This window comes from Apodemus sylvaticus, chromosome 4 (assembly GCF_947179515.1).
Source record: "Apodemus sylvaticus chromosome 4, mApoSyl1.1, whole genome shotgun sequence".
Lineage (NCBI taxonomy): Eukaryota > Metazoa > Chordata > Mammalia > Rodentia > Muridae > Apodemus > Apodemus sylvaticus.
The window spans coordinates 126,690,258-126,762,346 of NC_067475.1; positions in this window are offsets into that span (position 1 = coordinate 126,690,258).

The window sequence follows — 72,089 nt, forward strand, 5'->3', positions numbered from 1 at the left end:
GTATCAAATCAAATCAAAATCAAAAAGTAAATTTACCACACCCAGCCTATGGAGTAGCTCATCTTATTACATTGCTCCAAATCCCATGTTCCAAAGTAGAAGCATTGTCATGAGTTTTTCTTATAGTAACAGAGCAAAGAAGATCACAAATCAAAACACGTTTTAAGTATATGGCTGGAAATAAGTAGATAGTTATAGCAAAGCAGAAAAATCTCAGCTGCAGGCTTTAGAAACTTGTCTGTTGACTCATAGCATTTTGATTTGGTGGATCCCAATGAGTCAGATGTAGATGATGCCAAGGTTCCCTTACTTACAATGTAGAGCAAGAGCACAGTAAAGCATGAGCCTGTCCTGGAAATCTTCTAGTAGGAACTTAGGAGCCACGATCATGCTGCCAAAAGAGCTTAATTAACATCTCCATCTCAGATCGGTAATGTAATCTTACAATGCTTCTCATAAGCCTGTGTCTGAAAGAAAACTGCATTTACCTGGGGGACAGAGTCACAACCAACAACATTACATTTCTGGTAACAGCACACACTGAGTTTTCAAGCCTAACCAGCATAGCTGGCAGATCCAGCAGCCTGAGGTATCCAGGGTAGTCAGCTACCAGGTCACAAAGATGAGATTTGCATTAACCCAGCATGGGGGATGTGTGACTGTTTACCTGATGTATGATGTATGCGATGGACTGAGCAAAGGAGGAAAGCACTGAGAACAGGGAGAGAGAGCAGCTCAAGCTGCACTTCTCTGAGCAGAAAGCTAAGAAGAGACTGGAGTCTTCTGCAGGGGGTCTATATAGCAGCCTATTGAAACAGATCAGATAATACCTAAGGGCAGGTGACTTGCTTGTTCTAAATGCAGCAAGGGGTAACCATGTTCAGTCCTTTCTGCAGCAGCCTGCAATTTCACAACTGCTCAAACAAACGAACGTTTCCTTTGACAGCTGTGCTGTGCGTTCATTAGGCTGTCAGTGTGAGCTTCATAAAGGCGAGTGCCTGGTAAAGGAAGGGACTGAAAAGCAAGTGTTTCATTTTTTCCCCTTGTTTTTTAATCTCTCCAATTGGTTTAAAGCAATCAAGTAAAGTCCAACTCCTCCAGGCTGAAAATATTCAAATTGCCCATTTCACACACTACGCCATCTTCTACAGAAGATAAAATTAATCTTCCATGATTTACTTGAAGTTCGAGATTACACGTTACCTACTTTTTCATCATCCCTATCACATGCTCTGGGAAGATGTTTGACTGAAGCCCAGGAGAAAATTGAATGACTGTAGGGAAGAGAATATGGGGAGGGTGTGTGAAAGAAAGCCCTCTTATCAGTCATAGAAGGAAAATTTAAGATAAAACTGAAAAATAAAAGGAATTCTTCAGGATCTAATTGCAAAGGAATGAGAAAGGGGCCCTGACATCTCCTAATATCAGAAAGATGCTGTGGTAGACAGGACACTGGAAAACAGGAGGAGCATGTCATGTCTCTTGGAAGCTTTGGTTCTGATTAAAGCAGGCCAAAGGGGCTCTGCTCTGAGAATGCCAGCGTCCCTCCCTTTGGCTCTACAAACCCCCTTCTAAATGAGCCTTGCTTCCCATGGAGAACTGCAGATGGGAAGCCCTCACACAACTAAAGCTGCTTTGCCTTCTCTGAGCTCAGCTGTGAGTACTTCCAGCTGCGTGCAGGCATGGGCCTGGACCTGTGGTAAGGCCTGCCTGTGTGGCACCGACCAATTAAAGAAACAGAAATCCTCTCAAATATGGATCAGTTTAATGACCAGCATCCCCCGCCAAAATCACACTTGACTTCAACTCCCTCTCAAACACATGAAGTACAGCAAATTAAATTCTTTCTCTCCTGCTTTGTCTCCTTTTGTGCACCTTGACCAGCCTGTTAAAATAGTTCATGTAGCTGCCCTGATTCGTGTTCATCCCTTTTCAATTGTACCTGGCACCGAACTCCAAATGATTGAAAGGTGCTCCACAGTAGCTGGTTACCTTATTTGATGCTGACAGATCTTTCAATTTCCTTTTTGCTTTATGGCAATGTGTTTTGATAGCAAAGCTGTCCCATGGTCCTTGGTAGTTTAAACATTTTAATAAGTGGCTATCAGCAAGTCTCAGCATCCAGAGGAAACAAAGGAGCCATAGCTCTAGTGTTGGACTAGTCCATATTAACCTATTTACAGATTACCCTAATTGATGCTAATTTTAAAGTCATGGTCTCCAGCATGGGCCTACTCTAATGAAAAGAGTTCAGGGGGCTGGACAGGACAATTGAATAAAATAAGGCATGGAGTCTTTGTGGAATGTGTATATTTTAAAAGAAAGCCACGCACAAATATTTACTGTAGGCTTTATGTTGCTAGACATTTCAGTAAAGGCTTTCAGTATGGTTCTTTCAGAAAACCTAGTCTAATTGAGGAACCAACGTACCAGTTTCTGTCCCCTTGAGATTTATTCTACAGTACAACTAAGTAACAAGTGGTCTACAATATTTGGAGGCTCGCATGTGAGATGTGGCATGAAAAGCTAACTAGACTTCTGGATACACTATGTATACGTAAGCACCCATCATTTTTGTAAGCACTGTAATTCCATGCAGTGTATAACATCATCAGTCCCATCTCACAAGTGACAGAAGCCAAACAGTGGTTCAGAAACAGACTAGTAACATTGACTGCTAGTAGAGTGTTCCAGTGTCAGAGCTCTAAGCCCCAGAAAGAGAAACTTCTATGTTGAAATGCATGAACATTGCTTTGACATTGATCTGAATAAAGACGTTGAACAAAACTGTCCCAAAATGCTTGGCACAAGTTTCCGAATAGTTGGAATTATTTCCACTATTCTGAGGGTTTCTACCTAGTCTGAAAGAATGATACTAAAGCATCACAAGGAAGGGAACCAGTGCAAAGATGACCCAAGGGCACAGAGACCTGTATGAAATCAGGAGCATCTTAGAGGGGACAAGACTATGGTCTATCTTCCTGATTTGCTTTTACCATAGAGTTTGCATGACTATATATGATTATTCTCTCATCCTAGTGGTCATATAGTGAATTAAAAATGATATAGGAACACTCCCATCATATGGTTTTCAAAAAAGCCTTCAGTGTTAGTGCTCCCTCCCTCCATTCCCTTCTCCCCAAGTTCTTCACTATTTATTCTTCCTATTCCTATTCTGGTTGACTCTTTGTCTCTTCACAACACTATATTCTATTCCCTGTTCCTTGAAAGGCCCCCTCCTGCCCCTGCCCCTGCCCCCTACTATGTATCTAACCTCTGTGTTATTCATATTGTAGCGTGCATACTGAAAGCTTAAAAGTTAACATCCGCATACAGGAGAAAGCATGCAGAATTTGTCTTTTGGCATCTGGGTTACCTCACTCAGGACAACTGTCTCTATCTCTATGCAAATTTCATTTTTTTTTACGAGCTGAAAAATATTTCATTGTATATAAATGTACCAGATTTTCATTATCCATTGTAGGGTTTTGGGTCCTGTTTCTGCTCTGTGTCTGGGCAAGACCTCTCTGAGGCTAGATGAAGGGAGGTTTACTACACTTACCTGGAGCCCCTGATGGGTGGGCATGGACTGTAGGGACACCTATCCAGGGGTAGGAAGTACAGTCTGAGACAAGGGAATGCCACTGGCTGGGGGTCCCTGAGCCAGTGACAAGACCCTTAGAAGCCCAGGCTCAGCTGAAGGACATGGAAGTACTGAAAATGGAGAAAGTGCTAACAATGGAGTCTGGGCCTTCTAAGGGGAGGCAGGAACCTCCAGCTGGTCCCACAAGGAGAGTCCTTGGCTTGATAGGCAGCAGGCTTGGTGGCATTTGTGACAGGGAGTGCAGAGAGGCCTTCTACAGGAGAGTAGGTGGTGGCTCTGTAGAAAAAGGCCTTCTCCATAGCTCACCAGGGCGGATCCCGATGAAAAGAGGCAGTCCATGCTTCTAAGGCATTTATTATCATGGTGGAAAGTGGATGAGTAAAACCATACCCCACTTCTCAGGGTGGGCCTGCGATTAAATACCTTTCACAGGGAGGAATGTCTTGGGAAGGGAAGCTTATTGGCTAAGCCCTCCTCTGTGTACCTCATTAGCATGGAGATGTCTGTCTTGATGTCACTTCTCTTTTACCTGAGGAGCATAGCATGAGTTCTAAGTCAGGAGTCTGTCAGGGAGCTGAGTGTCGCCTAAGCCGCAGGTGTGCGCCTACTGAGTCTCTGGGTCTCGACTTGCTCTGTCTTACCAAACTTCCTGGCATGATTTTACATCCCACAATCCATCTGTCAGTTGATGAACGTCTATTTCCAATTTCTATCTTTTATGAGTAGAGCAACAATGCAAATGGACAAGGAAAGATCTCTTCGGTTGGGGGTGGGTGGGCTATAGAGTCCTTGGGTAGTATTGATCTTGAAGAAGATCAATTCCAAGATTCCCATGGAACCTCCACCCTGGTTTCCATAGGGTTGTACGGCTTGCACTCTCACCAGCATTGACTAACTGTCCCCTTTCCCTGTCATTAGCATGAGTTGTCATTTGTTTTTGTTAATCTTGGCCATTCTGACTTGGAGTATGGTGAAATCTCCAAGTAATTTAAATTTATATTTTCCTGATGGCTAAGAGTGTTGGACATTAACTATTTCTCAGACATTTGCATTTTCTCCTGAAAATGCTGTTTAGTTCCACTGGCACTTTTAAATTGAGTTTTTTGTTTTCTTGATGCGCAGAATTTTATTTTTGGTTTTTAGTTCTTTACATATTCTACATACTCACCCTCTACCAGATAGAAGGCTGGCAATGTTTGTTTCCCCCATTCTGAGAGCTGCTACTTTGCTCACATGATGTTGTCCTTTGCTGTGCAGAAGCTTTTCAGCTTCATGAGATCCCATTTAATTGTTGGTCTTAGTGCCTCTGCTACCAGTGTCCTGTTCAGGAAGTCCTTTCTCGACCCAGTGAGTTCGGACTTACTTGCCACTGCCTCTTCTATCAGATTTCAGGGTATCTGGTTTTCTGCTGAGGTTCTCAATCTATTTGGAGTTCAGTTTTTTGCCAGATGATAGATACAGATCTATTTTCATTCTGTTACATGCAGCCATCTGGTTTAACCAGCATCATTTATTAAAGATATTATCTTTTCTCCACTGTGTATTTTTTGTTTCTTTGTCAAAAATAAGCGCTCATAAGTTGTAGAATTATGTCTGGGTCTTCAATTCTATTCCATTGATCAATATGTCTGTTTTTATGTTAATACCATGCTGGTTTTATTACTATAGCTCTGAAATACAACCTGAAATCTGGGACGTTGATACCTCCAGCAGTTATTTTATTATTCAGGGTTATTTTAGCTAGCCTAGGTTATTTGTGTTTCCCAATGAAGTAGAAGATTGTTTGCTATAGAAACTTCCTAAAATGTGTGTGTGCGCGTGTGTAATTTAAAGAGAGTCTTCATATGATGGAAGAGACAATGCCCCAACTAGACCTCTTATGCTACCAAATAGAACCTCTAATTCCAAGAATTGGTTATATCTAGTTGAGCCATTGGTCAAAGGGGGTTCCATGGACTTCCAAACAACAGAGGCAATTGCCAAAGCTATTGGTTGTTCTCTGCAGCATTATGGTAAAGCCCTGCTGATAAAGACAAGGCTAACTTATCATAGAACATGAAAAGGTGAGCTGGTGCCTAATTGGAAGCTTCATCCCTACTGACTAACATTCATGGTCCTGGATATACTCTGCAAATTACTAGAAAAGAAAGGTAAGTATCATAATCACCTTGCTACAAGCTACAGAGCCTATAACAGCAACCTACCTGCAAGATATGCCAGTACAATAGCAGCAGAAATGTTATAGGGGCAAGCAAACATATTTTATATTGGACTAAGGCCCACTCCATGAGATAGAACCCATATCGGACATCACTAAAGTTATTAAGAACCTGAGGATAGTTAGGTCATGGGCCTAGGGAAAAACATATTACTATTATTTTGCTAAAGAAACATAGAAATAAAAGACTCTTACTGACATATTTCTATTCCAATAATCAGTGCATCACTCCACCCTGATCAATGAAACATCTGCTTATGGCCAACATTGATTAACATGGAAACCCATGACTGTGCAGAAAGTAAGAGACTTTAGAGCCTCAGTTCTAAATGCCATATCTTCATCAAATCCCTCCCCTCAAGTTTCAGGGATCTATGTGGAAGAAGAAATAAAAAGATTATAAGAGCTGGCAATTGTGGATGACTCTAAGGAAACAGTAGTCTTTCATACCTGACAGGACTGGTGCACACATGAACTCACAGAGACTGTGCCAGCATGCAGAAAACCTGTGCAGGTTCAAACTGGATGGGTTCCCATCACTGAGAGGGAAAAATAGAGATGGGTACCCACCCCTAAGCATGCAGCTATTTACAATTGATGCCCCATAATAACAGGAAAATCGGTTTTCTCCAGTAGAGTGTCACTGGGTATGTCAAGGGCTCTCCAGAGAAGGCTCCATGCACAGCAGCAGTTGACCAATGCAAACAAACGCTCCGGTTTGGTTTTCTTTTGGTTTTGTGGGCTTTTTCACATTTTTTTATCTCATGATTTTTTTTTTGTTAGTTTTGACTTTTTATTGTTCTGGTTGGTTGGTTGGTTGGTTGGTTGGTTGGTAGGCTGGTTGGTTGGTTGGTTTTTTTGAGAGAAAGAGAAAGAAAGAACATGAAATTGAGTAGGTAGGAAGGTAAGGAAGGTCAGTTGGAGTTGTCCAAGGTGGGGGGAAACAATCAAATTGTATGAAAATTGTATGAAAATTGTATGAAAAATATAGTTAAAGAAAAATTACAATAAAGACATACTATTGTGGTTTGAATAAGGAATTTGCTCTCACAGGATAATGTTTAGAAAAGTTGATCCTCTATCCAGTAGCTCTTTTTGTGGAGCTATAGAACCTTAGAACACGGGGTGGGGAGATCCGGCTGGTGAGAATAAGTCACTAGGGCAGGCCTGTCAGGGTTGGTCTTGCCCTTTGTTCTGGACTGCAGCTTTCTGTGAGCTGCAGTCTTATGCCCTGCCTGCAGATCTTCCCTGCCACTGTGGACCAAGACTGTGAGCCAAACAAACATTTCCTCACCCACGTTAAAACTTAGCCAATAAAGATACGAGGGCGATAAGCTTAAATTTCATTCCTTCGTTTTCATTCATTAAGTTTATTTTCTTGAGAGTCTGATTTGTGCTTAGGATTTCACTATACATGGTCAGTACAGACCACTTGAGTGTGGAGCCTCTGGATGAACAAGGAAATCATGGAGTAAATAAATACATAATAAAAACACTAGACACAAAGGAGAGATACCATGTATGTGAAAACAGATTTAAGAGCAGGGTAGCCTCATAGTGTTCTGGAAGGCCGGTGTTGAGATTCTTGTGGACTGAGGAACACTGGGGCCAAAGGTAAAATGGGAAATATTTTACAGTGGTCATTAGTGGAGATATTGGGAACAAAGGAAGTCTGCAGGAACATCAAGAATAATGAAGAGTGGTAGTAATATTAAGGAGCTAGAAATCCCCATAAAAGACAAGGTGAGGCAAAAAGATTGCATTCTATTTTGGACCTGGGTTTGAGTTGCCAGTGAAGTAGAAGAGGGAAAATAAAGTCTAAGGATTTGTATGATGGACATAAGAATTTCAGAAGTAAATGATAGTGACAAATAAAACAGCAAGTTCTTTTGTGGGGAAGGTATGATGCAAGAAGCCAAAAAGTCATGTCTTTGAATCATGCAGCTTGTCCTAAACTCACCCATATGAATATCCAAATGATTTAAAGCTTAAAGGGAAAGTGCCCAGAAAAATGTGTGGCAGCTGAGGAGACTGTTTCTAAAAGAGGGAGCTGACATCTGCAGGGAATGTGGGCATGAGAGTATAGCATTGCTCAATTCTTTGTAAATTAAGTATTAAAATGGGAAAAATTACTTAAAACTGCTTCTAGACACCAGAATAAAATCAAAAGCCATTACAGATCTCAGAATGATTTCCCTGTGTAAACTCTCTTCTCAGCTAAGTCTTAGTGACCTTTTAGTCAGGGCCATTTCCACAAGTGATACTGGAAACCTAAGGCTTCACTTTTCAAAGGTGGTAGACTCCACTCAGATTAGACAAACAGTAAGTAACCATTCACCTGTTGAGGAGATATTGGAAGCTGATGTCTGTGAGGAAAGGCCATCAGATTTCCACACAGATATGGCCCAGTTATGTCTCCCATGTTCTACTGGTTGATCCTATAGCAGCAACTAGACTCTGGGGTTAAAAACACTCCTTTATTGGGCCGGGCGGTGGTGGCACACGCCTGTAATCCCAGCACTCTGGGAGGCAGAGGCAGGCAGATTTCTGAGTTCGAGGCCAGCCTGGTCTACAGAATGAGGTCCAGGACAGCCAGGGCTATACAGAGAAACCCTGTCTCAAAAAAACCAAATCCAAAAAACCAACCCCCCCCAAAAAAACCCAAACAAACAAACAAAAAAACCACTCCTTTATTGCTGGTGGAATTGCACCAGCAAGCTGGTACACCACTCTGGAAATCAGTCTGATGGTTTCTCAAAAAATTAGACATAGTACTACCTGAGGACCCAGCTATACCATTCCTGGGTAAATACCCAAAAGATGCTCCAACATATAACAAGGACACATGTTCCACTATGTTCATAGCAGCCTTATTTATAATAGCTAGAAGTTGGAAAGAACCCAGATGTCCCTTGTCAGAGGAATGGATACAGAATTGTGGTACATTTCCACAATGGAGTACTACTCAGTTATTCAAAACAATGGCTTCATAAAATTTACAAGCAAATAAATGAAAGTAGAAAATATCATCCTGAGTGAAGTAACCCAGTCAAAATAGAACACGCACGGTATGTACTCACTGATAAGTGGATATTAGCCAAAAAGCTCAGAATAGCCATGATACAACTCACAGACAATGTGAAGCTCAAGAAGAAGGAAAGCCAAAGTGCATATGGTTCAGTCCTACTTAGAAGAGGGAAGAAAATAATCATGGGAGGTAGAGGAAGGGAGGAGATGAAAAAGGGGACAGAATCAAGTGTGGGAGGACATGGTGGAGGAGGGAAGATGTACAAAGGGTCAGGTAACTGAACACATGTGTGAAGCAATGGGGGATGGGAAACTGGAGGTAGCCACCAGAAAGTCCCAGATGACAGGAAAGCATAAGGCTCCCAGGGCCCAACAGGGATGGCATTGGCTGAAATATCCAACAATGTTGCCGTGAGAAGCTATAGAGATTATATCCAGAGGTTAGGCACAGTCCCTGGTTGAGGGACCACCCACCTCAAAAATTTTAACCCAGAATTGCTCCTGTCTAAAGCAAATAAAGGGACAAAGAGTGGAACAGAGACTGAAGAAAAGGCCATCCAGAGACTGTGCCACCTGGGGATCCATCCCACATGCAGACACCAAACCCAGACACTACTGCAGATGCCAAGGTTACTGATACATAGCTTGCTGACAGGAGCCTGGTATAGCTGTCTCCTGAGAGGCTCTGCCAGAGCTTGCCCAATACAGCTGTAGATGCATGCAGCCAACCATTGGACTGAGCACAAGAACCCCAATGGAGGAGTTGGGGAAAGGACAGAAGGAGCTGAAGGGGTTTGAAACCTCATAGGAAGAACAACAATATCAACCAGTCAGAATCCCCAGAGCTCACACAATTAAACCTCGAAACAATGAGTACACATGGAGGGACCCATGGCTTCAGCTGTCAATGTAGCTGAGGATGGCCTTATATTGCATCAGTGGGAGGGGAGGCCCTTGGTACTGAAAAGGCTCTATATCCCAGTGTAGGGGAATGCTAGGGAAGTGAGGTAGGAGTGGGTGAGTGGGTGGGGAGCACCCTCATAGAATCAGAGAAGGGAGAGGGGATAGGGGGTTTATGGAAGGGGGACCTGCAAGGGAGATAACATTTGAAATGTAAATAAATAAAATAGCCAATGTAAAAACAAACTAATGACATTGAAATGAAGGTGTACTGGGGGATGTGGGAAGAGCTGGAGGCAAGTTACTGGGAGGTATCAAAAGACATTTGTGTATGTGTATGAAAGCCCAAAGGATAAATAAAAGTATATTTTAAATTTTTCACTGGAATGGTGCAGACAGGAAGAAGCCTGAAAAGTACTAATGTAATAAATTCCACAACTTTGGTATCAAGGATGAATGTAAAAAGAACTCCAGGGAGGCTATGGAGTATCAAAGGCCTGAGGAAATATGAGTGCATTCCTCAACCCAATAGCGCTTGAATATATGAAGGGAGTAAAAGGATTGGAAAACACTCTAAAACAACTTGATCTAATTCCCATCTACAGAACACTCAACCCTGCAACAAAACACCACAAATGCATAACAGAATACGACAGGCTATAAGTTAGTGATAAACAACTTTCAATCACTTAAAAGCATTGTAATCATACACAGAATGTTTTCTAAACAAATGGAACTGGAAATGAACCACAGGACAAAAAAAATATGGCAGAAGTGTTCAGTACAACTAGAAAATGATCGAAACTTAATACCCATCAGATAGGTAAGCAAAATGTAGTATACCCATGCAATGAACTATTCCACAACAATAAAAAGAATGAATTGTTAATACATGGAGTGTCAGGAATGCATTTCAAATATCATGTTAAGTAAACAGGACAAGCCACTAATTTGTACATGTTATATTATTAAAATGGTTTAAAAAATGGCAGAAATTAGAATACTGGTTTCCTGGGTGCTGGCCTAGAATGTGTGTGTGTGAGAGAGAGAGGTCAGTGACAAGAAAAATATGGACTCTGGGAGGAAAGAGATTTAGTGTTGAACTCATTTATAATCATGATTTCCTGACTGCACAAATTCACCAAGCCCATAAAAATACATTCTCTTGATACATACTATTATTTTGGTCTTCAAATCCTGAAAGAAGATAGTGATAGTTGTTGCACAGATTGCAAAAAGATCAAAAACAAAGATAATAGATAATTTCCTATAGAAAGCAAAGTTTCCAAAGTCATTCATGACCTTAATAAAGAGAGTTTGTGTGGTTTTATTAGAGCAGACATGGAAGCGAAGTGAGTTGAGTTTGCAGGAAGGAGAGAAAAGTAAGTGGTGTGTCACATATGTTAGGACTATGCTCGTTAAATAAGCAGGTGAGCAAGAAAAGGCACGGTCTGAACCCAGGGCTTATACCAGTTCACTGCTCAAAGCTAATGATAGGTCTCCAGAATAGATTTGTTCATGGCCCATGGTTATGGGGAGCATGCCCAGGTCATCTGATTTGCCTTTATCCCATTCCTTTTGCCCCACCGTGAAAATGTGTCCTCATGAAGAGATGACAGGAACTCAGGAGGTTCCCGAATACATACCCAGTGATGTGTAAAACTGTGTGAGTGTAACGGATTTATTGAGAACACCCAAGTAGCGAGCTCCATGCATGAGCAGTGAGAAGAGATCTTACAAGTGAGATTCTCCACACACATCTGAGTGAGTGCTCCTCCACTTGATGATAAAATCTCTATTGCACAGAACTCTCTGCTAGAAGCAGAAAACTTTCACTTAATAGCAAAGAGACGCTCTTAGGAACAGATGACAGGAATAGGAATATTCTATATTGAACAGATTATATATTATATATTCAGGCTGATATGCACAACGCCTTCAACGTGTGACATAGTATTGGCACAAGATTAGAAATCTAGGCTTCATGAACAAGTCAGCAATGACACTAGAGGGACTGAAGGCACAGAAGTAGGTACCACAAGCCTAAGGGCTCAAACCTCAATAAATCAACAGCAATCACATCCTAACAACACAAATACAGTAGTAACAACAGGCCAGAGTAGTGACACATTGACCTCTCATTCACATTTTAAGGTTCTAGTGTACAAGCCAATTTGAAGTCCCAATAGGTGATATAATTCTTATAATAATCCAAGGTAGAACTTAACACAAAAGGATCTGGTTAGTGAAAGAAACCAGGTAGGAGGATTGATGATGAACTGGACTTCAGGAAAGAGAAGAGCATTACTGCTGCAGATCAAGAGCCAAGTATGTGGTAGGTTATTAGTCATTCCTACATAAGTGGACGGAAGCAGATATAAACACAGAGACTGTGCCAGCACACAGAGAACCTATACAAGTTCGTAGATGCAGATTTGTTAGTTGACAGAGGACTTGCTTAACTAGCATGTGTGAAGTCTGGTTTCATTCCCAAATACTGCAGAAACATGTAGTACAGACCTGTCCTTGAAGCATTTGGAAGTCAGAGACATGAGGATCAGAAATTCAAGACCATCCATGGCTATATTGCAAGGTCAAGGCCAGATTGAGTTACACAGGCCCTACCTCAAAGCAAAAGCAAGACCTGAGCATGTGGGATAATTGAGAAGAACAAGAAAACCAAAACTTCAAGAGGTAAGGAGAGCATCTTTATTTCCAAATAGAGGGACAGCACCTAACACTAAACAGGGCTGGAATGAATTCCAGAGTTTGTACTCAGCAGCAGTGTTCCTTCAATTTCCCAACCTGAAAGTATTGTGCCCATTCAGGAAGAATTCAAGAACCCCAAAAGACCACCAGGGAGCTGATTCAGGATGCTAGGGTCTTTACTCAAGCTGGAATTGGGCTCACCACTGCTGTCTCTGAGGCAGCAGGATGGGAGGGTGAAGCCCCAGCCCAGTTTCAAGCAACCATTTACAAAGGCAAGTAAACAAGCAAGAGGGTTTTCACACATCTGATTGGGGGTCTGTTATGGAATTGGTTGCCCTTTAAAATGATTGGCTAGTGCTGGGAGCTAAACCATAAACTTATCTTCTGCTTTCTTCTTGATTGGTGGTTGATAGGATGTGACATGGAAACTACTGCTAGGTGCAGACTTGTTGGTTAACTCCAGTTCAACCGTAGGTCAGGTTCTCTAAGATGGAGCCTGAGCCCAGGATGGAGTTGGTCAGGTCTCTCAAGAACTGCAATACTTTGTCACCAGTTTTAATAAGTAGATACTGAATATAAAACATGTAAAATGATTCTTGGCATTTAGTTGGCAATCAGTACATGATGCCACTAATGATGATTACTTCTGTTACTGCTATAGAAAGCAATTGTAAGATCCAAGGGGTTCTGGTAGAAGATGTGTCAAGAAAGCTCTCCAGTATGCCTGGTCATCACCAGAAATGCCATTTTACAGGATAGAGCCCCAGACTCCTACCTTCAATTATCTGATCCACTGGACCTTCGTGGAGCACACAGGTTGACATTTTTATTAGACTACAGGTGATTCTGCTACGAGTAAACCATTTAAAAACTCCTGCTGTCCCAGGCTCCTGCCACGGTGAATCCCCTATCATGATCAACTGTAGTTTGGAACTGTGAGCCAAAAGTGAACCCTTACCACATAAGTCGCTTTGGTCACAGTATTTATCATAGCAGCAGAAAAGTAACTAAGATATATAAGATTTTTGTTTCACAAACAGCATAATCTCCTAAGGGCTAAGTTGCCTTATCACTTGGAAGCTCATTGGAAGCCTGGGTAGGCCAGTTTACTGGAAGACAGGGCACACTCTAATCATGAGAAATGGAGGCATATGCAGGGAGGAGAGCAGGTGGGAGTCATAGATACACACACACACACACACACACACACACACGCCTTCACATTCAGAGGATGTACCTTACTGGTCAGAATAGTGTTTTTAATTGTTGAAAAGAAAACAAACCTATCAGGGCTATTATATGTGAAGATGTCCAAAGTCCATGAGATGTCTGGAAGCCGTGAGAATTCTGAATGAAAAGAAACTATTTCAAAATACGTGTTCGGAGCTGTCTCAAAAGATAGCTGTCACAGAATTAGGTGTCATTTCCCCGTTGATGAATCACGCATCCTCACTAAGTGACTGATCTGCCAATCTTTTAGGGCTATAAACTCTAACACTGCATAGTATTTTCATGGGCTACTATGATGCTTCAGCTTTTCCAGTCTACGGGATCAATAATGCAGTGTTATCTGCTAGGCTCCGTCTGCTTGAGAGGTCTCCCTTTGCAGGCAAGAACATCCAGGTAACTATGATGTCGAACTGGATTCTTAATGACTGCAATATGTACCTAAGGTAATTGCTCACACAGCACAGTGGTGATTTGAGACCATTATTTGTGTTCAACTCAATTAATGTAATTTGTCCTAGCCCCTGAGTGACCTGGTGGTAACAGAAGTCTCCTGGTTATTTTGTGCTTGCTATTACAGAAGCAGACTTATTATATGCATAGATACATGATAATGTCATACATATATGTGAATATCTTGATTGTGTACTCACCCAGGGACATCAAAATTGCCACCCAACACTTCTCTTTCCAGAGCATTTAAAAAAAAATATTTCTCTCAAGCTTCATGGAGCTTTTAGATGAATGTAAGTGTCCAGGCTAAACCTATTATTCAATTCTAGCCACCAAGTGGCATTGGGTTCACACACACTGTACAGAAAAGAGGCCTTTGGTAAACTAGGAGAAGAGTGTATTGTATACACAGTATTTTTTCCTACCTCCTTAAGATGAGGAATGTGATTAGAATAGACTTGGTTTTCTCAGTCATGTAAGCCCAGTGCTGACTGAATATGAAGGTTTTCTGTATGACTCATTGTAATCTGAGTGGAGAAATTATAACTGTAGAGATTGCTACTAAAATCAAACCACTGAGATTATGTGTCCATGTGATGGCTGCAATACAACACCAGTAATGAATATTCAGATTTTAGCGACTCTAGGAAATTTTATACCATCGTGTTTCTCTTGTTCAATTAAGATAAATAAAGCTACATAAAAAGGGAGGATGAAGATCTATGTTTAAAACTAACAAGGCATATTTTGGTAAGCAAGGCGGAGAGCGACAAAAATATTAATGTATTTATTCAGCATCTAGTAAGTATCAATCACTCCGCAAACATATGCTATGCAAGATTCACTTGGAACTCAAACACCCTAATGAGGTAAATACGGTTATCACGCCTGTTTTCATATGCGGTTTCATAGCTGTGCTGGGAAGCTGCTCTGAGTAGTAGTGGCAGAGCTTTGATTCAGTCTGGGCTTATTTTTCTCTCAACAGTTTCTTGACACCTGTGAGGCAGCACACAAACAGGCCTTGGCAGGTGCTGCCTTTGACACCTTCTGGTCCAACATCATTTTCCGCATGAGGTTCGCTAGGTCTCAGAGGAACCCTACATTGTTTTTAAGCTGAACTAAAACCCATGCCAGTTGACTCTGCCTTTGCCCTTGAAATGACAGAAGATCACTTGAAGTGTCTTCCTCCTGGTACCTTCGAACAGCAATTCAAATTTCTCAGCAAATATACTTTTGTTGCTTAATTAAATCAACCATTTCTCATCTCTAGTATCACTGAAGTAGAACACTTAATAATTAGTGTTTGCTCACCAGAGGTTTAGTGTGAAATTATAACTTTCTCTTCCACCTTGCAAGACTTCCACCTTTCGGTTTTTTCTCGGCTTGAAAACATACAGCACGTCCAAAAGCCTTATTTGTGAGCAAGTCCTGCTGCAAAGCAAATCAGCGTCTTCTGAGCCTGGCTAGGCTCACCTGCTTAGCAGGGGCTTAATCACAATTGGGACAGAAAAATCACCAAGCACTTAACAGTGCTATTTTGAGGATCAAGAACATTGAATGAGTCAAAATAAAAATTATTCTGTTATTGAAGGTCAAACTAATCATTTTGGCAAATAGTTATTACTTGGGCTCTGGTCTCCATTTGTCTGTGTACTAATCATTCTAGGGGAAATAGATTCTGCTATTAAATATTTAATGTGTATTTTTTCTAATCAGATCTGACTTGAAAATGCTGATCTTTAAAAAAAAATAGGGTAACAGTTTCAAATATACCATAGGTTACATATTATTACAGTTCCTTCTAATTTAATACAATTAAATCCTGATAAAGTAACATTTAAATAAGTTGATAAGTTGTGATAAAAATGAAGAGAACCTAAAACAAGGTATATTTAGAAGGACCTTGGTCTAAGAAGAAATTATGTGCCAGGAGTGATCAGAGCCAGGGGGCCAAAAGCAGAGATTCTTATGTCATTAACATCCTGAGTCTGAGCTTTGAAGTCCTTTGTGTGAGAGAGAGACTAAGTCTGAAACTCTATAGAACCAGGAACCTAGAAGTTAAAGAAGTTACGAGAGACTAACTTGGATGAGATGAAAGGTATGCCCCAACCCCATGATAAATGAGTTGCTTTCAATTAAATTGAACTACTTCCTGGCAGGAGTAGGTCTAAGATACACATGGCAAACACAGTTCCTAGAGTGCAGATCTAGAAAGACACTTTTTTTTTTTATGTTTTTAACTCATTCTCTTTTTTTTCTTTTTTTTTCTTTCTTTTTTTTTAATTTATTGATATATTTATTTACATTTCAAATGATTTCCCCTTTTCTGGACCCCCACTCCCCGAAAGTCCCATCAGTCCCCTTCCCTCCCCCTGTTTTCCCACCCAACCCTTCCCACTTCCCTGTTCTGATTTTGTTCTATACTGCTTCACTGAGTCTTTCCAGAACAAGGGGCCACTCCTCCGTTCTTCTTGTACCTCATTTGATGTGTGGATTATATTTTGGGTATTCCAGTTTTCTAGGTTAATATCCACTTATTAGTGAGTGCATACCATGATTCATCTTTTGAGTCTGGGTTACCTCACTTAGTATGATGTTCTCCAGCTCCATCCATTTGCCTACACTTTAATGACTAACATTCAGGACCTCCTTATAGTCTGTGTGTATGTAAAGGATATAAGGGAAGGCTTGGAGGGAGAAAAGAGAAGAGAAAATTTATATGATTATACTATAATTTCAAAAATAAAAGAAGTAATTAAAAATAAGACATTTCTTAAAAACACTGAAAGGGGTGTGAAAGAGGAAAAAAAGGCAATATTTTGTCTAAAATATATGAACAATTGCTAAGAGGAAATCAAAGACTCTCCTCCTATATGATTCTAGGTTGTGTCAAGTTGACTTTTAAAATTGGCCAACATATACACAGCCAAGAATTCAAAAACATTTTATATAACTTTCATGCAAAACAAAAAGCTATAGACCATTTTCATGAAATTTATTTTTAGCTAATACATTAAAAACTATTACTATTAACTAGAATAGTAAAATATTTTTTTAGCTAAGGTATTTTTTTCAATATATATTTTATTTACATTTCAAATGATTTCCCCTTTTCTAGTCCCCCACTCCCCGAAAGTCCCGTAAGTCCCCTTCCCTCCTCCTCTTCTCCCACCCACCCCTTCCCACTTCCCTGTTCTGGTTTTCCCTATACTGCTTCACTGAGTCTTTCCAGAACAAAGGGCCACTCCTCCGTTCTTCTTGTACCTCATTTGATGTGTGGATTATGTTTTGGGTATTCCAGTTTTCTAGGTTAATATCCACCTATTAGTGAGTGCATACTCACTCATTGTGCATATATACCACATTTTTTGCATCCACTCTTCTGTTGAGGGATACCTGAGTTCTTTCCAGCTTCTGGCTATTATAAATAGGGCTGCTATGAACATAGTGGAGCATGTATCCTTATTACATGCTGGAAAATCCTCTGGGTATATGCCCAGGAGTGGTATAGCAGGATCTTCCGGAAGTGATGTGCCCAGTTTTCTGAGGAACCGCCAGGCTGATTTCCAGAGTGGTTGTATCAATTTGCAAGCCCACCAGCAGTGGAGGAGTGTTCTTCTTTCTCCACATCCTCACCAACACCTGCTGTCTCCTGAGTTTTTAATCTTAGCCATTCTGACTGGTGTAAAGTGAAATCTCAGGGTTGTTTTGATTTGCATTTCCCTAATGACTAATGAAGTTGAGCATTTTTTAAGATGCTTCTCCGCCATCCGAAGTTCTTCAGGTGAGAATTCTTTGTTTAACTCTGTACCCCATTTAATAGGGTTATTTGGTTTTCTGGAGTCTAACTTCTTGAGTTCTTTATATATATTGGATATTAGCCCTCTCTCTGATGTAGGGTTGGTGAAGATCTTTTCCCAATTTGTTGTTTGCCGATTTGTCCTTTTGATGGTGTCCTTTGCCTTACAGAAACTTTGTAAATAGTAAAATAGTTTTAAAATATTAGTAAAAATATATTAGTAATAATGAGATTACCAGTGATGTTTCAATATTTAAATCAATGTTTAAATCAGGTTAACAATACTCCCTCCAATGCCTATCTTTGCTCATGTTAAAATTTCCCAAAATGCTTTCTTTCAGACTTGTATAACACATACTGCTTCACTGTTGTCTACACCTGTCCTCCTGTTCTGTATCACACAGAAGCCCCTGGTTTCTAACTGGCTGTTCATTGGTCAACCTTTCCCAATTTCCCCTCCCTTCATTCTCTAAGCACCCTTCCGTTCTCAACCTCTATAGAATCCAGGCATGAATGAGACCACATGGAACTTCTCCTTCTGAGCCTGACTTAGTTCAGATAATGATCTCTACTTCAATCCATCCACTTTGTGACAAATGACAGAACATTTTTATATCTGACTCAGATTCCACTGCACATGTGCCTCTATTTCATTTATGGAATCACAACTGATAGAGAAATTCTTACCATTTCTGGGCTACTGTGAATAGTACTGCAACAAAAATGCCTTTTTAACACATGTGTCCCAAGGATATATACACCCAGTTATGATACTGCTGGATTGTATGGTAGTTGTATGTTATTCTCCATATTAATGTTCATCCATACACACATTGCACAAGAAATTACTTTTCTCCACATCCTTACCAACACTTGTATCTTTAGTTTATTTATACCAACTATTGATCCTGGGATGAAGTAATATCTCAGTGTGGTTTTGATTTGGGTTTTTTGGTTGTTTTTTGTTTTTTGTTTATTTGTTTGTTTTTGTAATGCTAAGAACTCATTCAAATACCTTTGGCCGGTCATGTGTCTTCTTTGGAAAAATATTTATTAAATCCTAGTGCCTTTGTAGCCTTTTCAGAGAATTTGGTGTTTTTTTGTTTGTTTGTTTTCTATTTGAGTTTTTAGAGCTTCTATTATATTCTGGATATTGAACCTTTCTGTGGTAATATGTATAAACAGTGACAATTTGTCTCTTCCTTTCCAGTCTGGATGTCTTTATCTTCTCGATGGCTCTGGATAGACTTTCCAGCAAGGAGCTTCCTTGTTTTAGTCTAAGCCTTAGAGAAAAAGCAATCAGCTTTTTCATCACTTAGTATACTATTAGCTGCTGATTTGTGATTTTATTATTATCACTATTACTATTACTATTATTATTACTATTATTATTATTATTATTATTATTATTATATGTAGGTGTATCTCTCCAATACCTAATTTTCATGGCATATTTAACACACTTCGTTTTCTTATCTATTAAAATGATCTGTCTTTCCTGAACTCCTTCCAGTGATGTGGTCTGTGCCGTTTGCTCTGTTGACCAAAGCCTGCATCCCTGGGATGAATCCATCCTGATCGCGGACACACAGTAAACAGTTACCAACTGCATTAATCCTGTAACTCATGTGACTTAGATATCTGTGTAAATGAGTGTTCCTATGTCTGACAGTCTCATTGGATTTTGACCCCTACCTAATCTTAACTACTCACTTCCATGTCACACCCTAAACCTGGTTGCTAGCAACTGCAAACCTCCCAAAACTCTCAATTTCAAACTTTCTCTTTCCATCTGCACACCCTCCCTCTGCAGCTTGAACCCTCTGGTTTCCTGCTCACAGGACTCAGTGGTCCTTGTATTCACAGCCTGGATCCTGCTTCCTAAGTCACAGCTTGTGTATGCAAAGACTATACTCCTCTTTTGACCCCGTTTTAAATTTTCATGGTTAATTATCATAATTCCTTTTAATCACCTCGATCTTTGACCCCCTCCTGCACTTCCACAGACCACTCTGCTAAACCATGACCATGGCTAACAGCAAATCTCTCCCTATGCCATTCAGCACAGCTGCACATGATTTCCTGGAGAGAGCAGGCTCCCTGCCTGGTAGTCTCACTTGCTGTATTCTACCTGATATAAATCGTCTCAGCACGCCTCTTTCTTAAACTGGCACAGTGATGTCTGCCCAACATTGTCGCCTCATGAAAACATGGGTGCATACCCCAGAGCCTTTGACACAGTTTTCTCACTGCATAGAATTGACATTCCTTTCCCTTTTAGCCATATCACCTCCTGCTACTCATCTCCTTTAAATTATACTCAACTGGCACTTTTGCAGTGAGTACTGACCACTGCTGACAACTGAAACCTTTCCATGTATGTTTCTCTGAATTACTTCTCTTTGTAATATTTATCACAATTTACCTCTCCCTGTTTCCTCCCCTCTCAAGACAGCAGGATCTTATATATCCCAGGCTGGTCTTGGGATTGCTGCTTACGTGAGGATGACCTTGAACTTCTGATCCTCCAGTGTTTTACTCCACTGTACTGTGATTACAACAGCTGTGAGCCACCACACCTGCTCTTAAACTGTTCACATTTATTACTATTGGTGGGGAAAATATGCATGTTCCACAACACACACATAAAAGTCAGAGGACAACTTGAATGAATCAGTTCTCTCCTTTCACCTTCAAAGTCCCAGGGATTAACTCAGGTCTTTAGGCTTGGTCGCAAGCACCTTTATCTGCTAAGCCCTCTTGGCAACCCTCAAACCATTCATCTTCACATATCATTCAATCTTCTTACTGTGTATCTTTCTTAATGTGGTAGTTTATATGTACCACATATGACTATAAATCTTTGTCTATTTTATTGATATAACCTCCAAATTTGAGCAATAACTAACATACTGAAGGATTGGGTGGGAAAGCAAATGAGTGCTTCCCAAAATTTAAGAAATGCTTTATAAGGTATATTTATAGGTTCTGTAGTAAGGCTAAGTCATTATTATAACATTTCAAGAATCAAGTTCTCAATTACATATAATTATATGCACATAAGGATTACAGTTGCAAAACTGAAAAGTGATTACTCCAAATCTTTGATGAGAAGTGTATTCTGCTAAATGGGATGAGAGGCAGATTAGAATAACTTGTTATATATATATATATCAAGTTATTATATATATATATATAATCACTGAGTTGCTGTCTGTGTGCTAGGTCACCTCAGGCCTCTTTCTTGTGTACCTGCTAAAAGAGTTACAAACTGCTCAATTGAAACTGTATAGAATTGTCTTTTTTTTTTTTTTGTACTTTTTTTAAATTTTTTTTATTCGATATACTTTTTATTTACATTTCAAATGATTTCCCCTTTTCTAGACCCCCACTCCCCGAAAGTCCCATCAGCCCCCTTCCCTTCCCCTGTTTTCCCACACAACCCTTCCCACTTCCCTGTTCTGGTTTTGCCCTATACTGCTTCACTGAGTCTTTCCAGAACAAGGGGCCACTCTTCCTTTCTTCTTGTACCTCATTTGATGTGTGGTTTATGTTTCTGGTATTCCAGTTTTCTAGGTTAATATCCACTTATTAGTGAGTGCATACCATGATTCATCTTTTGAGTCTGGGTTACCTCACTTAGTATGATGTTCTCTAGCTCCATCCATTTGCCTAAGAATTTCATGAATTCATTGTTTCTAATGACTGAATAGTACTCCATTGTGTATATCTACCACATTTTTTGCATTCACTCTTCTGTTGAGGGATACTTGGGTTCTTTCCAGCTTCAGCAAAGTGGCAGGTTATAAAATCAGCTCAAGCAAATCAGTAGCCTTCCTATACTCAAAGGATAAGCAGGCTGAGAAAGAAATTAGGGAAATGACCCCCTTTACAATAGCCACCAACAGTATAAAGTACCTTGGGGTGACTCTTACCAAACATGTGAAAGATCTGTATGACAAGAACTTCAAGACTATGAAAAAGGAAATGGAAGACGACCTCAAAAAATGGAAAAACCTCCCATGCTCATGGATCGGCAGGATTAATATAGTTAAAATGGCCATTTTGCCAAAAGCAATATACAGATTCAACGCAATACTCATCAAAATCCCAACTCAATTCTTCACAGAGTTAGAAAGAGCAATCCTCAAATTCATCTGGAATAACAAAAAACCCAGGATAGCTAAAACTATTCTCAACAATAAAAGAAATTCTGGGGGTATCAGTATCCCTGACCTCAATCAATACTACAGAGCAATAGTGTTAAAAACTGCATGGTATAAGTACAGTGACAGGCAGGAAGATCAATGGAACAGAATTGAAGATCCAGAAATGAACCCATACACCTACGGCCACTTGATCCTGGACAAAGGGGCTGAAAACATACAATGGGAAAAAGATAGCCTTTTCAACAAATGGTGCTGGTTCAACTGGAGGTCAGCATGCAGAAGAATGGGAATTGATCCATTTTTGACTCCTTGTACTAAGCTCAACTCCAAATGGATCAAGGACCTCCACATAAAGCCAGACACTCTGAAGCTAATAGAAAAGAAACTGGGGAAGACCGTTGAGGACATCGGTGCAGGGCGAATGTTCCTGAACAGAACACTAATAGCTTATGCTCTAAGATCAAGAATTGACAAATGGGACCTAATAAAATTACAAAGTTTCTGTAAGGCAAAGGACACCATCAAAAGGGCAAATCGGCAACCAACAAATTGGGAAAAGATCTTCACCAACCCTACATCAGATAGAGGGCTAATATCCAAGATATATAAAGAACTCAAGAAGTTAGACTCCAGAAAACCAAATAACCCTATTAAAAAATGGGGTACAGAGTTAAACAAAGAATTTTCACCTGAAGAACTTCGGATGGCTGAGAAGCATCTTAAAAAATGCTCAACTTCATTAGTCATTAGGGAAATGCAAATCAAAACAACCCTGAGATTTCACCTTACACCAGTCAGAATGGCTAAGATTAAAAATTCAGGAGACAGCAGGTGTTGGTGAGGATGTGGAGAAAGAGGAACACTCCTCCACTGCTGGTGGGCTTGCAAATTGGTACAACCACTCTGGAAATCAGTCTGGCGGTTCCTCAGAAAACTGGGCACATCACTTCCAGAAGATCCTGCTATACCACTCCTGGGCATATACCCAGAAGATTCCCCAGCATGTAATAAGGATACATGTTCCACTATGTTCATAGCAGCCCTATTTATAATTGCTAGAATTGTCTTTCTAATAGAGTAGCAGGAGGAGAATATTACTACATGTATTTAGAAATAATGGCCCTAGATGTTTAAAAAGCTTGATAAGTAATGCACACACAGCCACTGAAGAGATTTCAGAAAATACAATAAAAATGCAGGGCAAAATTACCAACAATTTTAACATCTCAGACTTACATTTATATGTCATTATCCCATTTTTTTAAAAACATGTCAAAACTGATCTGAAGGGGAATTAACTTTCTTCAAAGAACCCAGGTATCCCTCAACAGAAGAGTGGATGCAAAAAATGTGGTATATCTACACAATGGAGTACTATTCAGCCATTAGAAACAATGAATTCATGAAATTCTTAGGCAAATGGATGGAGCTAGAGAATATCATACTAAGTGAGGTAACCCAGACTCAAAAGATGAATCATGGTATGCACTCACTAATAAGTGGATATTAACCTAGAAAACTGGAATACCCAAAACATAATCCACACATCAAATGAGGTACAAGAAGAACGGAGGAGTGGCCCCTGGTTCTGGAAAGACTCAGTGAAACAGTATTCGGCAAAACCAGAACGGGGAAGTGGGAAGGGGTGGGTGGGAGGACAGGGGAAGAGAAGGGGCCTTACGGGACTTTCGGGGAGTGGGGGGGCTAGAAAAGGGAAATCATTTGAAATGTAAATAAATTATATAGAATTAAAAAAAAAACATGTCAAAACTGATCTGAAGGGGAATTAACTTTCTTCAAAGTAATCAACCTGGAAGGAAATATTTGACAACACTCCTGATCCAGGTACAGAAAAGGAAAAACAATTAAAATTCTTGTTTTAAAAATGTTTTCTGTGTATGCACCAAATTTTCTTCAAAAATTTCATTGTTCCAACTTCTTTTTGACATTTGACTACATTTGACTATGCTAAAGATGATACCTAGGATCCCTTAAATCAGACTTGAAATATAGTCTCAATCAACTTAATATCTATCATTTGGGAAGTTACAGGAATGAAACTCAGCACACCCAGCAGGGATGTTGCATTTCTTAGTCTGTGAGCTAGTTCTCCAGAGACAATGGTAGGGATAAGACCCTTGTGTGTGTATACAATACCAGGGATTAGAATACTTAATATTTATTTCCATGGGGTCAAACCATTCATAATCAAGCAGCTGAGACAGAGCCTAAGCTCTTGGAATTCCTCCCAAATATCTCAGTCTCAAGAGAGATTGAGATAAAGCCTAAGTTAAAAGAAGAAAAATAAGTCCGGTGGGCTCAGAAAGGTGATGAGTTTAAGTCTCTAGTCCTGAAGATGCAGCAAGATTTAAATACAGATGGAGGAGGATCCTGGCTTTGGAAGCTGGGAAGACTGTATGAAGAGGAAAGAGATACCAGTCACGAACAAGGAATGCTAAGGTTAAATTTTTATTTGATGAAAACCGGAGTAACAGCATTATATAAAATACAATAGTCTATGAAAAATGCATTTGAGATCAGTGGACTCATTAAGAGACTGCTAGATTAAGCAACAGATAAAAGGATATGTGGATTTCAATTGGTGACAGCAGAGACCAAGTTGGGAAATATCTGGAGGCATTTAAGAGCTGAATTGCTTGGACCAGTTGGAGGTCTAGTGGAAACAAGAAAGAAGCTAGGGTTTCACCACTGAGTGAGTAGAGGATTCAATATATAACAGAAATCAGGTTACTAGCGGGTAAGTAGGTTTGAGTGGGAAATTATTTTTCTGGTCTGTGATTTCTCAGCTCCCACAGCTGAGTCCATGATTTGGTTAGTCCTAAGCCGTTCTCTAACCATGTTTTTCTTGAGGCAAGATAAACTCACTTAGCCTTCACTTCTACTCTCATAGAGTTAAGATGATGTCATTGTCCCTCTTTGGAATCTCTCCTTCCAGCTACCACCTGTCTACCTGTGTCTAAATATGACCTCGCCCATGAATCTGCTCTGCCTTCTTGCTGGCATGTACTAGACAGAGAAATCAGAATTCTCCATTTTATGCACTGGCTGGACTTCAGCTGCTATCAAGAAAAACAGAATGTTAGGAAGCAGTCAGAATTTTCCCACTGATTTGTCATCAAGACATTGGTGAGCAGCAAGGGTCTCATCAAAGCTCTACATATCAGAAGATTCCAAGAAGAAAGCAAGCTTGAGTTTTAAACAGAAAGAGACAAGAATAGCTTGATGATTACTTGTTAAGTTCTTCTGCTGCTAGACAAAACATACACATTGATATGCATGGAAAGTCCATGCAACTAGAAACATTTCTAATTTTGCACACATTGTATTATGTATGTTCAAGTTACAGATCTTGGTCTGGAAAGATGGATCAGTTAGTCCATTAGGCATACAAAACACAGAGTTTCAATCCCCAGATACATGGAAAAAGCCAACTGTAATACGTGCTTTAGTATCAGCTCTGGGGACAAGGAGACATATACGTTCCTGTAGTTTGCTGGCCACCTAGGCTAGCATAGGCAGCAGTCCCAAAGCCAGTGGGAGACCTGAGAAGTAATGTCCAAATTCTCTGACCTCTACACACATAACATTTATAGTGCTAAAAATTAGTTTAAAGGTAGTATATATAGTGTGAACCATTGTTTAGATGTCACATGCTTTAAAAGAACATACTGGACTATATTAAAGTGGGTTGTCCTTGGACTGGTAACCTCACCTCACAGGCAACTTTCTTTATAAATTTACTTTCTGTTTCATATTCTATCATTTTTGATAAGTGCAAAAAAACATTTAAAGGTGAAATTTTTTAAAAAGGAAAAGATAACCAAGATTATTGAGAGCTTTAAAGGAAGTAATGTCACTAAAAGGATTAAAAAATAAGAGACAACTGTATTTTCCAATTGGAACATTTATCAATGATTTATAGAAGAATGGCGCCATGCAAGCTAATTAGGGCCCAAGATAGGATGCTTCGATCCCTCCTAGGATGGAGAAGAAAGCAACCGTGGAGGCAGAGGGACGGAAGGACCTGAGTGGGAGAGGGGAGAAGGAGGAGAAAAGGGGAACGTGATCAAGTATGGTGGCTAGAACAGGAGAAAAAGCACTGAGGGTCAGCAGAATGAGTGGGAAAAAGCAACCTAGAGGGGTGGGGGGTGAACAACCCTCTAAAAAGTAACAGATACCTGGAAACTGAGAAACTCTCAGGACTCAAAGGGAGGGACTTTAGATGAAATGCTCAACAGTGGGGAGAGAGAATTTGTTGAGTTCACCTCCAGTAGAAAGACAGGGCATCAAGTGGAGGGATGCGGTTGTTAACCCAAAATCAAAAATTCTGACCCAGAATTGTTCCTGTCTAAAAGAACTGCAGGGACAAAATGGAGAAGAGACTGAGAGAAAGGAGGTCCAGTGACCAGCCTAACTTGGGATTCATCTCAAGGGGAAGCTCTGAGGCCTGACACTATTACTGATGCTGTGGTGTGCAGACAGGAGCCTAGCATTGCTGTCCTCTGAGAGGCACAACAAGTAGTTGACTGAGACAGATGCAGATACTTACACCCAAGCAATGGACAGAAGCTGGGGGCTCCTGTGGTTGAATTAGGGAAAGGCTGCAAGAAGCTGAGGAGGAGGAGGGCAACCCCAATAAGAAGACCAACAGCCTCAACTAGCCTGGCCCCCTGAGATCTCTCAGACACTGAGTCACCAACCAGGCAGCATACCCTAGCTAGTCTGAGGCCCCTAACACATAGACAGCAGAGGACTGCCTGGTCCGGCCTCAGTGAGAGAAGATGTGTGTAACGCTGGAGAGATTAGAGGACCCAAGGAGTGGGAATGCCTGGTGAGTGGGGGGACACAATCCTTTTGAAGATAGGGGGGGAGGAAAAGGATGAGGAACTGTGGGAGGGGGACAATGACAGGATTGTAAAAAATAAAAGTAATAAGAAAATAAGAGGCAGCTGGATTTTCCTATTGAAACACTTGTCAATAATTTGTAGAAGAAGAATGATTTAGCACCACCCTGGGGATGAGCAGCCACTTTGAAGTGTTTGATGGCTATTCTCAGCTGTCAGCCTGGAATTAATTAAAATCCAAGTGGCTGGGTACACCTGTGAAGAATTTTTCCTTAATTAAATTATTTGAACTAGAAGACCCACTTTTAATCTGGTTCTTTTTAGGTTGGGGAGATCCACCTTTAATCTGGACCACACCTTCTTCCAGAAGCCTATATAAAGAACGTGGAAGGAGGAAGCACAGTCTCTGTCTGCTGACTCTTACTCTTACTGGCAAGTCCATTCCTTCATTGGCATTAGAGCCTACTTCTTCAGGATGAAGACTAGCCGAGACATCCAGCCTTGTGGATTGAATGGCTGCTGGATTCTTGGGCTTTTCATTGATAGAGAGCCATTGTTGGACAATTGGAACCACAGCTTTTAACCCAAATAAACCCTGCCCTTCCTAAGGTGCTTTGGTCATGGGGTTTCATCATAGCAATAGAAACCCATCTGGTATTACTTTGGACATAGTCTTAGAACAACATAATCACATCTCATGCATAGAGACTACCTCATGGTACCATCCTCTAAAACAAGAATAGAATCCTAATGTCTACCTGGGATCTATTAGAAACTTTGAACTCCCAAATAGACCATTTCTTTGCAGCACTGTGCTCTGTGGCAACACAAAGACATGTGTGAGGAACATCACCCCCTGACTAACCACAATTCTCCTTCCTCCAAGCTATAAGCACATTAGAGGCTAATTTAGAATTACAGCATCATGGTTTACTCATTTTAGTTCCTGTTTGTATTTCTGAGAGACTGCCATTGAATATGACAGCTTAATAATGATGTGTTTACTTTCCGACATTTTTAGATCTATTCAAGATTGTAGAATAAAGTTTTATAGAGATGTGCATACCTCAGCAGGTGGTTGATATGCAAATTGGCTATGGCTGCCACACTTAAGTAAAAAGAGAAGAAAGGGAATGTATAATACGATGATTGTATGTACGCAGATAAGCAGTGTATCAAAGGCAAAAAAAGCATGCAAACCTTGCATTGACCTATTGTGTCATTGTGTTAACTGTTCCCTGCAGTTTAAGCTCCTAGCTCTTCCACTGAAAGGATAGATGCTAAGTTCTTGAGGGCGAAAAGCTTAATATACCAACTCCCTTATGAACAATACAATACCTCCAAAGCAGCAAGCCTCTAATAAATGTTAACAGATGCTGACAGAAGAGCCAAATTAAGATTACTAAGTTTTATAAACTCAGATGCATACATAATTCTTATTCAGCATTAAGTGTGCAACTGGTTTAAAAGGAAAAGACAGACAAACCTTTGTGAAATCTGTATTAAATATTTAAAGAAACTTCTGACCCAGGGACACCTACTAAGCCATGATAAGAGTAATGTTCTCCAGGCTTTTCAAAATTATTTGACTCCATGAAACATTAAAGCCATTTTACTCTCAAAGGGTTATCGTATAACAGAATAAAAGTAACATATTCTCCTTGCAGAGTAACCAAAGGGGAAATCTCTTAGGTCAACTTTCCATACTTAAGGGTATGGATGTTCTGAAGTAGCAAATACACTGTCCCTGAGGATATCCATGATCCTTCTAGAGTGAGCTGTCTCAGGGTGACAGAGGCAGCATGAATTAAAGGTTGTCAAGAAGTCTACCAATCTAAAACACCTTTTTTCCCATTTCATTTTTAAACCAACATGAGGAACCTCTGAATTGGAAATGGCATCACAGGTCAACCTACCTAACAATTTTACTTTGTAGATGAGAAATAAATAGTCTCACCCCATCTCACTGACAGCTCAGAGAAAAAGCACAGACCTCCTCATCACAGGAAGCCCTTCCCATTGCAGGAAGCCACTCCTGTTTCCTTCCCCTCTGACACTGGGAACTTTAAGAGGACATTGGCCAAGGAAACAACAAAATCCATGGGTCACTGTCTGTCCGAGACACTGCTAGAGGACCCAACACACACTTGTCCATTTTCCTCACTGCAGCATCAGTGAAGAAAAGTCTCTGGAGTTACCTTCACTGTGGCACACCATCTCTGCAAAGCCACACCCCATCCTCATTCTCTGACTGAGATCTAGCACTCGGTCGAACAACACATTTTCTGATGTGTTGGTAAGAAACGGCACAACCCCTTCATATCAGAACACATCCTCCCACCTCTGGGCTCCTACAGAGTCCAGAGCATGGACATGAGGACTCTCACCACAGAGACTCCCTTCAGAAATGTTAGATGTCATCATGTTGATATTTAATAATGATAAATCTTATCTCAGTTTGTGTGTTCATTTCTTCAATAGCCAGCCCGTGTGTCTTTTTTTTTTCTTTTTAGAATTTTGCATTTCTTTATTTGTGTGTTAGCATGCACATGCACAGTGCAGTGCACATGTGTAGGACTAAGAAAAACCTGTGGGGGTCAGTTCTCTCCTCCTACCACACAGGTCCCAGGGATCAAGCTCAGTCCATAAGGCTCTGTGAAATCTTTGCTCTTGAAGCCATCCGACTGGCCTACCCATGGACCTTTTTAATCAGTGCCTTCTATAAACACTTATGTCTACACTTTATACATACATACATACATACATACATACATACATACACACATACATACATGTAGTTGTATATGTGTGCAGGTGTGGAGATACCTGTGTGGAGGGCAGGGTTTGAAGTTGAGGGTCTTCCTGTTCCCACTTGCTTTTTGAGACAAGATCTCTCACCAAATATGGAGAACCCCAGTTGTCTGGACTGAGAGGCCAGCAAGTTCTGTCACCAGTCACCCTCAGCTCTGCAGTTACAGACACTGGCCACCAGACCAGTGCTGGGCACTGGGAATCTCACCCACACACCTATGGGCAGGTCCTTCACCACCTGGGCAATCTCCCCAGTCCCTCATGTCCATGCTTTTGAATATTTTCTTCCCTCAATTATATTGTTATATGGGTTATATTTTACAATAAAATTTAGTACTATTTAATGTATCAAAGGACATTTAAAGTATAGATGATGTTAGATGATTTGCTTACTGAATATAAAGGTTATAGACATGGACTTTTAAAATAAAGTGTTATGCTTAATATTTTATCTCCTTCCAAGCCACGTTTAAAGTAATAACAAACACCTGGAATATTAATCCAATATGAATTCAGGAGCATGCATCTCTGAGGGGTAAAGAAGATCAAGAGAGACAGCCAGGCAGACGGACCTGACAAGGTGCACCACAGCAGCCCCAGGCCTTCACTTACCGCACAGCCCTGTCACATCCTGCATACGGGGATGTCTCCCCTGAAATTCCTTCATGTTTTATTTCACCTTCAGTGACACCATGAAATCTCCAATAGTGACATTTCAGAGACCAGTTGTTCCGAGATATTAAAAGCAGACCCGTCACCACTCATTTTGGGCTGTTTGGACACATAAGGTGATGGAGGTTCAGGGGCCATTGCATTTGCATCTTAGAGGAGGACAAGCCGCCGGTCTGTTGCTCAGAACTTGGAATGCCGGTCACATGCAAGAAATGCCGGTCATGCACGAGGCTTGCTTTGCTTTGTACTATTTCAGAAATACTCAACGTTGCTGAGGCCCAACAAGCAAGGAAACCCCAAATCTCTGCATTTCATCATTAATTTCTCATAAAACACCATGTCTTATCATTTATTAATAAAGCTGAATTCTTACCTAAAAGTCTGCTTCTCACGAAGGAAAACTAAACAAACATTCATCAAGATACCCACTTTCTTAAAAATTAATTACAACTAATAGAGTCGCCACTAAATAATAACATCTTAGATCAATAATCAGCTTCCCTTTTGTGACTTTTTTCTCATAAACATTACTTTCTTAATAAAGCATTCCATAATCTAACATGGTCAAATAGATTGCAATCCTAAATGATATGTCTGTCATTAGCCGACTTTACTTAGAACCTGTTATAAGCATCACTATTATTTTTATTGACATTTATAAATAAATATATATATTTATTTATTCAAGATCACAAAATGTAAAGAGTAGTGTAGCTTCTCCAGATCAGACTCCACATCCAAGAATAGGTAGCCAACACAAACTAGAGTCCATGGGTTTAGAGGGTTGAAAAGAGGGAGAGAGGCAGAGAGGCAGAGAGAGAGAGAGAAAAAGAGAGAGAGGGAGAGAGAGGGAGAGAGAGAGAGAGACAGAGACAGAGACAGAGGGAGACAGAGTCAGAGACAGAGTCAGAAACAGACAAAGAGAAAGAACATTGCAGCCGTATGTGCAGGGACTTGGATCTGAGATGAGATAGAGGGAGAATGAATATGATAAAAATATATTGTATGGCAATCTCAAAGACTAAACAAAAATATAAATAGCATGGCGTGTGGGTATCACGTTCACTGAAATAGACTTTTGTTTATATATTACTTCCTTTATGAGTTTGTAAGTTTCTGAAATTACATTCCTTTAACATTTTAGCCTAAAGATAAAATCAAGCAAACCCCAGCGATCGTGACAGAATAGCCACTCTTTGAGTTTCTGCCCTACTTAAGTTCCTCAAGACACCAGGATAAATATTACTGGTTGTTATAATGGTATCCTAAATTAATCCAGGCCAATTTACACTTTGTCCAGAAGCAAGCCACAGCATGGAGCCTTCTACAAATAAATAAGAGTCTAGCAACTACAAAACTAATTAGATCAATTTACATGTTACACTGCAGCATCTAAGAAATAGTCATGAGCTGTAGGAAATGCCTACAATTTGCAGAAAGATTTAAAGAGGAGATAATATGGTCCGGTAGACATGTAAATATTTTCAAATGAGTCCCCTGATTGATCTGTGGTGAGTTAATGCTGCTGACAGGACAAGAAGAAAAAAAAGAAAGAAAAAAGAAAAAAAGCTGGGAATTGAATGAGAGGCCCAAGAAAGGAAACACCATGCCAAGGGAATCAGTAAACCAGAGAGAATTGAAACTGTTCTGAGACATGCTGAATGGGCGTGTACCAAAATGATTTCTTTAAATCATTAGGTGTGAGGGATACACACACATACAAACACACACACACACACACACACACACACATACACACAAACAAACACACACACACACAAACACACACACACAAATACACACACACACACACACACACACACACACACACACACACACACAAACAAACACACACACACTAGTTAAGGAAAAGAAAAGAAAGAAAGAAAAATAGTTGTATCCTAAGATAACACCTAAGAAATATTACCCGAGTCACCTATTTGCCATCAAAACAGGCATAGGCAGTTAGATCTACAGTTCCAAAACCTATGGGACAACTCAGTCTGGGAATCGAAGTTTAGGAAACATCCACCCTCAGTCTTTATTTAATGACAGTAGGTCAGATGAAGTCAGCTAATCAGTCAGGAGATAAGAAAACAGAAGTCAGAGGGGCCATCTGAGATGGAGCAGCCATGGGACTGAAGGGAGGCTCCTCCAGCGGGGCATCCTGGTGTTCCTCAAATAGGCACAGAAATGTGGTGCTACTGAGTTGAAACAAGTAGCTAGAACCAGTTTTGGCCAACTGGGACTCTGGGGTGTCCATGCGGAGGATATTTATCCACAAAGAGATGGGAATAAAATCCTGATTTTAAATTCTTTTTTTTTTCAAAAGACTGAGAAGAGAAATGAGCATCACTATGGGATTTTTTTCAAGGAATTTTGACATTACAAGGAATGGGAAGAGGAGAGGTGGTAAGGAGGCAAGGCAGAGTCAAGAAAGGGAAGCCCCTTCAAAGAAAACCATCATTACATCTTATCTGACAGTTTGGGAATTATCTGATTTATGAGAGTTGGAGGCATGATCCTGAATTGCCTGCAGCTTTTTTAATACATGTTTTTACTTCATTAATTAATTTATTTATGTGCTTTATATCTTGGTCATACCCCCCTCCCTCCTCTCCTCCCAGTCCCACCTTTACTAAATCCTTCCCTGTTACTCCCTCCCCTTCTCTGGGGAGAAGGGGAATCTCCTCCTAGGTACCACACTACCTGGGACATCCAGTTGCAGCAGGAATAAGTGCATCTTCTCCCACTGAGGCCTAGCCAGGCGGTCAATATAGGGGAAGAGTGTCCAGTGGTAGGCAGCAAAGTCAGAGACAGAGCCTGTTCCAATTGTTAGGGGACCCACATGAAGGCTAAGCTGTACATCTGCTACATATGCATAGGGGAACTATGTCTAGCCCCTGCACTCTCGTTGGTTGGTGGTTCAGTCTTGGTGAACCTCCTTGGGCCCAGGTTAGTTGATTCTGTAGGTCTTCTTGTGATGTCCTTGACCCCTCTAGCTAACTCAATTCTATCTTCTACTCTCCAAAAGACTCCCAAATTCTACCAGGTGTTTGGCTGTGAGTCTCTGCATATGTTTCCATCTGCTGCTGGATAAAGCCTCTCAGGAGACAGTTATGCAAGGTTCCTGACTATACGCATAGCAGAGTATCATAAATAGTGTCAGGACTTGGCTCTCTCACAAGAGATGGGTCTAAAGTGGAGGAATCTATTGGTTAACTGTTCCCTCAATCTCTGCTCCATCTTTATCCATGCACATCTTGTAAGGCAGGACAAATTTTGGGTTGAAGGTTTTGTAGATGGGTTGATGGCCTCCTTGCACTGGAAATCCCACCTGGCTATAGGAAGAACAGAGTAGAATCTGGGACTAGCTAGAAACCTGGAACTGGGAAGGCTAAGGAGAGTCTATGGGGGAGGGGGTGCTCCTATCTAGATTTCTACCAACAAAGGATATGAAGACTTCTGTAGCCTGTAGCTTTTCTCCACACCTTCCCTTAGTTCTACCCTTTGCCATGTAAGCCTGCAGTTCCTAGGATGAGGAGCTTCACCTTCCAGTCTTTCATTTATGGCTAGGTCAGGTGACTTCATTAGCCAATGGGACAAGAATAAGCCAAGGCTTGAGATATACTTCCTGCATCTGGGTTGGTTCTTGCACATTTTTCCAGATACATGCACAAAAACATTCTGAGTTGCACACTGATGCTGAGCCTGACAACTGAAGCCAACAAGACTTGCTTCCAGCCTTCTACCAAGGCCCTTCTCCATAGACATAATGTAGCCCAAGTCAAAGTTCAAACTTGGGAAGAAAAGAGAACTGTCACTGTTCCTCATAAGATTTCCAAACAGGCTGTAATCAACATCATTTTCCTGAAACCTGATTAGCTATGGCACAGTCTATGAAGACTTAGAAAGTTCTAGACGCTGACCCAAGCCTGGTCAGTACCAAGAAAAGCCTAACCGCCTACATTTTAGATAGAAAAGAAATCTTTTCATCACTCCATCAGTGAAAAGAGTGTTTGGAATTTGTATAACATTTTAGTCCTTTGCCACCAAAAACCAGAACAGAAATTATGAACTGTAAAGGAGTCTGCAGGCTTTCATGGCTATTTTCTTCCCTTTTGAAAATATTTGGTGTGTTTCTCTGTGGTTACCATAAAAGGTGGGTTTAAAGAAATGGGATTTTCTTCATATTTCAGGAATGGCAGTTTGAATAAAATGTGTAAAACAATCTAGGAGAGCTGCAAGAACAAGGAGGCAACTCAATGCCCACCAGAGGGGAAAAGGAAAGCCAGAAGCAGGAGAAGGAGCTCTGAGGAACACACCTCCCAGAAGCAGACATGCCTCTGTCCTCTCAGTACAGGGAAACAGACAAAGAATTCATTCTCACACAGTGCATTCATGTGTATAACCTTGGCACCACAGCATAATAGAACACTGAACTCTAATTTGGTTCCAGTTGCTTTTCCGGCATAATAAGCTTTGCCTTTAGCCACAAATTCCACAGTTTTGCTTAGTACCTACTCTGTACCAGGCAGTGTGTTACGGGACGTGAGTAACAATAAACAGGAAGAAGCTGAGTAATAAAGAATTCTTGTTGGTGGGAAATTTATGACTTGCAGCTCAACTTTCATTCAAAACATGATCTACATAAATAGGAAGCTGCCGTCCTGTACACCAAATACCTGAGAGGAGATACTAAAACTGGACGATTTTTGGCTAATTTTTGAAACAAAACTTCAATGAGATTACCACTCAGAACTAGTGGGAGAAAATGATAGTGCATATGATTGATAACTCTGTCGAGAGTGGCTTCATTCCAACCAGCTGGTATTGTAACAGAGATAGCCAATAGCTTTTATGAGCATTTAGATGAAAAAGTCATTTACTGCCTGCTTTTTAGCCACCTGATGACAATCAAGGCAAACACGTGTGGTGCTCAGCTCCATCTTCAATTAAACACTCTCCATACAGAGAAATGGTTTCCAAAACACCTCCAACACAGTTTAGATTTTTTAAAAAGGATAATTTACACCATGGAATTGGAGGCAGCTAGGTTGCAAAGCCATATATAGAAAGTCAGCAAAGATTTCCACATGTCTAGACATTTGCTGGACAGGAGGATTCCACTAGGGTCAGAGTGAGGGACTTTACAGTCATGCCCATAAATCCTGTCCAAGGATAGAACCTATGTTATTAGATCAAAGTGTGAATTAATTGGCTCTTTCCACATAACAGGATGTATTTCAGAGCTTGGGCACCAGTTTATGGGAAAATGAGAAAGAATAGCAGAGTAAGGTATAAAGAACCTGAAAGCAGCAGTCGTATCATTCCAACTGAGAAAGAGCAAATTAAGCACAGGATAGCCTGTCTCCGGTTTGATGCTGATGACGGGGAGGATGTAACAAGGAGATCAGAGGGAAAATAAATATACTTTGAGAGAAAATCATATTTTTAAAGGTTAAAAGCAGAAGTGGTGGGTATTGTAGCAGAGATAGTTTAAGAGACAATAAATGCTGTTTGAGAGAAAATTATATTCTACAAGTTTAAAAGCAAGGAGAATTAGAAGTGAGTTGTCAGGATATTGGCAGAGAGATTTTTGGAATCAGGTGGGATAAAAAAATAAGACAGAGCATATGCCACCAAAATATTACTGAAATGGACACACATTTCAACTATCCCTCTTTATCACAGCATGTATCCTCATTTAGACAATAACGCAGGGTAAATGGCCCCACTCTTATAATCATATCAACTCATCTAGATGTATTTAAATAATAGATGCTGTATCTTTAGTAGATATATAAAACTTCCATATAAGAAGGTAAGCAAAATAAGCTCCCTTGTTCTTTATAGCAAACGTTAGTTGACAAGAGGTCCATTTAAATCTTGTATGTCATTAATATAGTGATAATTGTGTCCTATTAACATTAAACAATGGTTTCCTGACACCATATTTATTAGATGCTTTCAAATCAAGAATATAGACTTGTGATTTAAAACTAGCTTTGAGGGTTTTTTATTAAAACATATAAAAAAGGATAATATGAGCTTCAACAGAATTTCAGATATCAGTGCAGAACTAGCTGGCATTTGGGCTCTTCAAATACAAAAGGGCACTATCTCCCAACTCTATCAGAGCTCATTTTCATACTTATAAGTGGATATGTCATCCTAAATGGCCCCACACAGATGTAATGAACATTTGATACATAATTTACTTGAATTGAGAGAAGAATATGACTAGTCTCTTTTTTTTTCCTCATTCAAGGGAAGTTTTAAAACTTACACAGAAATAAAAGATTTATCAATGAATGCAGAGAAATAAGTGACAAGGATACAACTTTAATATTAATTATATGCACAAAAAAACATGATTTAGTCACCGTAATTCAGACAGTCAGCAAACATGTTGTGGAAGCTTACCATGCACTTTAGAATCACAACTGGTGGATTTTGAAACTATTTCTCAGCATCATGATCAGTATTGCAGAAGGTGAATAACACATGATGTTTGGTTCTCTGCATTGTAATCGCTGCTCTTTTAAAGACCTATAATGTGGCCTAAAACAAGTTGAGATGTTTATCAATGTGCAGGGGGAAAGAATGGCAGTTTGAGCACATGACCTGAATAGGCCATTTGAAAATTCATATTTTGTATATCAGTTAAGAGGACAGATAGATTCAAGCTCAAGTTACAACTATAATGACAGCGCCTGACAACTACATATACTGACATACGTAGAATGACAACTACAATGTGAATTCTCTTGATAAAAACTGAATTTAATAAGCAGGCAGAAAAAAAAACCTGGTGGATGGTAGAAATTTGTATATTCCATGTGGTACTGAGATATCCATGTCCTACAAAATAAAATATTCTTTATATACAATGGAATGCACATTCGAGACTTTAGCTAATGGACAGCCATTGTTGATCCTGAACAGAAGCTGGACTACACAAAAATAAAACACAGCAGCACTATCTTCTATGATGGCAGCCACAACAGTGCAGATTAACAATTTTAATCTAGCATCATGGCTGCTCTGGCAAGAGATTGACACCCTTTTAGTCCCTCAGGCTGTAATGGAGACGCACCTTTAACACACACCTTTAATTCCAAACAATGAAGATAAAATTTGTAGAAGGAAGCAGCCATGTTTGAAAATGACATCTAATTAAAGGACAAAGTGATGAATCACAGAAAGATCTGCTAGATTGAGTCAAAGATTGTACACACCCAACTCTCATGACAAGAGCAAAAGAGTAGATACAGGTGAAGATGGAAAGAGACAGAATGAGAAGGAGCCAGAAGATTAGAACATATTGCCAAAATTAGTATGAGGCCAAGCAAAGAAATTCAGTGAGAAGCCAAAAGAAATGAAATTGAAGCAGTCAGTTTGAAAGATCACATTGTACTGAGGCCAGAAAATTTAGAATAGAGAAAGAAGTGTTCTAATCTTGTCCCTCCATCTAAGGAAATAAAAGTGTAATGTTCTCTGAAACCCTAAGAAACTGTACGCATACAGATATTTATACATATGAGTGTGCATGTGTTCATGTGTGTCCATGGACATCTCTGTGTATATCTGTCTGTCTGTGTTCTTCTCTCATGAAATTGCTCCAATTTCATTTTCTTTGGAATTCAGGTGATACTCTGGACTTAACCCCTCTCAGAGGAAGCAACCTCTGCAGAGAATAAGCAGAGGTTTAAGGCAAAGGGATTGCCCATACTGAGTGCCACGCCCCTGGCTTACGATAGAGCTTCTTCCACATCACCGAGAGAATCATTATTGCCCTACTTTGCTCTCTGATGGAAAAATAGAAGTACAATAAGATAGTTTTCCCAACCGTCTATTATTTCTTGTTTTGTAGAGGTCACAAAGATTTCCATAAATTAAAAGAGTCTCTCTGCTTTGTGCCACTATGAAATTTATAATGATAGACTCAAACAGGCCAAAATACACATGAGATAAAGCTTCTTCAATGAAATCCCTTTAGAGTCTGGAGTCGCCTGTATTTGTTATTCTAACAGTAGCTGGAGGGACAGCCACATTAATTATTGAACTGAAGGTAGATGAATACATTCTTCATGTGTGTTCAAAAGCACTCAGGAAGCAAAGTCACAATCCAGAATCCCTTCTGAGCATGGGCACCTGCCTCCCAAGCCGCTTTTGGTGTCCTTAAAGAAGCACCCAATGCTAATAAAGACTCTTTTCTAACCTGCGACTTGACTTGAAAGAGAATAGAAAAATCCACATGCTGCCTGACTCTCTACTGAGACGGTTATCCATCGCTAACTAGCTGCACAGATTACCTCTGTGCTTATCATAGCTCCTTCTCCAAGACATTACAGAAAGCCCTCTTTGATTCTCTTCTCAGTAAATCAGCACTTATGTGGAGTTTCTCCTTGTCCAGTGTAGAACACTCTGAAGACGAGGCAATCAGAAATGAGAAAGATATTGCTGCCAGGAGTCAAACTTCTGAGCACAGCTTAAATCCCTCCTCCTGGAAAAGAGAAAGACTGAAAGAATTTAGATGAGAGATGGTAAAATTCTACAAGCTGCATAATCTTTCGAGGCATGAAAAAACAGGCTCAAATTTTAAATGGCGTGATATAGAATTTTATGACATAATACTTAGGAAAATTGGAAAGCTTATCAACAAAGTAATCGAGTGTGCTTTATCTTAAGTGGGGAGCTTTTGAGGTGGAATAAAAGAGAATCAGACTTTCAAGGGCTGTTCCACCATTTTCCACCATTCCCACATTGAGCCTTTTTTCCCACTGATTTTTATCTCACATAGATTCCATTCATGTTTCAAATTAAATTATCTTAATACGTTCTGCCTCCTTGCCTCAAATGCATTTTTATTTCTGAATCAGCACAGACAATCGTCTTGGCACTGAATAATCCCTAATATTTACATGTGCTACTTGTCAGGAGTTATAAAATGATTGGCCACCACCTGCTATCTTATGAAGGAGGTCACAGTCACCTCCATCATTTCCCCATTCTTTCCTCCTCCTTGTCCTCCTTGTTCTCCTCCTCCTCCTCCTTCTTCTCTCTCTCTCTCTCTCTCTCTCTCTCTCTCTCTCTCTCTCTCTCTCTCTCTCTCTCTCTCTCTCACTCTCTCCTTTTCCTAACATTTCAAATCTCTATTTTCTTTGTATTCACTTTGATTTCATAACCATTATAAATTACTGATAGCAACTTCTGATAATGGTGCCCAAAATCTGCTGAAAAGAATATCATTTCCTTGGCATACTAATGAGTCTTAATTAGAGATGGGAAGGAAGGCTTCCACAGTCAAATAGATTTCAAGATACCTGTGGAAAATACTCTGTTAGCCTTTTGAGCCTAAGTGTATTTAGTGTACATGAGGATTCAGTAGAAGAAACCTATTCCAGATAAAATGACTCCAGTCGATTTGTTCCCCGACGCTTGCCCCACCACAGTAAACAATGACTCAGTACTCCAAGTTCTATTAAAGACAATCAGGAAGATTCCTTGGAATTGAGAAGTATGTCAAATGTCTAAATAGTCTCTCTTGAGTCTTCTGCAACTCCTCCAAGAACTGAGGCTGGCTCTGTGCCCATGCACCCAGGAGGCCCTAACTCAAGCTCCTAACTTCATTCTACATAGGTGTAAGTTAAGTTGGGCAGACTGAACAAAGCCAAGCATGATGGCCCCAGCAATGCTGAAGCAATTGGAGTGCCAAGTTTTTAAGGCTAGCCTGGGCTATATAATGAATTCTAGGACTAACTGGGCTAATGTTTTATGCCTTGTTTTTAATGTCTGAAGTAAGAATAAAAATGCATAGCATTTGGATCCAAAACACAACTGTTTAGAACAGAGTGTGGATAATAGAGTTAGAATAAACAAGCAGAAATGGCAGATTTTAATTTTATATGCATTGTTTGCACTTTGCTCTGAATACACCTCAATGCTAACTTTCCATATTAAAAATTAATTTTGTTCAATATAATTTAATGAATTCAAGAATCATTTGTTTAATGGTTCCCATATGCCAAGAATTATGCAAGAAACTCAATAAATATTTGATGATATTATTAAGTATGGTAATGCTATTTAATGATCTAAACTATTTTACAGGTTCAGTACAAACATTTTATTAAAAGCAAACCAACCAGATTTTGTTAACCTAGCACCTAAGACAAATGGGCTGTGGACAGAAGGATTGAAATGTGATTTATATGTCTCTTTTGGTTTATTCTCATTAAAGATCTAACTTCTTTCTTAGGAACTTATTTCCTTGTTTCCATACATTTGGACATTTAGATAATTATTCACCTGGTTTTTTGATCTTAGCCATTCTGACTGGTGTGAGGTGAAATCTCAGGGTTGTTTTGATTTGCATTTCCCTGATGAGTAAGGATGTTGAACATTTTTTTAGGTACTTCTCAGCCATTTGATATTCCTCAGGTGAAAATTCTTTGTTTAGCTCTGTACCCCATTTTTAAGGGGATTATTTGGCTCTCTAGAGTCTACCTTTTTGAGTTCTTTGTATATCTTGTATATAAGCCCTCTGACGGATGTAGTGTTGGTAAAGATCTTTTCCCAATTTGTTGGTTGCCATTTTGTCCTTTTGAGAATGACCTTTGCCTTACAGAAACTTTGAAGTCTTATGAGGTCCTATTTGTCAGTTCTTGATCTTAGAGCATAAGCTATTGGTGTTCTGTTAAGGAAATTTTCCCCTGTGCCCATGTCCTCAAGGGTCTTCCCCAGTTTCTTTTCTATTAGTTTCAGTGTGTCTGGCTTTATGTGGAGGTCTCTGATCCACTTGGACTTGGGCTTATTACAAGGAGATAAGAATGGATCAATTTGCTTTCTTTTGCATGCTGACCTCCAGTTGAACCAGCACCATTTGTTGAAGAGGCTATCTTCTTTCCATTGGATGGTTGTAGCTCCTTTATCAAAGATTAAGTGACCATAATTTTGTGGGTTCATTTCTGGATCTTCAATTCTATTCCATTGATCTACTTGCCTGTCACTGTACCAATACCATGCAGTTTTTAACACAAATGCTCTGTAGTACTGCTTGAGGTCGGGGATATTGATTACCACAGAAGTTCTTTTACTGTTGAGAGAAGTTTTAGCTATCCTGAGTTTTTTATTATTCCAGATGAATTTGAGAATTGCTCGTTCTAAGTCTCTGAAGAATTGAGTTGGGATTTTGATGGGGATTGAATTGAATCTGTTAATTGCTTTTGGCAAGATGGCCATTTTTACTATATTATTCCTGCCAATCCAAGAGCAAGGAAGATTTTTCCATCTTCTGAGGTCTTCAAATTCTTTCTTCAAAGACTTGAAGTTCCTGTCATACAGATCTTTTACTTGTTTGGTTAGAGTCACACCAAGATACTTTATATTGTTTGTGGCTATTGTGAAGGGTGCTATTTCCCTAATTTCTTTCTCAGCCTGTTTATCCTTTGAGTATAGGAAGGCTACTGATTTGCTTGAGTTAATTTTAAAACAAGACACTGAAGTTGTTTATCAGCTGTAGGAGTTCTCTGATGGAGTTTTTTGGGTCACTTAAGTATGCTATCATGTCATCTGCAAAGAGTGATAGTTTGACTACTTCCTTTCCAATTTGTATCCCTTTGACCTCCTTGTGTTGTCTAATTGCTCTAGCTAGAACTTCAAGTACTACATTGAATAAATATGGAGAGGGCAGCCTTGCCTAGTCCATGATTTTAGTGGGATTGCTTCAAGTTTCTCTCCATTAAGTTTGATGTTCGCTACTGGTTTGTTGTATATTGCTTTTATTATGTTTAGGTATGGGCCTTGAATTCCTGTTCTTTCCAAGACCTTTAACATGAAAGGATGCTGAATTTCATCAAATGCTTTTTCAGCATCTAATGAAATGACCATGTGGTTTTTTTCTTTGAGTTTGTTTATGTAGTGGATTACATTGATGGATTTCCTTATATTGAATCATCCCTGCATCCCTGGGATGAAGCCTACTTGATCATGGCGAATGATTGTTTTGATGTGTTCTTGGATTCGGTTGACAAGAATTTTATTGAAGATTTTTGCATTGATATTCATATGGTAAGGATGTGGAGAAAGAGAAACACTCCCCCACTGATGGTGGGGTTGCAAGCTGGTACTACCACTCTGGAAGTCAGTCTGGCAGTTCCTCAGAAAACTTGCAATGATACTTCCAGAGGACCCCACTATACCACTCCTGGGCATATACCCAGAGGATCCCAGGCATGTAATAAGGATACATGCTTCACTATGTTCATAGCAGCCTTATTTATAATAGCCAGAAGCTGGAAAGAACCCAGATGTCCCTCAACAGAGGAATGGATACAGAAAATGTGGTATATTTACACAATGGAGTACTATTAAGCCATTAGAAACAATGAATTCATGAAATTTTTTGACAAATGGATGGAAATGGAGAACATCATCCTAAGTGAGGTAACCCAGTCTCAAAAGAACACTCATGGTATGCACTCACTGATAAATGAATATTAGTCTATAAGCTTGGAATACCTAAGACACAACGCACATATCAAATGGTGCCCAAGAAGAAAAAAGGAATGGCCCCCGGTCCTGGAAAACCTCAGTGCAGCAGAGTAGGGGAATACCAGGACAGGGAAGTGGGAAGGGGTGGATTGGGGAACAAGTGGAGCGAAGAGAGCTTATGGGACTTTCAGGGAGATGGGATCCAGGAAAGGGAAAATCACTTGAAATGTAAATAAAGATATATTGAATAAAAAGAAAATAAATAAATTATTTTTTTAATGGTGGATATTTGACTTTACTTTTTTTCTTTTTTTTATTCGATATAATTTTTTATTTACATTTCAAATGATTTCCCCTTTTCAAGCCCTCCACTCCCCGAAAGTCTCATAAGCCCCTTTCTCTTCCCCTGTCCTCCCACCCACACCTTCCCACTTCCCCGTTCTGGTTTTGCCGAATACTGCTCCACTGAGTCTTTCCAGAACAAGGGGCCACTCCTCAATTCTTCTTGTACCTCATTTGATGTGTGGGTTATGTTTTGGGTATTCCAGTTTTCTAGGTTAATATCCACTTATTAGTGAGTGCATACCATGATTCACCTTTTGAGTCTGGGTTACCTCACTTAGTATGATGTTCTCTAGCTCCATCCATTTGCCTAAGAATTTCATGAATTCATTGTTTCTAATGGCTGAATAGTACTCCATTGTGTAGATCTACCACATTTTTTGCATCCACTCTTCTGTTGAGGGATACCTGGGTTCTTTCCAGCTTCTGGCAATTATAAATAAGGCTGCTATGAACATAGTAGAGCATGTATCCTTATTACATGGTGGGGAATCCTCTGGGTATATGCCCAGGAGTGGTATAGCAGGATCTTCTGGAATTGAGGTGCCAAGTTTTCGGAGGAACCACCAGACTGATTTCCAGAGTGGTTGTACCAATTTGCAACCCCACCAGCAGTGGAGGAGTGTTCCTCTTTCTCCACACCCTCTCCAACACCTGCTGTCTCCTGAATTTTTAATCTTAGCCATTCTGACTGGTGTAAGGTGAAATCTCAGGGTTGTTTTGATTTGCATTTCCCTAATGACTAATGAAGTTGAGCATTTTTTAAGATGCTTCTCTGCCATCCGAAGTTCTTCAGGTGAGAATTCTTTGTTTAACTCGGTACCCCATTTTTTAATAGGGTTGTTTGGTTTTCTGGAGTCTAACTTCTTGAGTTCTTTATATATATTGGATATTAGCCCTCTATCTGATGTAGGGTTAGTGAAGAACTTTTCCCAATTTGTTGGTTGCCAATTTGTCCTCTTGATGGTGTCCTTTGCCTTACAGAAACTTTGTAATTTTATGAGGTCCCATTTGTCAATTCTTGATCTTAGAGCATATGCTATTGGTGTTCTGTTCATAAACTTTCTCCCTGTACCGATGTCCTCAAGGGTCTTCCCCAGTTTCTTTTCTATTAGCTTCAGTGTGTCTGGCTTTATGTGGAGGTCCTTGATCCATTTGGATTTGAGCTTAGTACAAGGAGACAAGGATGGATCAATTCGCATTCTTCTGCATGCTGACCTCCAGTTGAACCAGCACCGTTTGTTGAAAAGGCTATCTTTTTTCCATTGGATGTTTTCAGCCCCTTTGTCCAGGATCAAGTGGCCATAGGTGTGTGGGTTCATTTCTGGATCTTCAATCCTGTTCCATTGATCCTCCTGCCTGTCACTGTACCAATACCATGCAGTTTTTAACACTATTGCTCTGTAGTATTGCTTGAGGTCAGGGATACTGATTCCCCCAGATTTTCTTTTGTTGCTGAGAATAGTTTTAGCTATCCTGGGTTTTTTGTTGTTCCAGATGAATTTGATAATTGCTCTTTCTAACTCTGTGAAGAATTGAGTTGGGATTTTGATGGGTATTGCATTGAATCTGTATAGTGCTTTAGGCAAAATGGCCATTTTAACTATATTGATTCTACCGATCCATGAGCATGGGAGGTTTTCCCATTTTTTGAGGTCTTCTTCCATTTCCTTCTTCAGAGTCTTGAAGTTCTTGTCATACAGATCTTTCACATGTTTGGTAAGAGTCACCCCAAGATACTTTATACTGTTTGTGGCTATTGTGAAGGGGGTCATTTCCCTAATTTCTTTCTCAGCCTGCTTATCCTTTGAGTATAGGAAGGCCACTGATTTGCTTGAGTTGATTTTATAACCTGCCACTTTGCTGAAGTTGTTTATCAACTCATAGGAGGTCTCTAGTGGAGTTTTTTGGGTCACTTAGGTAGACTATCATGTCTGCAAATAATGATAGCTTGACTTCTTCCTTTCCGATTTGTGTTGTCGAATTGCCTGAGCTAGTACCTCAAGTACAATATTGAAAAGATAAGGAGAAAGGGGGCAGCCTTGTCTGGTCCCTGATTTCAGTGAGATTGCTTCAAGTTTCTCTCCATTTAGTTTGATGCTGGCTACTGGTTTGCTGTATATTGCTTTTACTATGTTTAGGTATGGGCCTTGAATTCTTGTTCTCTCCAAGACTTTAAGCATGAAAGGATGCTGAATTTTGTCAAATGCTTTTTCAGCATCCAATGAAATGACCATGTGGTTTTTTTTCTTTGAGTTTGTTTATGTAGTGGATTGCATTGATGGATTTCCGTATATTGAACCAACCCTGCATTCCCCGGATAAAGCCTACTTGATCATGGTGGATGATCGTTTTGATGTGTTCTTGGATTCTGTTGGCAAGAATTTTATTGAGTATTTTTGCATCGATGTTCATAAGGGAAATTGGTCTGAAGTTCTCTTTCTTTGTTGGATCTTTGTGTGGTTTTGGTATCAGCGTAATTGTGGCTTCATAGAAGGAATTGGGTAGTGTTCCTTCTGTTTCTACTTTGTGGAATAGTTTGAAGGATATTGGTGTTAGGTCTTCTTTGAAGGTCTGATAGAATTCTGCACTGAAACCATCTGGTCCTGTGCTTTTTTTGGTTGGAAGACTTTCTATGACCCCTTCTATTTCTTTAGAGGTTATGGGACTGTTTAGATGATCTATTTGGTCCTAATTTAATTTTGGTATTTGGTATCAGTCTAGGAAATTGTCCATTTCCTCCAGATTCTCCAGTTGTGTTGAATATATGCTTTTGTAGTATGATCTGATGATTTTTTGGATGTCCTCAGTTTCTGTTGTTATATCCCCCTTTTCATTTCTAATTTTGTTAATTTGGATACTTTCTTTGTGCCCTTTGGTCAGTCTGGCTAAGGGTTTATCTATCTTGTTGATTTTCTCAAAGAACCAGCTCCTGGTTTTGTTGATTCTTTGTATGGTTCTCTTTGTTTCTACTTGATTGATTTCGGCATTGAGTTTGATGATTTCCTGCCTTCTACTCCTCCTGGGTGAAATACCTTCTTTTTATTCCAGGGCTTTCAGGTGTGTCATTAAACTGGTAATGTATGCTCTCTCCATTTTGTTTTTGGAGGCACTCAGGGCTATGAGTTTTCCTCTTAGCACTGCTTTCATTGTGTCCCATAGATTTGGGTATGTTGTGTCTTCATTTTCATTGTGTTCTAAAAAGTCTTTAATTTCTTTCCTTATTTCTTCCTTGACCAAGGTATCATTGAGTAGAATATTGTTCAGTTTCCACGTGTATGTGGGTTTTCTGTTGTTTTTGTTGCTATTGAAGACCACTTTTACTCCATAGTGATCTGATAGGAGGCATGGGATTAGTTTGATCTTCTTATATTTGTTGAGGTCTGTCTTGTGACCAATTATATGGTCGTTTTTGGAGAAGGTACCATGAGGTGCTGAGAAAAAGGTATATTCTTTTGTTTTAGGATAGAATGTTCTATATATATCTGTTAAATCTAATTGGTCCAAAGCTTCAATTAGTTTCATTGTGTCCCTGTTTAGTTTCTGCTTTCCTGATCGGTCCATTGAGGAAAGTGTAGTGTTGATGTCACCCACAATTATTGTGTTAGGTGCAATGTGTGCTTTGAGTTTCAATAAAGTTTCTTTTACGAAAGAGGGTGCCCTTGCATTTGGAGCATAGATGTTCAGGATTGAGAGTTCTTCTTGTTGTATTTTTCCTTTGACCAGCAAGAAGTGTCCCTCAGAGTCTCTTTTGATGACTCTGAGGGAATTTTGAAGTCAATTTTATCTGATATTAAAATGGCTACTCCAGCTTGTTTCCTGAGACCATTTGCTTGTAAAATTGTCTTCCAGCCTTTTACTCTAAGGTAGTGTTTGTCTTTCTATCTCCAAAGTTGTCTCCCTTTTAGTTTTCTTAGTTGTTTCTACTTCTGATTTTAGATCCTGGATGGTTTTGCTTAGCTCCTTCACTTGCTTGTTTGTGCTTTCCTGTAATTCTTTAAAAGATTTTTGTGTTTCGTCTTTCATGACCTCAGCCTGTTGACCAAAGTTCTCCTGTATTTCTTTAAGTGTTTTTTGTGTTTCCTCATTATTGGCTTTTTTGTATTCTCCTGAATTTCTTTCAATGATTTTTGTGTTTCCCTTGCAAGGGCTTCTAACTTTTGATCCATTTTCTCCTGAATTTCTTTAAGTATGTCCTTCATGTGTTCCTGTACCAGCATCATGACCAGTGATTTTAAATCCAAATCTTGTTTTACTGGTGTGATGGGGTATCCAGGACATGCTGGTAGAGGAGAATTGAGTTCAGATGTTGCCATATTGCCTTGATTTCTGTTAGTGACGTTCCTGAGTTTGCCTTTTGCCATCTAGTTCTCACTGGTGTTAGTTGGTCTTGTCAGTGCTGGACTCACCAGTGCAAGCTGCCCCTTCCCAGGTGGCCTCTGGTGCACAGCTTACCTCCTGCACTGCCTGTAGACAGGGTGCTGTTGCCCAAGCTGTTCAGATCCCGAAGCAGACATCTGAAGGCTCCTGCTGGTGCCTGCTGGATTCACCAGAGCACACCGACTTCTCCCAGCTGGCCGCCCAGAAGCCCCTCCTGCCTCCTGCAGGACCTAGAGAGGATGTGGGTGTTGCTGCCCAGGCTGATCTGGATCGGGAAGCGGAGAGAGTTGAGCTGAGGGCTCCAGCGAGAGGCCTCAGGACTGGGACCCAACTCTGGGCCACAGGAGCAAGCTGAGCTGCGAGCTCCCAGACTGCCTCTGGGTGCACACTGGGTCTCCTGCACTTCCTGGAGACCTAGCACTGTGGCCCTGGTCATTCAGATCCCAAAGCAGGCACCCGAAGACTCCCGCTGGGGCCCGCTGGATTCACCGGAGCACACCGACTTCTCCTCGCTGGCCGCCTGGAAGCCCCTCTTGCCTCTTGCAGGACCTGGAGATGTGGTTTTCCTGCCCAGGCTGATCTGGATCGGGAAGCGGAGAGAGTTGAGCTGAGGGCTCCTGCCAGAGGCCTCAGGACTGGGACCCAAGCTCTGGACTCCAGGAGCAAGCAGTGCTGCGAGCTCCCAGACTGCCTCTGGGTGCACACCAGGTCTCCCGCACTTACTGGAGACCGAGCACTGTAGCCCTGGTTGTTCAGATCCCAAAGCAGGCACCCAAAGGCTCCCGCTGGGGCCTGCTGGATTCACCGGAGCACACTGACTTCTCCCTGCTGGCCTGCTGATGTGTTCTTGGGTGCCCTTGCAGCTCTAGTGTGCTTTGCCCAAGATTTTGTCTGTGAACCAGATGGAGCCGGTGTGCACCCCCAGGGAGCGCAGACGGTGTATGCTGCAGGGACCTCACCTGCGTGCTGATCACTCCTCCGCTGGGCAGCTGATCCCCCAACCGGGCTGGCGCACACAAGGTTAGCCTGGCCGCCCAGGCCCTGGTTCCATGCAAAAGCCTGGGAGGCCAAGGTCCAAGCAAAGTTCCCCTCGGGCTATGACTGTCAACGGGGTCCGCCAGGTGACCAAGATGGCGGGCGTGCATGCTCGCGCTCCCCGAAAGCGCTGGGAGAGTCTGCTGGGCTAACAACTCCTGGGCGGGTTGACACACAGATGGCCCACCAAGCCGCCCAGTTCTTGGGGTCAGTCCAGGGACTGTTGGGGCCTAGACCCTCGCTTTGTTAGCCTCAGGCTATGCTTGTTAGCCGTCTCTGCCCTCCCAAGCTCTCTGGGTCCTGTAGGCAAAATGGCGGCACGCGTGCCGGCCAGGGCAAAAAAACCTCCTGGCTGGGTTGGCACCCCGATGGCCCCCTGAACAGCCCAGGGCCTGGGTACAGGCCAACGCTCGTCGGGCTCAGACCCCCGTGATGTTGGCCTCGGGTTATGTTTGTGTACCTCAGTCTGTCCGATCTCTCTGGAGTCCGAAACCAAGATCAATAAATAACTTATTATTCACATATAATTTTCCTTATCTAATGACCAAAATGTCCATCAAAACATTAATTGATCCTGACCCTCATAGAAAACAACCCCGCTCCAAATATTTTACACTTTAAAGTATCTCAGTTCTTTCAGACTAGAAAAACAAAATTTCCTCCATCCTGAAGGAAACATTTAAACAATAAACAAAATGTTCCCAAAGTATTTCAGTGCAAGCCTATTCAAGGTGGACAGTACCCAGCAGCATTAGGAAATTACCACTTGTATATATTAATTAGATATGGAAGTTGAGACAGCCACTGGCTGGGCTTAATCCAACCTCCTGCTTGTATGCATGATGCTTTGCTAAAGAACAACAACCAACCAAAAACAAAAACAAACAAACAAACAAAATCCTCTTGTTTTTCAGGATGTAAGGAAGCGCAGCCGGTATGGTACCTGTGAAATAAAGCACAGGACTCAGAAAACACTGGCAGTTATGGATCGAAACACAGGGGCAAGACCCACAATCAGCGCCTTACACCTCAAGCAGTCATCATAGAGATTTCTCTTAACACCAAGTAACAACATTGCCATGGAAAGATAGAATTCCCATCAGTAATGATAGAAGATGATCAAATTATCTAGAAGATTTTAGTCTGTTAATACACTACTATTACTTAATACACCAAATAATTTGGGGGGGGGTCCTTTCTACTAATGCTGGTAAAATAACTGTTACTAAATTCCAACCACATCACGTTCATCCCATTGTAACTGTAAGATGTTCTAATGAGTTATGCATATGCTTGTTCTGTGAAACATATGGGGAGCATTCACAAAGGAAAAATGAAAAAACTATTGAGATAAACATGTTTGATTCAATTTTTATAACCAGAATGTGTCACCTCAGTCACTAATGTTTGAAGCAAAAAAAAGCATATTTCATCTACAGAAGCCTGTATTTCTTAAACATGATCGTTACTCCTCAGAGCAGACCTGTCACTGCAGGGCAGGCTGAGCCTAGGCGCTCTTCTCCTGACAGGGAAAAAACTCACAGACACAGAGGCCAGAATCAGAGACTTATATCTCAGAGAATCCTAAAATTCTAGAAGAAGCTATAAAAATTTTAAGCACACTGGAGCCTTTTAAGTCAAAGAAATCCCAGGGTACATCTGAATTTAGTTTCGAGAGGAAAGCAACAGTGCCCCAGAGAGAGATGTAAAATAAATCCTCACCCATGAGCTTCTGCTATTCTGTTAAATAAAACCAAGAAACATTGGTTAAAGCCATCAGGATACATGCTATAAAGTACCAATCAATGTAGGCAACTATCTAAATCTATGCTTAAGTGTGGGTTTTAATATGGAATCCATTTTTTTCCACAACAGTCATTTAATTTTAAGTGCTTTATACCCATCAGATGTCAGCCCATAAGGAGGAAGTCTCCTTTTGCAGTTTGTCCATCCTGTGGAAGGACACATTGACTGTATGACAATCACAGAGTGAGAAGCAAGAAAATGTAGGTCAACATGTTTCCGGATTGCTCAAGGGCGCCAGGTTTGGAGCAGAAAATGCTTCTGAGGTTGGGTTTAATAACAGTTGTGCTTTCTCTTTACTCACAGCTGAAGAAGAAGAGGCCCTGCACACACCCTGCACAACACAGCTGGGGTACAGAGATAGAGATAGGATACAACAGAGATAGAAATGTCAAAAACCCTTCTGTGCTTTCAAAGAGCCCCTAATTAGGACATAATTAGGTTGCATACTTTAACTTGTAGCACAATGATACTTAAGTATTTATATGTCTGGTACTTTCATTTCCCAGTACTCATATTATTGTGACACTAATTATATTTTGTAATGATATAATCTCTTTTCATTTGTTTTATTTATTTAAAATTATGTATAGATTCAGGTGTCTGTATGAGGGTATGGGCGCTTGAGTGCAGGTATCTGTGAAGATCAAAGATGCAGGGTTTCTAGGATCTGGAGTCACAGGCAGTTATGAGATGACTGATGGGTGTGCTAGGAGCTGATTGTGGGTCCTTTGGAAGTACAGTGAATAAATACTCTTAACTGTGGAGCCATCTCTATAGAAGAAATATGTCATCTTTTTTATTTTTTATTAGATATTTGTTTTATTCACATTCCAAATGTTATCCCCTTTCCCCTTCAAAAATTCCCTAACCAATCCCCCTCCCCCTGCTCACAAACCCCCTTCCCACCCATCCCCTTGCCCCGCCACTTTCCTGACCTGGCATTCCCCTACACTGGGGCATTGAGCCCCCACAGGACCAATGGATTCTCCTCTCACTGGTGTCCAAAAAGGCCATCCTCTGCTACATATGTAGTTGGAGCCATGGGTTTCTCCATGTGTACTCTTTGGTTGGTGGTTTAGTCCCTGGGAGCTCTGGGAGTACTGGTTGGTACATATTATTGTTCCTCCTATGGTGCTGCAAACTCCTTCAGCTCCTTGGGTCCTTTCTCTAGCTCCTCCATCTGGGACCCTATGCTCAGGCCATTGGTTGGCTATGAGCCATGGGTTTTTTGATCCCCCTTCTAAGAAGGACTAAAGTATCCACAGTTTGGTCTTACTTCTTTTTGAGCTTCATGTGGTCTACGAATTGTATCTTGGGTATTCCAAGCTTTTGGACTAATATCCACTTATCAGTGAGTATATACCATATGTGTTCTTTTGTGACTGTGTTACCTCACTCAGGATGATATTTTCTAATTCCATCCATTTGCCTAAGAATTTTATGAACTCATTGTATTTAATAGCTGAGTAGTACTCCATCGTGTAAATGTACCACATTTTCTGTATCCATTCCTCTATTGAGGGACACATCCAATAGAGGGCTAATATCCAATATAGACAAAGAACTCAAGAAGTTAGACTCCAGAGAAACAAAGAACCCTATTTTTAAAATGGGCTACAGAGCTAAACAAAGAATTCTTTTTTTTTTAAACAAAGAATTCTTAACTGAGGAATATCAGATGGCTGAGAAACACCTAAAGAAATGTTCAACATCTTTAGTATCAGGGAAATATAAATCAAAACAACCCCGGGATTCTACCTCACAACAGTCATAATGGCTAAGATCAAAAGCTCAGGGGGCAGCAGATACTGGCGAGGATGTGGAGAAAGAGGAACACTCCTCCATTACTGGTGGGATTGCAAGCTCATAAAACCACTCTGAAAATCAGTTTGGCAGTTCCTCAGAAAATTGGACATAGTACTACCTGAAGACCCAGCTATACCACTCCTGGACCTATACCCAGAATATGCTCCAGCTTGTAATAAAGACACATGCTCCACAATGTTCATAGCAGACTTATTTATAAATTCCAGCTAGAAGCTGGAAAGAATATAATCTTAATGGTTGGAGACACTAAGTCTGGAGAGTTGTTGCAAGATATTTCCTATCCATTCACATTGAGGCAGTGAGAGGCCAGTGTGGGGGGGGAGGGGAGAAAGGAGGAGGAGCTAAGAGAATTGAGGGGCGGAGAGAGAGGAGGCTTGATGAACCAGAGACACAAGTGGATCAGGAAAGGAGATGTGGATATCTAGATGGCTTCAGATGTATTTCTGGTGTTTTAGAAAGGTTAGCAATATTGGGGTAAGATCTTATCATTGTAAATTGGCATTATGAAATCGGGAGTTTCTTATACATAAATATATTTAGTTAACTATTCAAGTTTAAGAGTCATGCTTTACTGGATACTTGAAGGAGTGGTACAGAGGCCTGGCGGGGTGGCACTATTATTAATTATTACCCACTATAGAGAGTTACATTGAGAAATGGATTATTTCATTCATTCATGCATCATTTCACTCAAAAGATGCATTGAGTAGCTATTATGTATTGTTCTGTGTGTCACATGCAGCAATACAGTTACCTGAACAGTTATATATCAGGAACTCCAAAGGGTGGCAATAACCATTCATATACTCAAGAAATTATTTATTAGCACCTAATACATGATGGGCATTATGTTATATATGGGCGTATAGTTATACACAATAGAAAGACGATTTCTGACATGATAAGAAGGTTTGACCCTCTCCCAAATTCATATGTTGAAAGCAAAGCCAATAAGATAGTGGTATTAAGAGATTGGGTCATTGGTAAGTAGTTAGCTCCTGAAGAAGTATTCCTAATAAATGTGGTTCATGTTCTTAACAAAAATCCAGGGCCAAAGCCATGACTCACTGATAAAATGCCTAGCAAGCAGGCATCCTTCCGTTTGATCTCCAGCACCATATTACCATTCCAGTACTCCAGAGGGTGGAAGCAAAAGGGTCAGAAGTTCAAGGCTATACATAGTTACATAATAAGTTTGAGTCCAGTCTGTGCTACATAAGCTCTCACATCAAACAAACAAACAGAAATCAAGACAGAATTCCAAAGCAGGTTTTCCTCCCTTCATGTAAGAACAAGGAAAGAAGCTCCAGATTGATGAACCAGAAGTTACACAATTCACCACACTGTTGATCTGAAAACTTTCAATCTCCACATCTGCGATCAGTTTGTTTCTATTCTTTGTAAGCCCCACAGTCTAAGACATTTTATTAAGCACCCCAGTGGCTTAGTCTTTGTGTAAGGCATTCACTTTCTACTAAAGAGACAACAAATGAATGAATGTGTAATTAAGATAAGACAGGTGTGGAGTGGGCAGAGAAGTCCCCTCTGTGGAATGACTTCCAAGCTGAAACTTAAGGCTTAAAATAAGGCCTTTTCTGACAGAGAAATTCTAGTCCCAACAGAGAATTTATAAGGCTCAAAGACCATAGTACAATTCTCAAAAGAGTGTGTGGCTGATGGTTCGGCGGCAGGAAATATGATATGGAAGTCTGGGGATGACTGGTGCATCTGTTTGCTCACTCAGCTGGATTGAGGGACCTAGAACATCAGTAAAGCAAACTTCTGGATGCCTGGGAAGTTGGCAAATGGGTCAGCAGACTGAAGGCCGTGATCCCCCAACTACAGCAAAGGGCACCACTGGGTAGGCATCTGTGGTTCAGATAAAGCAAGTGGCAGAGGAATGAGGAAGCCTGCCCACATGCACAAGCTTGGTTCTTCTTCATTGGGCCCAATTTTGCTGCTTCCATGCCAGCAACACCAGAACCCAGCTTCCTGTGTCTTTGTATGCAAAGACACTGGAACCTCTCTGAGGAGCTTGCTGGACTTCAGCTGCAGGCAGGGCATCCATCATTAGTCACTTGTGTCCTGGCTTCCTGCTCTCCTTTCTCTGACTTGCCACTCCCTATAGTACAAATTTACATTCTTCATGGATGAAATGACTTTGATAATGATCTTGTAAAACCAACAAGTCCTTTTAAAATAAGATATATAGATATAACTATAAAGTTTTATATATAATATCTACAAGCTTATACTTATAAAATGTATTTTATATAAATTATATATATACATACACCATGTATGCGTGTGTATATATTTACTATGTATTTTTCTAGGTGAGTAATATATAAGGTGGGTCATTCTTGACCATTGAAAGGAGCTTGGGGTCCAGCAGAAAGAATGGAAACTGGCAACTTCCACAGGTAGGAGGTCTGGGAGACCCTCCAGAATGTACCAGAGACCTGGGAGGTGAGACTCTCAGGACTCAAAGGGACTTAGATGAAATGCTCTACATTGGGGAGAGGAAACTTGTAGATCCCACCTCCAGCAGTAAGACAGGACATCAAATGGCTAAAGGCCCTTGAAGGAACACAATCAACAAAAGCCAAGGCAATATGACACCTCCAAAGCACAGCTACCCCACTTTGACAAGCCCCGGATAATCTAGAACAACCAAAACGCAAGACAATGACTATAAATCTAATCGTAAAAAGAAGATAGAGGCCTTTAAAGTAACACGATCAAACATGTAGAGGTAATTAAAGAGGGAACAAATAAATCTCTTAAAATAAATATAGGAAAATATGGTTAAACAGTTAAAGAAAATAAATAAAACTATTCAAGACCAGAAATTGGAAATAGAAGCAATAAAGAAAACACAAACTGAAGGAATCCTAGAGATAGAAAACCTAGGGAAGAGAATAGAAACAACAGATGCAAGCATCATCAACAGAACACAAGGATAGAAGAGAGAATCTCGGGTGTAGAAGAAGAACTTGATAATCAGTAAAAGAAAATGTTAAATCTAATACATGCCTGGAACAAAACATCCAGGAAATTTGGAATACCTAGCCTAAGAATTTAGGAATTAAAAAAAGGTGAAGAGTCCCTGCTCAAAAGACCAGAAAATATTTTCAACAAAATCTTAGAAGAAAACATACCCAACCAGAAGAAGAAATAGATGCCTATAAACATACACGAAGCATATAGAACTACAATTAGTCTGGACCAAAGAAAAAATCCTCCTGCCCCACAATAATGAAACACTAAATTTACAGAACAAAATATAATATTAAATGTAGGAATAGAAAAAGGACAGGCCATACAAAGGTAGACCTATCAGAATTAACCTGACTTCTCAGTAGAGACTCTAAAAGCTAGAGGGCATGGACAGATATCTTGTGACCTCTAAAAAGACAGGTACCAATCAAGACTACTATATCCAGCAAAACTCTCAATCACCATAAATATTTCAAGACAAATTCAAATTTAAACAATATCTATCTACAAACCCAGCTCTACAGAAAATCCTAGAAGAAAACCTGCAACACAAGGAGGTAAACTACATCCAAGAAAACCACAAGAAGTAAGTACATACCAACAAAAGCAAGGGAAGCACATACAAACACACATACACACTGACACACTGATAAGTGGACATTAGCCCAGAAGCTCGAAATACCCAAGAAACAATTCACATATTAAATAATGCCCAAGAAGAAGGAAGGAGAGGCCCCTGGTCCTGGAAAGACTCAATGCAGCAGTGTAGAGGAATACCAGGACAGGGAAGCAGGAGGGGGTGGATTGGGGAACAGGGGAAGGGAAGATGGCTTATGGGACTTTCGGGGAGGGGGCAACCAGGAAAGGGGAAACAATTTGAAATGTAAATAAAGAATATATCTAATTGTAAAAAAAAGAAACTGTGGATGCAGAGGGATCTGCCACATCATGTTCCTGCATCTATGCCTCCCCTGATGTTATCTATCCCCTAGCTGTAAGCCAGGATAAACATGTCCTTGCTTAAACTGTTTCTTGTCAAAGATTTAGTCACAGTGTCAGAAAATAGCTAATATGTCATGCTTTTATAATATCTGAGTCTCTCATTGTCTCCCCACAGCTCATGAAATTCATAAAAGATCCTTGGTGTCGTGCATGAGGCCCGCATGCCTGAGTCTTGTTCTCTTCTCTAACATTCATTCAGGCCCAGGAGAGCTCAGTCAGGTTCGCAGAGCATTTCATTCACTGTAGAGAATGTCCGGTCCACACGCCCTCCCACAAGCTCGAACGTGTCACCCGAGTCTCATATTAGCTTTTACATCCTGGTGTCCCCTCTGACTTCCTGATCTGAATCTGGTCTTTCTATTATGATCTTATCTTGATAATTTGCCTATTTTATAATTATCACTTTAGTTCATGCCCGTGTAATTTTTAGCTTTCACTTAAGGACTAGTTAGTAGTAGACTTTCCTAGCAGCCTAGAATTAGTCAATAGGACAGGATTGAATAATCCCGTTAGTCACTCATATACTTTAGGACTGAAGGTTCATCTCACACTTATTTTAGAACACCACGTGGAGCTGAAGTACCTTGGAAGGAAGAGCTGATGAAATCCATTCCTTACAAGTTTGAAGACCTGAGTTGAATCCTCATAATCCACATTTTAATAAATCCAGGCTGATACCATGAACTTGTGATTCCAAAACTGGGGAGGCAGAAAAGAAAGGCTCCTGAGGCTCAATGGCCAATAAACCTGTCCTGGATGCCGAATACAGACCAGTGAGAGACCTTGTCTCAAAAAGAAAACAGAAGGTACCAGGGGAACAATATGTGAGTTTGATCCTGGCCTCTGCACAAATATAACACTTGCATTTATATACACACACACACACACACACATACACACACACACACATACACACATACACACATACACACATACACACACATACACACAAATACACACATACACACACACACACACACACACACACACACCAAAAAGCTGAGAAGGTTAAGCAGTAGGTGCCAACATGGTATGCATTAGTCAGGACCAGTTATCTGTTAGCATATTGACAATCTTTTTTGCCTAGTAGATAATTGGCCTGAGTATCCCAAATATGTCAATCTCAAATTCAAGTCCATGGAATTAGTGCTGAGTTCCCTTTGACAAACATTTCTCCCTAGTGAGCTAAGAACTCAGACATGGGATGAGGAAGCAAACGCATTTACATGTGGGCTTCAAGCACGCAAGCTGAAGAGTCACTCCCCTGCTCGACAGGCTGTGTGCACGCCTCTTGCACCTTGAAGGGGAGTCCTCAACACTCCCAGATGCAAAAGTCTCCCAACCTTCCATCACAGGGAAGCCTCATCAAGCGTGATGGGGCTTTAGAGACATTTATATTACTTCTATTTTCTGCTTCTCAGGTCTAATCCACATTATACCATCAATGTCATAGCCCAGAATAGTGATTTGTCATGTGAGAGGTGTAGGTATTGGGGGATCCAAATATTAATGAGAACTATTGGTGACTCCTTACATTTCCAAACAAAATATATAAGATAGCTTTTCTATTTCTAAAAATAAAAATGAAATTTTGATAGAAATTTAAATGATCTGAAGATTGCTTGGGGAAGCCTTAGTGCAATTTCAGCCATAGTAAACCTACAAGCCAAATCAAAAGATACCTTTCTACTTGATATGACCTTAATCCATTTATCTCATTAATGTTTTGTAGTTTTCAATGTGAAAACATTGCCCAACCCTAGATAAATATGTTCCTAAGCATTTTATTCTTTTTGGTTATCTTGCAAATTGAATTTTTTTCCTTAAGATGATTCATTACGCATTTATTACTAATGTGCAGAAACACAACTAATTTTTGTGTATACAGCACAATGTAACTTTGCTTACAAATGTTATTTACTCTAATACTTCAGTAGTTGGTGGAGGTCATTATATTTTTATTTATTTTCTTGCCAATTTAGTTCTTATTTTTTCTCCTGCCCAACTGATCTGACTAAATCCATAGCAAAATGTTGAACATTCTTCCCTTGCTTTCAATATAAATAATTTTGATACATTGTTAAATAAGGGATCCATAGTTTTATTTTGATACTATTTTCATTATATTTTTAACTGTCATTTTTAGAATTTTTGTTGCAAACAAAATTGCCTTTTAAAATTTGCTCCATATTCTGGTAACTATATTCATTGTGTCAACATTTTTTTTTATTGAGTATCTTCTTCATTTACATTGCCAATGGTAAAACCTTTCCCAATTTCCCCCCTCCCAAAAGTCTCCCTCCCCAAAGATTCCCTACCCCTCCTCCCACCCCCTGCTTCCATGTATTTGCCCCTCTACCAGACACACTCCCACCTCCCCCCCACCCCCACCCCTGTCTGTTTCCCTTTGTTGGGGCCTCTGTTGAGCCTTTACCTGACCAAAGACCACTCCTCCCACTGATGACCAACAAGGCAGTCCTCTGCCACACTTTTGGCTGGAACCATATGTACCCCTTGGTTGATGGTTCAGTCCCTGGGAGTCTTGGGGTATCTGGGTGTCCGAAGTCATTGTTCTTCCTACTGGGCTGTAAACCCCTTCAGCTCCTCCTGACCACCCTTCAGATCCTCCATTGGGGACCCCAAGCCCAGTCCAAGAGTTAGTTGCTAGTTTCTGCCTCTGTGTTTGTAGGGCTCTGGCAGGGCCCCTCTGGAGACAGCCATGGCATGCTCCTTTTGGTACATGCTTCTCATCATAGTGTTGGAGTTTGGTGACTGTCATTGTGCCAACTTTTAAATTGATATTTTAATATCTTCTAATTTTTATTTGGTAACCTTAAGAGTTTTCATTACTTTTTAATTTTTAATATTTTAAAATTTTAATTATATCAAGGTATTTTCCTACTATCTACTGAGATAATAATGTATGTTTTCTCCTTTGCTCTGTTAATCTCACCAATGGTATTAGTAGATTCTAAAATATTGAACTGGGGCTGTTTCACTGAGATAAGTTCAGCTTAGCCATAGCTTATTGTCATTCTCTATATTGCTAGTGTTGGTTTGCCTCCATTTTGCCAAGGATTTTTTTTTACCAATGTTTGTGGATGATACTGACTGTTAACTCTGCTTTTCATCATCTATATTTTTAGTTTACATACAAAGGGGAGACAGGAAACATCACAGAGTGATGGAGAATAAAGTCCTGTTTTCTGAAAGAGTTAACGCAATGCTGCTTTTCTTGGCCAGGCATTTGGTGGGCTTTTTCTGAAGTCATTTAAGTTGTGAGTTTTCTTTCTAGAAAACTGACATTTGTTTTATGATATTTTCTGTATCCGTGTTTCATTTGTGCTTGAAAAGAGTGTGTTGTTGCTTAGAGCTGGGATAGTGTTCAATAAAACCAGTTAGGTGAAACTGGTTAAGCCTTCTATACTGTTATTGATTTTACTATTCTATTCATTATGAAGGGAGGTACTAAAATTATTAATTATAACTTAAAATTGCCAATTATTCCTTTCAATTCTGTCATTTTTTTGCTTTGTGTGTTTTGAAGCTCAGATGGATATTATATGACTATGAAACACCCCCCTCACCTCCATAGACATTTTCAGTGTGTGCCTCTTTCTCTGGTACTGATACAGAAGCACCTGCCCTCTAATACCTGCCATGTGTCTCCTTGGCCCTTCACTCTTCAGCTGTGTATATTTTGATTTTTCTCTCCTTTCTGATAAATGTTTCTAAATCAATGGGTGAAAGATAGTCATCATGATAATTGGTTTCATATCTACCATCTTGCTATATAGTTCCCACTGTTCTCTGTGATATCTGAGTCTTTATTTGATAGTCTTGTTTTGTTTTGTTTTGAGGTTCCTGAGCAGTTTTTAAGTTTTTAATATCATCTCCTCTGCCATGAGATCTCTGTGGTCTAGCTCTGTCTTCTTCCCCTTCCTCCCCTATCCATCCTCCTCTCCTTCTCTCCCTTATTCTCTCTCATTCTTTCTCTAAAGAATGTTGTGCATATTTACCATTCACCTTTTACTGTGGACCTTGGAGTAATATCACACCATGTCCCACATGAGGTCAGCCCTCATCCCTCAAGTTCTTATTTTTGAAATACTTGACCCTTCATCTAAATATTATATGAATCTCAAAGTTTAATTGCTGTTGTATGCTTTTCTTTAACCTGTAGCTATCTTTTAGAACAATTCAAAAGCAACAAAAATTGCATTTATTTTTTATGTCTTTTCACTATTTATGTATTTCTGACCTACTTGCTATAGCAAAACCTCTCACCTAGTGCTCTAAAATAATTTTCATTTGCCTTTATAGTTTAAATATTATATATTGTGGGGTTGGAGAGTGGTTCAGTAGTTGGGAGCACTGAGTACTCTTCCAGAGTATCTGGGCTCAATCTCCAGCATTCGCATGGCAGTTCACAATTGTCTGGTGCTTTAGTTCATTCTATGTCCTGTGTGTACACCAGGTATATATGTAGTACCCCAACATATGTGCAGGCAAATACACATAAATCCACAAAATAAATATATTTGTGATAGAAACTTCTATATTGAGAGAATTGAGTCTCCTTTAAATAGCTTAAAAATATTACTCCATAGGTTTCTTGCATGTTCTACTTCTCATGAAAAGTGACAGGTCTTCACTTGTTTTTTCATATGATGCCCTAAAGTGGGTACTTAGAAGACTTCCCTTTTATCAAGGCTTTTCAAACATGTGATTATAAAGTTTAGTAAAGTATTATTTTGTTCCCTATCTTCAACTTTGCTTCTTGATTATTGAATTTCTTGAGGATATGGTTTTATAGTTTTCCTCTAGTATGGGATGATTTGGGCTAAATTTTCCTCAAATATTTTCTGCCCACTTCCTGAAATCTGATTCAATATTTTATATTCTTTTATATATTTATATTGTCATACAATGTGAAGCTAAGGTTCTTCTCCACACCCTTTTTGGCTTCATGTTTACTGTGCCAAACACCATGACCAACACAATTTACAGAAGAAAGAATTTATTGGAGCTTACAGCTTCAGAAGGATAGAGTCCATGACCATCATGGCAGGGAGCATGGCCACAGGCATGCAAGTATGGCGCTGGAGAGGTAGCTGAGACCCCACATCCTCAGATAACAACCATGAGACAAAAAACTAACTGGGAATGGCATAAGCATTTTAGGCCTCAAAGCCCTCCCCATATGACCCTCCTCCTCCAACAAGGCTACAACTGATAACAATTCCTTTCCAAACAGTTTTACCAACTGGGGACCAAACATTCAAATATATGATCCTGGGGCAGCCATTCTCAGTCAATCCAACACAATATTTGCTTTGCATCTTGGGCTGGGTTGTAATTATTTTGACTGCATTCTATGCTTTACATTCTACACCATCTTATCACTTCAGGTCATTCAGGATTTTCTTAAATCTTTATTTCTGTATTGTACTTTTAGCGCTAGAATGGCTATCACTTTCACATCTTCCATTTCTCTCATAATATTTCTTTCCATTTAAATCTTTGGAAAGAACTCTAATAGTTATTTTAACGTTTTATCTGAAAGTTAATTTTCTCTACTATTTCAAGACAAGGTTTGACTATTTTCTTTTCTCAGATGTACTGGTTCTTCACATGACTGGTAATTTTTGCTGAATGCCAGACATGATTACTAGGCAGTCCAGAAACTAGATGTTGTTCTTTCCCTCTACAGAGTGTTGGGTCTTATTTTCTCAGGATGTTTTCATATAAATCTGATCCTTTTAATGTCTGTTTTTAAGATGAATCCTTGGCCTGTTAAAAAAAAAAGACCCTCCCCTGTCATTTCTCAAAACACAAACTATAACACCCTGTGTGAGCCCTACAGAATCTGCTCTTTAGAACTTTCTATTGCTTTCTCTCTGCCCAACATAATAGAGACCCATGCTATGAAAAAAGACTTAATATTCAAGAGAAGACCTGCAAAAATTCCTGCATATACTTCTGGATCTCATCTCTCTCTAACTTGCTTTTCTAGAAGATTGCTGCAAATTCCTGACTACCCCAATCTGCCAAATTTCAAGAATAAATCCTCTCCCTTGTAAATCTTCTGTCTTCTGGTGGGAGTTTCTTAAAACCTGGTCCACAATTTCTCTCTAAGCAGAAAGGGCACAGAAAGGTCTTTTTTACTTTCTTCTTCACTGACAATTGTCCATTGGTAGTTTAGTCTGTGGAATCACTATTGACATCAAACATTCTCTCAGTCCATATTCAAAACAAAAACAGAGACTATTTCAAGTTGGCATGAATTTAATGCACACCAATTGGTAACTTTGGAACCAATGGAAATACTAGAACAACAAGTGGTGGGAATGTCCACAAACAGATTTCATCTTTGAGAGAGCAACAAAGTTACAGAAACTGCAGAAATGTGAAAGGTAAAATGTAAGTGACTCTATCACAAAGACAGGGCTTCCAAAGAGAAGACACACCAAGTTCCTGGAAAATTTCATGGCTGCTAAAGTTCATGCTAGCATAACTTCATCTCCTTAGACTATATGCTTACAGATACAGATACAGATTTGTGTATGCTAAATTATTCTGGCATACAAATAGAGATATTCCCTCAAAAACATATGTCCATATGAACTACCTTGTATAGCCTAAGTTCAAATACACAAAGATGCAATTATCAAGGAGGCTGCAAAGAATAAGAATCGTCTCTGTGGCTGATCCTGAAGGCCCTAGGAAGTAGCCTTGGAAGCAGTCAGACCTGATGGTTAACCCTGCCCTTCTCTCATCATTTAGATGGTCCATAAAGTTCCTGGCATGCCACAACTTGAAAACGAATGTTTAGCTCTGGAGAAATGGCTTAGTGGTTAAAAGCAGTGGCTGCTTTTCCAGAGGACCTGGGTTAATTCCCAGCACCCACATGGCAGCTCACAACTGTCTGTAACATGCAGGCAAAACACCAATGCACATGAAATTTAAAAAGGAAATTAATATTTCATCATCTATGAAATAAAGTTCAAAACAGAAAAACAAACCTCTCTTTTCAACATCAAAATCCCTATACGGTTGAGCTTAGCAAATAAAGTGTCAGCTGATTCACACAGCTATGCTCCATTCTGGGAAGTTATTCAGATGTGCACTCTTGGCACCCACTCCTCTCATGGTGTTCCACTCATTCTCTGTGAATAGAACTTTACTATTTAGACCAGAGTCCAAATCATAAAGGTTTTTCTCTGCACAGAGCATGGGTCTCAGGGGCAGGTCAGGCACTAACAAGCAACACAAGTTTGACCACTAACTTGTCACAGCTTAAACTACTGTCTAATTTAGGTTTCTATTACTGTGATTAAACACCACAACAAAAAAGAAAAGTGTTTATTTCATCTTGTAGTCCATCATCCTTGAAAGTTGGGGAAGGGACTAAAGGTCCCTGTGGGAAGGAACTGGTCCAGAGGTCATGGTTACTGTCTTGCTGTAACTCATGACTTCCTCAGCCTGCTTTCTTATAGCATCCAGAACCACCTATCCAGAAATGGCACAATTGATAATGAGCTTGGCCCTCCCACATTAATGATCAATCAAGAAAATATCCTACAGAGTTGTTACAGGCTAATCCCATGGAAGTATTTCCTTGATTAAGATTCCTTTTTACCAAATGATTCTCATTTGTGCCAAGCTGACATAAAAATTAGCCAGCACATATACCTAGGCATATTTTTACATATATTTTATTTTTATTGTATGTACTGTGAGAGGAGGCATATGCATAGGAGTGCAGGTGTCCACAGAGGCCAGACAGTCTTAGGTCTCTGAAATCTGAAGTTACAGGAAGTTGTGAGCTGTCCATTATCTGTGCTGAGAACTGACTGAGAATCCTATGCAAGAGCAGCATGACTGTCCACCCGTGCATCACACCTCCAGCTCCTAGGTTTATTTCAGACATAGACCTGTAAGATGGCAGCCCTGTCACAGTTATTCTCTCTACATTATAGTAATAAGACTAGTCATTTAAATGTCATTAAACTAAATCTTATGTGCCAAGATTACAGGCATGGTTTATTTAAGATGTTGTGGCCATTCTAAATATTTGCTATATTCAATCTAATTATGATTTTATCAAACACAAATGTATACTCCTGGGATAAAACAGATTTTATATTCTATTGAAACATCTTCATTTAAAATGAGAATTAGCAATTGGTATATCTTTATTTATAATTCATCAAAAGATTCCACACACACCAGCCTACTTTTGGAAGCTACAGAGTGGGAGTGGACTTTGGGTCCTCAGCTGTTTCCTTTCGTGTTAGCATCATTAGCTGCGGTTACCAGATCCTCAGAGGAGATGGAGGATTACTTCTAAGCAAAGGCAGTGTAAATTACCATGTATGCTGATGACATTGTAATGTTCATGACAAATCCAGACAAATATTGGTGAGCTTTGAAGGCTTTACCGGCTTAATTTATGTAATTGTCAGAACGTGAAATCAGCCACGAAAATCTGTTGTGGTACCAGTGAATGACTTGTACCTAACGCCATTAGTCACACACCCTGGGACCTAGGACACCCCCCAAAACACGAGGCCTAACGTCAAGGATTCTATAACCTTAGTGAATTAATAAACAATAAAAATAAAACCAGGCAAAGTTTATAAACACGATTTTCTGGGCACATTTTATTTGCCAGTATTTCAAGATTTTTGTTTTATTTTTGCCATATATCTTCCCCTCCTTTCTTTTCTTCTACAGAAGGTGTTGGTTTGGGCATTTCTTTTCTTAATTCTACTCTCTTCTCCAAGTATCCATTTTCACTGAGAATGGAGTGATATTTATACGTTTTGTCGTGTCAAGGATAAGGCTAAGGTGTAAAATAGGGATAAAAGATGAAAATAAGGAAGGCGTCAGATTTCAGTCACCGTTAAGTTTTTCTGTTTCCTTGACTTCTAAGCCACCTGGCCTGGGACCTGTGTACCCCAACCTTCTCCAGTTTCCATTTCTTCCCTAGGTTCCCTGGTACAGTCTGCTCTCTGGAAATGCTCAGCCCAATAGAGTGAAGCTTCTGGAGCACAGAAAAGCAGTCGTCAGTAGTTGCCTGCCCCATCCATTTCAGAATCATGTGCAAGTGGAAGAGTGACTACCAACTGGCTCTAAATCATTTGATTTCCTCTCCACGGATTAATGTAGAATAGAGATCTGAGAACTCGGTACTGTACAAGCATGAAGCTCTGAGTTCAACCCTCTAGAACTCAGAATTTTAAAAAGCCATGAGTGGAGGTTCACACTCATCACTCCAGATCTGTGGGTTGCTGGGCAGTCAATCTAGCCAGACAGATGAACACCAGGCAAAGCAAAAGACCCTGTTCCGAAAACAAGGTTGACTAAGGAGGACAGCTCTGACTTCCTCTACATGCACACCCTTTGGTACACACCCATCCCCACAGACATATACAGAGAGAGGGGGGGACAGAAACAGAGACAGAGAGACACAGAGACACAGAGACAGAGATACAGAGACAGAGAGAGGCAGAGATAGAGAGAGACAGAGAGACAAAGACAGGAAAAGAGAGAGAGAGACAGAGAGGGGGGATTGAGTCTGACTTAGGTGTGATGAGTCTCTGGATTCTGGGACAATAGCAGTGTCTCTGTGGTTACTACATTGTGAACTGAGGCTATTCAGAAGATGCCTCCTTTCCACACTCACAGTCCTCTGTGCTCCCTTTGCTCCTCCAGCCTGGACTCCGGACAGTGTTCTGAAGATAGAGCTACCAACTTCCAGCCAGAATTTGTTGTTCTATACACAAATAATAGCAAAGGAGATTCAAATATCATAGCGAGGTTTATGCTATTTGTGGCCAACACCCTTATTAACTCATGGGGCAGTGTCTCTGTTTATAAGTTTCCCTTGGAAGACATTCTTTGGAGCTTTCACCATGGAAGTGAGGGGGTCTGTTTTCATCATGGCACTAGCATCCATAACTGTCACACAAATTGAACTGTGCTTGTTACATAATATTCCCAATATAGCACCACTCAATGTTTATGGTAATAACAAAGCCACTGGATGATTGAGTATAGGAACAAGGACACCCCTAAAAGAGATAAAAATCATTATTATTAAGCCAATGCCTCACCAGCAGAGGGATGCTGCCAGTTCAGTCATAGTTTATGATTAGAATTACTGCAGCAGGACAGGAGAAGGGTGGCAGATTAATACTGGGCTAACAGACTGGTGTTTAAAGCCGTCTCAGTAAGCCTGCAAACGCTGATTTTTATTGAAACCAAGTGCGAGCTCGCTAGCATCAGAATCGAGCACCAGAACACACAAGCAATTCTGACACACACCAGAAAACATTCTGTGGTACAGAAGACAACATGAGTCTCACTTCCTCCGAGTCTGCCAACATGCCCATACTTATTTACTTCTTCTCTTGAGGGTAGAAAAAACTTATACAGGGTGAGAAAAGGGAAGAGTAAAATAGGAGCCGTGACACTCATCTGCTTCTCACGAATCAATATCTGTTCAGGATCTTCCCAGGATCTCACTCCATATGAATGGGGTAGTGCCAAAATTGCTACAATCTGGCAAAAAAGTTAGTGTATGGAAACTGTAACTCAAGCTCCTGGGAGAGTGCCCCTCCCTTCCTTTGCACCAAGGGCATCGCTGGCCCTCAGGCCACGACGAGCTGGCATCTGTGAGTTATATGCTCAGAAATGCTTGTACCATGGACACTTTCTGTATGCCCATCTGTCTTCCCCCATACAGGCTGTCTCAATTAGGAAGGCATTACAAAAGAACTGTTGATGTACAGGGAAGAGACTGCCTTCACGGGGTATCCATCTACACCAGAATAAACATCATATTGCTAATTGCAGCTGACATGCAGTTGGCAAAAACATTTCAAGTTATTTGTATTACTAACAGCCATCTGAGGCCTTATTTTATCTACTAAATCTGCTGCCGTTTTCTGAATGAATTTTTACTATCACATTTAAGGATACAATTAGAAGTGCAAAGTAGGAATTCCCTGCAGTCCCACTTGTCTGGTGGATCTGAAGACTGGTAAGCTAGCCTGTGAAACCTGTAAAAGACTCGGGTGCTTTCTCCTACCTCTTCCTCTACATGAAGACATCCAGAGCCAGGAAAGAAAAAAATACATCCAACTCATCTGAAATACCCACTTCCAGAAACATCATGTAACATTAAAAATTAATCTTTCACCTTCTGATATTCTGGAACTTTCTGTGTCTATCCAGTGAGGATGCTCTTTTAAGCTAGATGGTGGCTGGATTTTCTTTTGGTGGTGGGGTGAATACACTGTGATGGCTATTTAGTATTCTAGCCACGATGGCCCATTTCTCCCTACAATATTATTATAGACGCCTGAAAACCATTTATATATCTTTAAAAATACTATTATCATTGTTCTTGGAAGGCAGGGCCTGTTTATAAATATGCTCTAGGTAAATGAAAAGCTGAGAGCAGGATGCACAGTGCTAGTCCCGAGCATAACAAAGAATAGGGGGGAGCAGACAGACACATAAATAATAGTAATATAAGCAGAAATTGGTGTGTCATAAGAGAATTAAAAATGGACCACAGAGAAGCCCAGGGGAGGGACTTCTGCAGGCAGAGCCTCACCCGCTAAAGGACACGGAGCAGGACGGAAGAGAGCTTACACGAAGAGGTAAAGAAATAAGACACAAGAGAGCACCATTTGTTTCACAGAAGTTGAGCTCATGAAATGGTAAAGTTTAGACAAGTTACAGTCAAATCAATGAACCTCGGGAGTGCCTCTGGCTGTAAGTGGGAAGACTGACTTGTACTGTCTAGTTTTATGTCAACTTGATACAAATTCGAGTCCTCGGAGTAGAGGGAGCCTCAGCTGAGAAAATGACTCCACAGTATCAATGACACCATTGTGGGTGGTGCTGTCTCTGGCTGCTGGTTCTGGGTCCTGTAAGGGCGCGGGCAGAGGAAGGCACCAGGGGCAAGCGCTTTCCCATGGCCTGCCTCTTCTGCATCAACACCTGCCTCCAGGTTCTTGTCCTGGTGGAGTTCCTGTCCTGATTTCCTTCAGTACTGAACAGTGATGTAGATGCAGAAGTCAAACAAACTCTTTGCTCTCCAACTCACTTTGGTCACAGTGTTTCATCACAGCAATAGAAACCCCAACCAAGACAATTCTTACACATAATGATGACGGTATTTATGGCACCATTACAGTACCTAGCAGAGGCTGGACCTGTGGTCCGGAGGAAGCTTCTGTCTTAATATGGACCCTGAGTGACTGTGGATTGTGCCCTGACTCCAGTGGTAACTGGAAGTAACTGGTAATGTGAAGAACACTCACTCAGCTGCCCTTCTCCTCCAAGCCAGTCCAGCGGACACCTTAAGCAACGCCAAGTCAACACTACCCCCCTCTTTCTTTCTGCCTTCACCTCACGCGCTCTGTATGAGTCTTCAGAGTTCCTGGCTTCAAAGTTATGGAATCAGAATCCATCAACACATGAATAGATTATTTTAAAAAGTAGTATACAACCAAAGAGTACACATGGAGGGGCCCATGGCTCTGACAGCATATGTGGCAGAGGATGGCTTTGTTGTACATCAGTGGGAGGAGAGGCCCTTGGTCCTGAGGGTATTCGATGCCCCAGTACAAGAGAATGCCAGGGAGGGAAGACATTAATGGATGGGTCGGGGAGCACAATCACAGAGGCAGGGGAAGGGGGTATGGGATAGGATGTTTCCAAAGGGGAGACCTGGAAAGCGGAAAACATTTGAAATATAAATAAAGAAAATATCCAATAAAAAAGTAGTATACATATACAGTAGAGTGTTGCTACACCATTTAAAAAATTAAGTATGGAATTAGAGATTATCATGCTAAGTGAAATACATTAGGCCCCAAAAGAAAACACATGACTGAGTTTCTCTAACACTCAGGGGTGTAGGAGAAGAGGAAAGCACTAGCTGGGAGAAGAGATGTCAGGAACAGAAGAGGGTAGTGTGCACTGAACGTGGTCAAAGCACACGATAAGCTAAACAAAAGTGCTATGCCCACGCCCATTACTTTGTCCAAGAAACTCGCACTATCTTAAGAAGAGTTCCAGGGACTGAAAAGATGGCTCAGCGTTCAGAACATTCGCTACCCTTGTAGAGGACCTGGGTTTGGTTCCCAGCACCCACATGGCAAGGTTTCATCCATCACTCAGGCCCTAGGGGATGGTGCACCCTCTTCAGACCAACGAGGGCACCAGGTGCACACGCCATAAGCATACACACAGAACACATTTGCATGTGTAAAGTGAAAACAAATAAATCTTTAAAATAAAAGAAAGTTTCTACCGTCTGAATATCTGCATCTACATGCAACAGTTTTCCCAAGAGTTTTCATTGTTTTTCCAGCAAAGATAATAAACAGAGGATTTTTCATACAAAAAGAACATGAATAAATAAGTAAATTATGCAGAATGAGAAAAAATTTTCCAAAGTATAAGCATATGTACAGATGCACATGCACATGCGTGTTCGTTAAGCTCAATGTCCATTCAACTTCCTTAAACACTTGACAAGACCGATTCTCTGTGAGATCCTTGCTAACAGGCTCTCAGCCGCATTAAGTGCTCACAAAGTACAGAGAAGCTGTATTTTATCGCACAGCCCTAATTGAGCTGTCTAGGTTAAAGAAGCTGAATGTTACAGAAATGTTTATTATACAGGCACATTCAATCTGAGATTGGAGAGGAAGATTTCTACAGCTCCGGGTGCAATTTATCTCTGCAAAAGGCAACAAAAAAGGCCTTTTATCACCCTCTCATTTCAGTGACTCATGTTTATGAGGCCCTCCTACTGCTCTGTGTCTGGTTTCAAGCCAATACGAACAGGAGTTGGGTCCCAAATCCTTCCTGGTTGAATCTCATTATGTTCTCTGTTTCATATTTCCCATCAAGGCATGCGCCTTGGGGCTCAGGATGCAGCTCCACAGGTAGAATGCTTACCTAGCATGCAGGATGTCCTGGATCTGGTCCCCAGCACTACATCATGAATAATGGAAGCATAGAGGAGCATGCCTGTAATCCAACACCCCGAAGGGAAAAGCAGGATGAGAAGTTCCAGGTCTTCCTCATCTAAGCAGCAAATCTGAGGCCCTCCTGTACTCCATGAGACCATGTCATAAAACCTATAAAGGGAAAAGGGCACGCGCCTTTCCCATGCATGCCTCTCAGTTATAGTCATGTAAAAATACTCGAGCTCAGAGCAGCGGTTGGCTTGCAATGAGAAATCAGTGTGCACTGTAAGGTGCCGAGCTGTTTGTTTCAAGTAGTTTTGTTTTAGTGGAAACAAAATTGGAAACTTGGGACCTCTGTTTTTCTCCTTGTTTTTATTGTTATTGTAATTGTTGCTGTTGTTGGGCTGTCCCCTCTCCATCCTGAGAAGAGTGAGGAGCCTTGATTTACTGAATTGATAGTCTCTTCTCTGATTTATTTGAATCCTGTGTCAGAATGATACTAAAATACTTAGTAAAATTAATTATATCCATATTAAGCATAGGGGGAAAGAATTGGGGAAATTTTAATTTATTTTATTTTGTTCTTTATAAAACATCAAAACACGTTCAGAGAGATCAAGCAGCTCATTAGCCTCTTGTTAACAAGGGGTATGTAGCTTATAGTATTATTTTCAAAGTCTGCATTTATCTTAGAATTTATTAAGCAGAAAGATTACATGATCTAATTTTAAACACTCTGACTTCATACAACTATTTTTTTTTTTACAAAATAACTTCTAGTAAGTGTCTAATTCATAATGTTAAAATGTAGTAAACTTCTTAGAAGGGGGATCAAAATACCCATGGCTCGCAGCCAACCAATGGACTGAACACAGAATCCCCAATGGAGGAGGAAGAGAACGGACCCAAGGAGCTGAAGAGGTTTGCATCCCTGCAGGAGGAACAGTAGCATGTACCAATCAGTACCACCCAGAGCTCCCAGGGACTAAACCTATAACTAAAGATGCAGCTCCACAGGTAGAATGCTTACCTAGCATGCAGGATGTCCTGGATTTGGTCCAGGACCAGATACACGTGGAGGGACCCATGGCTCCAGCTGCATATGCAGCAGAGGATGGCCTTATTGGACATCAAAGGGAGGGGAGGCCATTGGTCCTGTGAAGGCTCAGTGCCCAAGTGTAGGGGAATGCCAGGTCAGGAAAGTGGGAGGGGGTGGTGAGCAGAGAGAGGGGGATGAGATAGGGGGTTTTTGGAGGGGAAAGTAGGAAAGGGAATGGCATTTAAAGTAAATAAAGAAAATATCTAGTAAAAATTTAAAAAATAAAATTAAATAGAGTAAAATAAATAAATAAAACCTTCCCCAAATGAAATCCAGAGCTCTCCTATGTAGATGTAACAGTGCTGGGCATTACATTCAGCAACAAAAAAGATACCTGTTAATTATATTTCCACAACTCTTCCAAGGATGACACCCAGGAAAAAGTTTCTCTCTTCAGAAGACTTATAGCTAAGCAACGCCACCCCATTAAAACAAAGATAAGGCACATGAAGGAAGTATGTACCCACTTGACTATGATTAGTTTCGAATATTAATCCTTAGAAGATGGGATGCTAACTTCCGGACAGAATTTGGCCTGTGCAGCACAGTAATTGCTCAAACCTTTCTCTGTCATTTCTCTCTGACTATGCTGGAGGGCAGAGATTTTTCTCTTCTCTTTGAAAAACAATAGGTCAAGATTCCAGAA